Source organism: Medicago truncatula, chromosome 1 (assembly GCF_003473485.1).
Source record: "Medicago truncatula cultivar Jemalong A17 chromosome 1, MtrunA17r5.0-ANR, whole genome shotgun sequence".
Classification (NCBI taxonomy): Eukaryota; Viridiplantae; Streptophyta; class Magnoliopsida; order Fabales; family Fabaceae; genus Medicago; species Medicago truncatula.
This window is the reverse complement of record NC_053042.1, coordinates 46246604-46297466: the sequence shown is the minus strand read 5'-3', so window position 1 is coordinate 46297466 and position 50863 is coordinate 46246604. Positions and strand designations below refer to the sequence as shown.

Sequence of the window (50863 nt, the reverse complement as noted above, 5' to 3'; positions counted from 1 at the left end):
AAGACGCGTAATGGAAGTAAGAACTAGTAAGCGCTAAACATAAAAGATAAACAAGCTGCAAACGACAAACCTATCAAATAAGGGTTTCCAGAATCCACCAAAATTGAAAAAAGTCTCGGTAATTTTTATTGAATGAAAAAATGTCTCTTAAACTGCATAAGTTTTGTTTAAACACTAGAGGAAATAACATACATGTATGGCCGAAAAATAACAAATTGGAATAAAATAGAAAAATCTAGAATATGCTGAAATATTGAAATGTAGTTTCGGACTTTCAGACGACCTCGAATGACTAAATTCACCCCTACAACATGACAAAGAAAGGAGTTTTGCTCGTGAGATCTGGTGCTTTCCGAAAAGGTATAATTCGAGTCATTCCGACACCGAATACAAAATCTGCACCATTCCAAATAAACATTTCTTATTTGCCACTTCATCTTCGATACGTGCATAAAAAAAATAGATGTGAAGCATAGATATTCAACGGGAATAGGGAATGAATGACCCTGTTTTTCATTGTGACCCTGTTTTTTTTATTTGGGTATTGTACATAATACTGAGTATATACTTTAGGCACATATTTTAATGTGTGTGGCTTCTTTACGAAAATAGTACTAGTACTATTGGTACCATTACTCTCAAACGGTGGGGTTTAGTATGGGAAAGGGAAGTAGTTTTCCATAATGGGAAAGTTGATCTTAGCCATTTGATTAAATAAAGAGTACACTCTTATCATGTTCTCTCAACACTGAATTTTTCACACTATCTTCCCCAACAATTCTCTCTCCTCCAACCACAACCTGCAACTCTTCTCCATACAAAAACATTTCAAGTTTCACATAAACAACTCTCCTCCAAGCAAATCCAGCAACTTTAATTTTAATTTGTTATTATGCCTGCCCCATCCATTAATATTTAACAGCTTTTCTTTAATGCTTGTATTGTGAGAGAACACACACGTAACTAGAAATTCTTTAATCTTTAACAGCTTTTCTTTAATGATTCACAAGAGAATTGGTAAAGAGAAACACAAACTGGAAACAGAAAACAACAATGCGTGTGTTGAACAAATGGTTAAAAGATTGGGGTTTCAAGGAATGATTAATTCAGTTTGGGTTAATAAGTTGTTGTTGTTGGTGTTTTATGAGTCTGTGATGTTCATGGTGATGATGGCTGCGTGTGAACAGAGAGGATGGAAGCAAATGCTTTTGTATGGTGGTGATGGGTGAGTGGAGGAGACATGGAAAGAGAGCGGACGGAAGATTATTTTGCTTCCAGATCTAGAAGATGAATAGAGTACAGGTAAACTATGATAAGATCAATACACCTCTTTAATCTAATGGTGAAAATCCAACTTTCCCACGATGAGAAAAAACCTCACTTACCCAGGCTAAATGCCACCCTCTCAAACAAATAAGCTTAAGCCAACTCAATATAAGCTCTCAAATCTAATGCAATGTCGTAATAATACTTTTTAGGCTTGGCAGAATCAAACCTGATCGATGAAAAATGCTCTTCAATTATTGCAATCTATGGTCTAAAGTCAATTATCCTTTTAAGCTCTTCTCCCTTTTGTGGAAGGGTAAATGAGTAATATACGTCCTTATTTTTTTTTAATATGTCTCTCTCTCTCTCGTCCTTTACACTAATTAGTGCTTAAATGGAATATTGATCAAGTTGTTTAGTGGAACAGTGGATGTAGTGGCAACATGCCATAATGACTCTTTTTGTATAAACCATAATCTCTTTTTACAAGCCCTAATGACTCGGTTCCATGAACTGGCATGGCCCTCTAATGCATTATTTATTGTATGGCATGAGTCAAAATGGTTGGATTTTTCTTAATGATTAAATCAAGAAAATGAAGCATTCACATGAGATGAGATGATGATAAGTATGCCACACACGTGCACATCATCACAAGTGGTACCTTACCCACCCACACCCATGTCAACCCTGTTGACATTAGTGCCTGCCAGTAGATCTCATCACATGCATCATTGGGTTTTTACTTTTACTTTCCGTTAATCAAATTACTACTACTTTCTTGCTTTTATTTTAGAAAACTCACTTGATTCATTCAATGGTAAAGTATGATTTTTAGTGTTTGTTTGGATTCATATTTTCACTAAATTTAGATTTACATTTAAAAGCGACTTTCAAAATTGTTTTTTAGAATTTCGATTAAAATAAGGTTATCTCTCGGAACAATTTAACTTAAAATAAGAATTTATAATTTTAACCTCTAAATATGATTTTAAACTCAAAAACTATAAATAAAATTAAAAAATAACTTTTATATTAAAAAGATAAAACTTTTAACTTTTAATATGTTTAATGAACATTTTTCAAGAAAATGTTCTATGTTTAACTTCTAAACTTGTGCCCAAAGACACAAGTTTGCATTTCTCATTCTTTATTTATTAATTCTTTAGAAGACCTAAGCGATGAAATCACACATATGGATGTTGAGAAGTAAAACATTGAAATTTCGAGTACATTTAAATTTTTAAAATGTTTATGCAACATTTTTTATTATACGAGTTGTACTTACAAAATACTTTAAATTTGGATTAATTGTTCACTTCACTTTGATGTACCTATATTTAAACATAAATTATTTTATCTTAATTTTTACATAAAATAAATAAATTCAATAAGAAGTGCTAATTTTACAATAATTGATTAAATAAATACATATATAAACATTTTATCTTTATTGTTTTTAAGATGCTTTTGATTGTTAGGTAAGAAAACAATTAGGATGCGTTTTCAATGCATTTTATACATAAATTTTTATAAAAAATTATTATTTAAAATTCTTAAAATAAAGTATTTAGACAAGAGAAAATATTTAATTAGAATAGATAAAAACAAATGCATAAAAAATACCAAAGTCCAATTAGTTGTAGATTTCCAACAGTAACCAAATCAAGTTCTGTATAAGAAAGAAAAATGATACCTATTCAAAATAGTTAGGTCAAAAACAAATTAGGAGAAAGTCCAGTTCTTTTTTTCGTTGAATAGTTTTGTCAGACTATTTCGAATACTACTATTATTATCATTCAATTATTTAAATAATTTGAGCCTAAAATTATTTAAATCCGCTTATAATAATGAAGTCTCCTGCAAAGTTTTTTCCTTGAACAATGTAAATTATTTGTCCTGCTTCATAGTATTTTCAAAAATTATGAAAACCAATATATTCTTGGTCAATGTACCACGCTGGCATCTCAAAAATGGCATTGAATGGTCAAAATCTATAGCCTGGAAAATTGAAATTTTCAGCATAAAAAAACAGCGATTTATTAGAAGAGCTACAAATCTTACAAGTTGGAATAACAAATACTCTCTCCGTCGCGAATTGTATGACGTTTTGGGCATTTAACACATATTAAGAAATATAATTAATATTGTGTGGGAAAGAGATATTATGAGTTGTTTTACAAAATTATCCTCAATAAATGATATAGGAAAGATAAATGAAGAAATTGAAAGAAGAGAGAGTAATAAATAGTTAAGGATATAATAGGAAAAATAACATTAATTTTTCATTGGTATTGTAAAGCGACATATAATTTAGGACAAATATTTTTTCTAAAGTGACATACAATTTGGGACGGAGGGAGCAGTACTCCTAGTTCCTACTATGTGTGATTTTCTAGAAGAAGAAGAAAAAACTCACGTAGAAAAAACCATGATAAATTTTTAGTATACTTCTACTACAGTAGTTTTTATATATTTGTCGCCGATTTTCCAGAATCCAGACTATCAAAACTTTTTTTTTTTAGGAATGATCATCAATACTTGACTCCGTCATTTGGGATTAACCATTTGATAGCTTCAATATAATGAATATTCGTAAAAAAAAAAGAAGCTTTAATATAATGAATAGATTGAATTCATGTGCATTGTTTTTTTTAGAAATGTTCATTGTTAATACAAATTTGTTTACAATGTCTTTGTCAATTAATTAAGTGCATCTTTAATTTAACGGTGATAATGTTAAAATGAGGGTGATCTACTATGATTGTTATAAGTGTTTGCAAGTCGATTTGATTCAGTTTTGAGTGAACCTTTTGTTCAAACGGGTCAAAAGTATACCAATTGGTTTGATTTAGAATTACATGTTTTTGAGATAAAGTTAAAACCGAGCTAAACCAATAAAAAATATGTTGGTTTGGGTCGGATTGATCGACTAAAAAATAAAATAAACATTTAAAAATATTTGAGAACTTTGTCAAATATAGAACAAAAATTAAATTAAAACCATTTTAATAATCAAAGTCTAATGTCAAATTAAAAAAATGAGTATTTCTACCAAAAACTATATTAAAAAAAGAGTGTTCAACCAAGTCTCACATACCAATTGTATTATAATACAAAGTCGAAATATTTAAACTTTCGAAATAAAAACTCTTAAAAGTATGTGGCCACTTCTCTATTGTGACTTTGCGAACGAAAAAATTAAACATGTGTGATCGGGTTTGAATGGTTTAGTTCAGTTTTATTCCCGATCAAAAAAGTTGTCTACCCAGATTGGAGTTTGGTTTGATTTTATCCAAACTGATGAACACTTTTGGCAAAAACTAAAATTTGTAGTTTCAACAATATCACCATGACAATGTGATTCATCAAATTAATATAATAAATAGATTTAATTTTATATGTTTTCTTAAATATAAATTTGTTTGCACAACAAATGGTGTTAACATCTTTATCAATTAAGTGTATGTTTGGATTGACGTGAGATTGTCAGAATTACTGCGACCTACCATAATTTTGGCAAAAATTAGAATTTGTAGCTTCAATAGTTTCATGGGGGCAATGTGATTTCTCAAAGCTGATTGCTCATCCAACCAAACTCTGAATTTATGCCGAAGTGCCTAACCATTATTCTCATGATATATTAATATTTCGTAAATGCTTGATAAGTGTATATTTGATATCACGGTGAACTTGTCAGAATCACGATGAGTTACCGTGATTCTGACATATCCATAGTGATATCAAAATAGGCTATCACTCCCAGCCAAATGCACAAGATTTGAGTAAGAAAATAGGTGAGGTAGAAGTGTTTGATTAGAATTACTAGCATATACTGGTATATGATTTTTGGTGGCAAACAAGAAGATCTTGATTTAAGTCAAGGAAAAATGTTCCAAACATGGAACACTTGTGACGCAATGAGTTCGCATTGGTAACAAAACATTATTTCAGATGAGTGGAAATTTGCAGAGAATATATATGCTTTAGTGGATTATTATTTTTACTACTACAATGAATTTGTGGCCACCATTTGCAAATGAGGATCCTTTGAAATTTTGTGCATTATGCCTGCACAGCATATTTATGGAATAGTTCACAACATCAATGTCTAGTGGCTTTGTTTGAAATTCTAATAAAATTGCTTTTGAAAATGTATGGATCAATTCTGGTTCCCATTTGACATATCTATGGTTGGTCTTGGGGGAATAATATTGTCAAAAGGATTTTGATGCTTGCACTATGTATTAGTCTTCCATCAAATAAAGAATCTTTATAAGGTCATGATAATTTTTAGTGCACTAAGCCAAAATTAACGATATACTCAGTTAGCTTTTGAGTGGTGTTATTCCTCCCACTTACTTTACTCCCTCCTCAAAAGACCAATTAACTTTTTAAGAGAAAAGAAAAAACGCCCAATCTTTCTAGTATGCAAAAAAGTTATTCCTCTCCCCCACAAGAAAACATCAATAAGGAACAAAGAAAGTGACTACTTTTCAATGAACACTCCCTCCTTTTGAGGGCACACACATGACTCACTCACTCACTCACTCACTCACCTTGATCAAGAGTGTATGTATATATTGTATTTTGTGTGTGCAAGAGAACTCATGAGTAGAACTTCTTGCTAGCAATGAGTGGTGAACCATTAAGAGAGAATCCTCATGAAACCCTTTGTGGGGAGAGGGCATAGGAATAGGATTCCCTTTAGCTACCTCCAAAATTGCCAGACTTTATGGTTAAGTCAACGAGAAAGCTGAACCTTTTTTAGTGTGCTAGGGAACTACTCTCATGGTGCCTCCCACTTTTGTAATTATTCAAGACAGTATAAGATACTATACTTATATCTTTTTAATCGATTACTTCCACAAAATTATCATTGATTTGACAATATTCATCATCAAAATTTCTAACCAATATCGGTCAAAATAGTTTATCATTTCTTCAAATTGATAAAAACATCCCTCAAAATTGTAAAGATCATTCAAAATAGTTTCTTCATTGACTTATGTCGTTAGAAACTATAACATGACACATTAATCAAATGTGTCACATTACATGTTGATTACACATAGTAAGTTCGCTAGCTAGGGACTAATTTAGTTTGACATAATTGCAATTGTGCATGAACTGGAGATTGAAAAATTAGTCTTTTTAAAAATAATTTTATCTTTTCTTCAAATTGATCAAGACACTCTCAAAACTGTAAAGATCATTCAAAATAGTTTCTTCACTAACTTATGTCGTTAGAAGCAATGACGTGACACACTAATATATACGTATTTTAAAGTTCTATCATTCTAGTATTTTTGTCCATAAAGGCAAGATTTTTTACAACTGATTTAGTGATTTATTGATATTATTATCATTATTTATACACACTATGACCACTGGGTTAACGCATAATTTTATTAAGAGTTAATTAAGTAAATGATTCCTATAAATATTCATAATTTTGTTTTTAGTTCCTACAAAATAAAATTACTAAAATAATCATTATTTATCGACATGGATGTTAAAGGAGTTGCAAGTAATTACTCCCAAAGAGAACAGCCAACCAACGGTGGTTTTTGTTAATTATGATGTCACATGTACTGATGATCAAACAAGTCAAACCTAATCCATACATTCTGTGGGGTCCATATCTTCAAAATCATTATCCTAGATTGAGCAAATGCAAGTCCTTTTCTTCCCTTCAAAACCTAATTTTTTTTTCCTTCATACTTTAGTTTGTGCTAGCTAGCTTTCTTGATTAGATTTACATCTCTACATATAACTGCAACCAAACACATCAAAAGCCTGTCAAGACTCAAACATGAGAAGGTTCATGCAAATGTTTTGCAGAGAAGTTCCATTGGGAGCCTCTAGATTTTCATGTTAGAGTGAATTTATTTTCATGTCGTACGTACTCATGCATTTCTATTGTTCCCTACCATGACATATTATTTAAATCTTGAGGAGACTTTTTTATTGATTGACATCATTGAAGACACCCTAGCATCCAACACTCTCTCTGAAAAATGGGGGAAGAAAATTAAAGAAAAGGACCCTTTTCAATAATAGCCTTTGACAAAAGAAAAGGTGGAAATAGGATAAAGCTTTTAGACAAACTTTTAAACAACAAATGCACCTTAAAATTATTCAAATGTAAAACAAATGCATCTTAAAAAAATTGAAATTTCTCACAAAAGAACTAGTATTTTTTTCCTTTCAATAAACTAGGTCTATTTTTTTTATTTTTTTTTTGAAGTGTATCTTGCCATCTCAATTCTCTCAATAATATAAAGAAAAGCTCGTCAATAAAACAATATTATTGCTCACCACCACCACCTCCATCCTATATGCTCAAATACGTAGAAACGAACTTTCAATAGTGTATTTTCACATAAAATATACTACTGAAAGCTAACTTCGAGTTGAATGTGACATTTTCAGGGATTAGAGGTGCGATCACAAAATAAAAAGAAAAAATAAGTCTAGTCTCCGGAGAATGGTGATAGAAGGCCACTATCTAGCACAAGCATGGTGAGAGATATTTCATGAACATTGTTTTTCCTACATAAGAAGTTGCTTAAAAATACATGGAAATGGCCAAAAAACTTCAATGGTAGTTAACTACAGCTAGCTTTTCTCTTTTGAAGCGAGCTATAGCTAACTAATTTCCATGTGTTTTTAAGTAACTTCTCATGTGGGAAAAACAATATTCATATTTCATTTCAGTCCAGCCCAAATAATAACCTTAAGCGTGGGCCCCAGAAATGCATTTAGCTCCAATGGACTTTATAAATTAAGCCCACATTATTTTGCTGGCTAAATTGATTGGAAAGTTGCTTGATAGACACCTCAATTTCGTTTCCGCTCAAGTCGCAATTCGATCTGACTGTTTTTATGTGTAAAATCCGATCAAGTGGTAACTTTCAACCGATTTTTTTTCAACCGAATCAGCAATTTTGAGGTGTCTATTGAACAACCGTTAATTGTTTGGTCTGACATTTTTTTTTGTGCCCAAGTCTTACTCCAAACCCAGATTTTTTTTTAACAAGTAAATGTAACAAATTTAAATGTAGATTTCTTGCTTCAACTAGTGAGTTTTGGTCATTTGCCTCGAGTATGGCTCCTCTTATATCAAAAGGTGATTAAATTAGGGTTTGAAACTGTTAAAATGCAGAAATGAGGTGCCTATAACTTTAGACCACTTTCTCTTCCCCCAAACACCCAGCTCGCGTGCAAAGTATTGAATCTGAAATCATCTCCAATGGATTACTCATTTTGGGTGGCTTAAATCTTATTTAGTGAACTCTCTTGCAGTGTGTATCACAAATTAAGTGTTACCTCGTAAACTTGCTCGGATTTACGTTTCTAGGTATAAAAAACGTGTTAACTCGGTTTTTGTGAAATCAGAATGTTTGATGAGTTTGACCGACTTAACATGTGTTTAATTTGGTAAACTCGGGTAAACTCGACCAAGTTTACGTTTAAAAATTACTTTTTTTTTGGCCATTTTCTTTCAAAGCCCAAATCTTTTTGGTTCCAATATCGAAAACCCTTTATCATATGGAGAAGAATTTGATGAAGTTGGAGAAGAAGACACCGATGATGATAATGATGTTATGGAACTTCAAAAGGATTGGACTTTTGAAGAAATTAGCTAGTTTCTTTTTTTTGGATATGTTATTAACAACTTTAGAAACTTGTGCAACTTGCTTTTTTGGATGGTTTAGAGTCTTATGAAACTTATGATTTTGCAAGTTAATTTTGTATTTTGATGCTAAGTTGAACGTAACTCTTTATTACCGTAGTTATGCATATTTTATCTTTATAATCAAGTTATATTTTATACTATTGACCTATTTGTAATATTATATTAGCTTATATATGTCATGTATATAATAAATTTTATATAATTTTAATTTTAGGTAAACTCATACGAGTTTACAATTCGAGTTTACATAGGTATAACGAGTTGAGATAAACTCTTGAGTTGTAAAACTTTTCTCCATTGTGTTGCATGTTTTAACAATTGGGTCATGAGGGGGTCCAAAAATTACGGCGAACAACAATTAAGTGCATTAGATTGAATCACAGTTAAGTGCAGTAGACAACAAACGACGGTTAACTGCCATTTAGAGTAAAAAAGATTGATTTCAGGGTGCCTCAGAGCAAACCAGACTGCCTAAAGTGCAATTTTCAGAGATCATAACATTGGACTTTGAACAATCACATAAGTGAATTGGACGCTACATCTTTACCCAAGATTTTAAGATATTAAGTATATGGATCATTTCACTTGTATAGTGTTTAACATTCACTTTTTCATCCAATACAAGACTCTTACTCACACTTGAAATACCGACAATTTCCACCTCAAGTGTGAGTCCATCCATTTTTATGGGTATGCTTCCCCCTCAAACGAAAGTTTTTCTTTTATCCACATATATACTTCCAGTCTTCCACCACAGTTGTTTGTTGTTTGTCACGTTGTCTGAACATGTTGTCAAGAAGATTTTCGACGCACAAAGATGGTTCAACAATCTTTTTTTGGTTATAATTTACTAGCATATTCCTTCTACAATTAAGTGGCTACATATTAGAAAATGACTATAAGAATGCCTAATGTACACTAACTTTTTTCTCATAAGGAGTATGTTAGCAAGTTGCACTCACACCTTTGACAATATTTAATCATTTTTTAGTTATAACTTCCTAACACACTTTTATTAAATATATGTGAATTTAAGTTAGCAAATTTGGTAGGTTTCGAGAAACAAAATCATTGACGACAAAGTTTATGTGACAATACTTTCTGTGATGTTTATAAATACTTATCTAAATGATGTGCATTGTTTTGTTTCTTCTATTTGGATACAATGTAAAAACCAAAAACATTGTTGGCTAGGTACAACAAATAAAGCAAAAGGCAAACAAAGAATAATGAGTTTATAGACTTTTTTGAGTTTTGCCCCCATACACTGGTTTAGTTTGTTAAACCACCTTCCATTTTATCTCAACATGAATTACTCCATTCCTTGAATTTATTAGATGGTACTTGTCGTTAATGCGACCATTATGCACCACATCACTCAGATTAATCTCCACATGCCCCAGGGATTCCTGCATTTTGTTAGTTGAGATAAACTACATGAGGGATAAAACTAACAATAACAATCTCTGTTCAGCTTCTAACAATTTTTGGAATCATAATTGGTTATGAATTTTATTAATTGCGATAAGAGAGAATATGAACTAGATATAATGCATTTTCAGAAACACTGAAAAACAATGTTTTGAAACTTTTCATAATTTTTAAAAATATTCAATCTATTTTGAAATGCATTTTCAACAGCATTCATAATGCCTTCTTTGATGTTTATTTATCAGTGAGAACGAAAACGGACCCTTAAACTTTCAAGAAATCTTTAAGGACTTAGGAGGAAATAACTTATAAGTTGTAATGAAGAGAAAAATGAAATGGCACCTTTGACAGAAAACTGAAGTTCTTCCTCTTGCTCATGACCTCAATGTGTATCTTCTCATGTAGAGGAGGTTCCTCTAGCATAAACTGGAATTCTTCATTCCAACGTGGTTGACGGGTTTTCTTCATCATCTGCAAAAAAAAAAATTCCAGAATAAATTATTTCAACCAAATTAAATAATACTAACTTGGCTGAGTCAGTCATGCATACAAATGATATTATGATTGCTCGCATTATTTTTTTAACAAAATTAATTTTATGCAGTGACAAAAATTGATTTTGAATGAACAGATTCTGTATTGTTGCGAGCCACATCTATACCGAAGGAGAAATTTTACCTTTGTCCTTTTCTTTTCGCCTCTAAAGGTGATCACTGCAAAGGGATTATTGTGATGACCCTCAACTTCGTCAGCCTCCTGTACCACAACTGAAAGCAAACCGGCTCCTTCTTGGACCTCATCATCAGATACACTATCAATTCCACTATCCTTTCTGACATATCCTTCTGAAGATCCACCGAATTTCATACTATCTTCTCTGAATGGAACAAAAGTCATGTCCACCACAATTTTCCCTCTAAACTTCTTATTTGGAGTCTCATTGACATTTGTGTCCTTAAGCAAATCAAGTGTAAATTCTTTATTCTCGTACGGCTTAAGCAGCTTTAGAGGGACTAACTGCATTCCCAGCTTGTCATGTGCACCAACCTGCACTTAATTGCATATCATCAATGAATCAAATGGACAGAGATGAAAAATAAGATTGGAGAAAGATAGCTTGTGTCTGTATCATACTAATAACTAATCTAAAATTTACAAATAAACTGTCTCGTAAATGCCAACATAACTTTGAAGAAGAAAAATTAAACATGCAGCTGCCGACATACAGAAAACAAAGAAATTCCTTAAAAGTAAAAAAACCAACTATGGGCCTCTACTCTAGTAAAAAAGGTAAATTCACTCTTTGAAATTGGTTCCAAAGTTTCCGTTTGAAAATATTGTATGGTTACCGTCCATCTCCGATGTGAATGTTATTAATCAGTTTTATTTGTCTTACACAAATAAATTAACAATAAAGATTACAAATTTATAAACAAAGTTTGAAAATAAGTTGTCAATTAAGCTTCATTTGACCATTTTCAGAGGCAAAATGAAGACCATCCATAATCCGTTCAAATATGACAATCTTAAGGGCTGACACTAGATGCTTTCAAGGCAGAGTGTTTGGTCAATAGGTGACTACTACTACTATTCATGACAAGTGCTTAATACCAAAATTTGAAAAAGTAACCAGAAGAAGATAAGTAAAAACCTTGTCCCAATCATAGACTTGTAATTGGAGAACTTGAGATTGAGGGTCCTTCACAACAATCTTGAATTTCTCATTCCATTGAGGATTCAAATTCCTCCTCTTGATAGTGGTTTTCTTCGCCGGAAGTTTGTCACCAGTCAGGCTTAGTTTGACATATGGATCAGAAGTTCCTAACAAATCCATTTTCAAAAGCTTGACTGCCCTAACCACATTCACATGTAATATTCCCACTGGCTTCTTTATTGCCACCCTATAAATATGTGAAGAAAAATAAGGACCCAATTGCTAATGCTCATGTTTAATACAGAGCAAATATAAAGTTATTGTGAAACTTAAACTTTGACGATACTAATTTGCAGTATAATTCAAGTAGGACATCTGATAAAAGCTTTGTGCAATTCCAGCAATTGTTAGCCACTGAAAAATATTACTATATGCAAAATAATTACTAGGGCCTCACACTTAACTATGTTGGCTTATTTAAATATGCTAACTTATTTAAATAAGGAGCAGTGGAGCACGTATTTGCTTATACTATATATTATTTGTAAAAAAAAAAGCAAGATAAAAATTTACAAAACTTATAAACCATAAAAAGTAACTTCAGTGGCATATAGAACTCTATCATTTTAATATTTTATAAGACTTACGTTGATTCATCAAGTATAGGAATTTCCAAGATCTGAGGCCAAAGATAAAGGCTTGCAACTTGTTTTTTTATTGTTTCCTGCGAGAAACTGCAGTGGTTAGTTCCTAAAGTGAAGGGGGGAAATATGACGGCGAGAAAGTAACAACAACGATAACACTTTTTAGAATAGTGTAAAGGAATATAAACAATCAACAAATCCATCAAAGAACTGAAGATTAAATGTGGATAGGAATGATAAATTTTTCACAAACTAAAACCATCAAATTCCTAAAATTCCCGTGTTCTTAGTGATCAATTGAATTCAATGATGTTAAATGAAATTTACAACTAGGAAACTTCCATTCGCAGGAAAGATGACGTCAACAGAAATCTCTGTACCTGAACAAATCTATAAAGACCAGGTATTGACATGATGTCCCCTCCAGATATTGCCAACCCAAAATCCACGTGAGGCTGTACATTGAACATAATTATTTATCAGATGAGAAGGGATTTTTCTGACTTCTAATAATATAAAAGCCGAGAAGTGAAATTAGAAGAAATAGAATATTTTTCCCTTACCTTCTCCATCAAAGACACCACAATCTTTGCAAAACATGGAAGTGTAGACACCAAAGGTCTTAAACTTATCCGCGGCGTCCCAAAAACTTGTAAGTCTACCAACTGAGAAAAATCAAAATCAATATTAGAGGAACTTAAAAAACAATTATTATTTTCTAATTTTCTGTGAGGGCAGGCTTAACAGACCTGAACTTTGATCTTCATAGACAACACATGCAAGGTCAGTACTATGTTTGGGTTGCCAGCCCATTTGATGACTTGTTCCATGACCAATTCCTTTTCATTTGTTTGCAAAACTTTCATACCTGTAGAATTACAACAAACAGTGAAAAACAAATTAAATATAAGACAAGACATTAATACCTTTAACTTACATGAACGTATAGGTTGCAGAAAGTGTTAAGTGAACTATATAAAGTATATCGATATTTGATAAGGATAGATAAGAAAAACTTATGTGACGTGCTTGTTTCTTCATGAGAAATCATCCACGCGTTCATTATGTTCTAAAGGACGTGTCTACTTTAAACTTCCAAGGATTCATATTTGAACATGTATGATCTATCCTTTTACATTTATTTTATGTCTAGATTGGGTGATTTGGACGTGCTACCGAGAAGATACTTACGGACATGTCAATGGGATTACATTGTAGAACTCTATGTTCTTCATTATTTGAGCCACAAATATAATGTCAATTTGCATTACAGTTAGTATTTTCATCCAGTAATTTCATTCAATTCATATGTGTTCATTTTAGGACCGAGAATGCCAAACTATAATCAGCGATTATAACTCTTATGACGCAACCTTCCCATTGATCTCCTCAACTCAATTCAATTGCACCTCTACTATTCTACCTTTATGACACACAATGACATCTAACCATGTACTAACATGAAATCTCTTCTAAAACAGTTGAATTTCGGATTAAACAACAAAACACGACACAAAAAGACCGACTTACCACAAATAGTGGGAGGAAGAGTACCAAGGCTCAATTGATCAAACTCAATTGCCTTGATCTGATACTTTCCAATGTATTCATCAAATATCGGTTGTGCTGTAGTCCTAATTATCCCACAAATTGCCTGTACACAAAAACAAAAACACCATCAAACAATCACCATCATCTAATAAAAACACAAATTTTCCGATATGATCACTGAATCAAGTACCTTCTCCAAGAAAGGCCACATATCAAATAAAAACTTGTTCAACCAATCAACCTGATGAAACATGCAAATATCAATAACACAGTAAAATCATCAAAATTTGAAGTTCAGAACTTATAAACAAAATATTGAAAAAAAAAACTAACTCTTTCATAATCAGGTGTCTTCACCCAGAGAGGAATCTCAGGCATAAGTTCTTGCAAAGCAAGCGGGCCTAATTCACTAATTGGTCTAACAACAGGATCCTGCAACAAACAAAAAATAAAATTTTGAAGCATACCCAGAATTCACAACGAAAAAGGGTATCTAAAACTCAATTCAGTTCAGAAAAAACTGATAAAAACAAATGTGGGTTAAATTGAAATGAAAAAAATGATCATGCAAAAAGAACACTAACCTTGACTTGCTTTGATTCAGAATAAACAAAGAGAAAGAAGCCAAGAAGAAGACCAAGAGGGATTCCAATAGCAAAACCAAAAACACCCAAGAAACTTTCAAAGAACCCCATTTTTGGTGAACAGAGCAATGAAGAAATTATGGTTTAACGTTTGAAGGAAAAGGTTTAACAGTTTCCGACGCAGTTTAAGGTGGCGAGGAAAACTATAAAAAAAAAAATAATAATAAAAGAAAAATGAATTTAATGTTTAATTTTTTTGACCAAAGTGAATTAATGTTATATGGTGAATATGGCAAGAAATGGAACTAAGAAAATTGTGAGTGGTTATGAAAGCGCCAAAACCAGAACATGACAGACACCCTCCTATGTTAGTGGTTTTTAACTTCAAAAGTGGCTCTAACTTCGGTTTTTTGGTCATATATGTAAAGTGGGGTCCATATCATATTCAAAATGGTTTGTGTATCACTTCACACGTCTCTTTGGCAAATTAACAAACTAAGCATAGGTTAATATGATAGACTATCTATATGATATATCTAATATTTGATGTATCTTGAATGAGATTATTTTTTATGGACAAAATCTGTATAAAAAGTTATGAATTATTGTCTTATATCATATTATGTGACTTTTTTAAGATAATGTGTTTTTTTTTTTGTCATTTAGAAAGTTAGAAGAGTTATTCAATTAAATAAGATATTGACAGAAAGAAAAAAAAATTGCTTCGTTATTTTAATGTGGCAATTAATTTGAGATTAAAAAAATATTACATATGAGACATTTTTTTATCCAGAAGTCCTAGCTCAACTGGCAAAATGCCGAAATTGTTAGGCCGGATGCCATGATCGGGGTTCGAACCCCGATACCTCCACTTGTGTGTGTGAGTTTATAATGACTTTGTCATTTCGTCTATCTATCAAAAAAAATATATATATAAAAATTATGGAATATCCCTTTAAAAAAAATTATGGAATATATTTTGTAGTCAAATAATTATATTTTTAAGAATGTAGTCAAATAACTTAGTCTTAACCGTTAAGCTTTTTTTATACAAATGAAGAAAAGTTATAAATGGATGAATAAATATGACAACTTTACTCTTATTTATATTTATTTATTTATCTCTGTACAACTTTTTTTTAATATATAACGATAGGTGATTGGAGGATCCATATTTGATCATTGGGTATCTTCCTCTACTTCACGGTGGAGACACATTTAAGTAGTCTTTCATAGAGCAAATCCTTGAATAGGGAAACTTTAAAGACACCTCTACGTTGGCCCTTGACGCAGTTGAAAACAATAGGAAATTGTTTAAGAGGACAAACATGAAGTCAGAACTATTCTTTAACTATATTTTTTTTTATTTAGAAACTATAAAACTTAATTACCATAAAAGTTATAATATGGCTCAATCCTTATCAATTGGCAACACACCAATTTTCTACCGTCGTAAATTCGGATGAAACTCATAAATACTATAATATGTGGAGAAAAATTAATGACAATCAATAACCAAAGGAAGCAAACAAACCAAATATAATAAAAATAAGATAAAAGAGAATAAGAACTAACACCACGATATTCTCAATGCAGCCTAAATCCACGATTAATGAGTTTCTGACAAAAAGATACAGGGTTACAAAAATTAGTCTTCAACAAGTTCTCCAAAAATAAACCCTAAATTCCACTATTTTCTTAATCTTCTCCCTTGAACAAGAGATTCAATGATTTCAATCACAAATGTATTTAGATTGTTTCTCAACCATGGAGTATAACTCATTGATAAAAAAAATAAAAATCCCTAGAGTATAACCCAAAATCACTCAATTCTTTGCATTTAATTTAATAACTATTGTCCCTTTTGATAAATCTTAATTTGCCTCACTCCTCTTTCCTTAAACAAGAGAGTTACAAAGTGACCAAGAAATTTAATTTTTAACGTTCTCGATGAACATCCCATAAATTTATCTCCTTTACATTCTTACAATAACTCAATGAATTTCATAGTAAATTCCTCCCAAAAAAACAACTATTTTTTTCTTCTAATAATTCACTTTTTTGGCTCCACAAGATCCGTATTTTTTGGTCATTTAAAACAGAAAACAATATTGGTTTTATACATAGCCGGTGCAACGCACCTCACATATGGCAGCGCACACGCCTCTTGTATACTCCCTCCGTTGTAATTATAAATAAATTTTGATTTTCTTGGTTCATTCAATTAATGACGTATGTGGTCTATAATATAGATTATATACATTAATAATTCAATGAATCTAGAAAATCAAAATTTGCTTATAATTGACAACGGAGTGAGTATGAGGTTTCTATGATGAAGGTTCATGAAGTTTATGGTGAAGATGAAGAAAATGAAGAAATAATAAGAAAATGTAAAATAAATTTGTTGTTGGATGGTTCACTATTCGATACAATAGACCTCAAAGATTAATGATTTATTTTTGGGAAATATTAACCAATGTCCCTGGAGCACTAGTTAAGTATTATAAAAGGAATATTTTTTTGAAAATTGTGTAGGTTACTTTTTAAAACTTGAAAAATGTTACTTTTAATGTTAATTTTTCTCTTTTCTTGCCATTTTTAGTTGCTTAATCGGTACCTCCTGGTTAACAAGACCCTTTCTTTTTTGAACAAATATTTAGATATTGAGATTAAATACAATGTTAAAAGTAACGGATGTTGGTCCATATTAAATATTTAGAGTTAAAAGTTAACGGATGAGATCAACTTAACTAATGGAAATATAATTCAGGGACCGAAAAGAAATAATAATTTAACCTTTTTTTAAGAGGTCTTGTTAATCGATGTTTTGGTTAAAGAAATCAAAATGAAAAGTTTTAAAGTGAAAATAACACTTTTTAACAAAACAGATATAAGCGAAGCTTTTTCCTTCTGTCATCCATTTCAGGACATCACTTTCTACTCACATTACACAGTACGTGTGAGGAATGCAATCGTAAACATGCATTTGTTCTTTCCTTTTTGGTGTATTACGGAAATCATTAGAATAAATGCATTTGACAATTAGTTGTAAAGAATCCGTCAAGTAAGAATGATACGTAATGATTTTAAAATAAGCTCTATGATAATTTTATAATCAAAGAATTTTATTAACAACAATTTTCAAAACACAAGGCATGCATTGAAAACGAATTGCAACTAGTCTAAAAAACGAACCTAAATACCCGAAAACTAGATTAACAACCATGGCTAAGATTAACAATCCATAAGCACTCAAAGTGGATGATCCAACCACTAATTCAAATCATAATGAAAATACTTATAATAGTTTTTCAACTACACTAGATTATTGAAAAATACTTAAGATCAATTTGATTTTTGTTAAATAATTGATCATGCAATAATTTTGAAAAGATTAAAATATCAAACAATATGAGGATACGTACAAGTTTTGTCATGTGATGCTTATTTTTAGTAAGATGCAAAAACAAATGAATTTTCTTCTCTCAATATCTTCAAAGCGTCGATGCACCTTATTTTTTGACTAATAAGGTTTGAATGGTAGTTGATAATTCAGCAAACCATGGTGAATCAACTAAGGCTCTGTTTGGTAATACAAAAAAGCTAGTTTATAGCTTGTTGGACTAGCTTATAAGCTTGCTTTGATAAAATGAGATGTGTTTGGTAAAAAGCTTTTCTCACTAGCTTATAGCGTTTTTTAAGAAGCTAATCCAAATAGCTTTTTAGCTTATAGCTTGTAGCTTTTATACTTTCTTCCCATTTTAACCTTTTCTTAATTATATTTTATTTTATTATAATAAAAAAAAACTATCCACTATCTTCTTAAACTAGCCATGTTTACCATGTATGGCATTTTAAATTTTCTTGTCCACTTTTTTGTTTTTTTTTTTTTACTTTGCTCATAATTCATATAATATATAATTTTATATAAAATTTATAATAAATAGTGAAGCAATTAAATAAAAATCATAAAAATTGTTAAATAAAAAAATTCGATTGAATTCATAAATACATCTATTATTTTGGAGATGAAAATAATTTGAAATATATTTAAATATTTAAAAATAAATGCGTTAAGTAATAAAAATTATACATATGATATTAAACAAGCATGTCCTTTTATGTTATTTTATATTTATAGTCACTTCAACAGCTAATTTTACCAAACACTTTTAATTTTAATCAGCTAACTTTTCAACTATAAGCTATCAGCCATCAGCTATAAGCTAGCTTTTCAGCTATCAGCTAGCTTATAGCTTTTTTTTACCAAACACACCCTAATTTGGCAACGAAATTCAAGGATCACTATGAAACTCTTTGTGCCCATTTTCGCCTTTTTGGCAAAGAAATTAAACCAGAAAACATGTAACGCCCTAATTGTCATATTTAATTATTTGATTTATGTGGAGTCTATATATATATATATATATATATATATATATATATATATATATATATATATATATATATATATGATTTTTGGTGATTTATGTGGTGTCTATATTTTATTATATGGTTTATTTTAATAATAATTAGAATAAGTGTGAAATAATAATTATTTTGGTGTTTGGGGAGTTAATAGAATTTATTAAAATTAATGGGGAGTTAAATGAAAATAAAGGGAGTTAAGTAAGAGGGAAGTTAGGAAAATAGATGTCAGAAGCAGTTTTTACGTGAAAACCAACTTTTGGGAGAAAGGGAGAGAAGGGCAAGTTAGAGCCAAGAATCTTTATTGCTGTGCATTTCTTCTGCAAATTCTAAGGTAAGGGTGAGGTTTACTTCAATAGTGTAGTTATTGATTTTTGATTTTGAGTTTAACAGGTTTTGGTGAAAATTGGGGATTTTGGGTTCTATGTTGGAATGATGATTTTGGGAGTTGGGAGTGTGAATTTGATGCTAGAAATAGGTTCTAAGTGCATACAGAAAGTTAATTTATATCTGTAAACTGATTTGGGGAGTGATTGGAAGAAAAATGGGATTTTTGGAAAAAACCAGTTTTCTGCCCGTACAGAAGTTCATCGCTCGCCTCGTGAACATTCATGTTTCGCCTCGCGAGTGAGCAACTTCATCGCTCTCCTCGCGAGCAGACCAACTCGCCATGGCGAGCAAGCCTGGACAAAACTTGATTTTTGAAAAGTTGTTATAAAATGTTTTGGGGATGGTTTAAGGTACCTAGATGATATTAATGATGACTGGAACAAGTTTTAGGTTAAAAAGAAGAATAGGGAGCTTAGTATTAAGGTTTGAGTGAGAAAATGTCATTTTTTCCCGAGAGCACCTATTTTTCACTCGCCTCGAGTTCGCCTTGAACTCGCCATGGCGAGCAAGTGGTTTTGTGAACTCGCCATAGCGAGCAGATGTGCTCGCGAGGCGAGTTGTGCAGTTTTGAGTGCTGTTTTGCTTGCATGAATGGTTGTGATGGAATATTGTTGTTTAAGCATAGTTATATTTAATTGTGCATAGTTCTGGATGATTGGACCTCTACTGGATGTTGTTACTGATGACTGTGATGTATGCCAAAATTTATTGAATCATAGATGTTGTTTAAGTGGAGTCACATGGAGTTTGTATGCATGGTCAGTTGTATGTAGATATACACAAGTAGGTCCATTGCATATGCATAAACAGCGGAGAGGACCCATGTCCTGGAGCACTAGTTGCTCAACAGTGGTGAGGGCTTCGGTCCTGATGAATGCTTTAACCATTCAAAAGTGGTGAGGGCTTCGGTCCTGTTTGGTACCACATGCATAATTGCATCTATTGAGGAGTCTAAGGTGTTGTCTTAGCAGTGTTGTCATGTCATTTGCATGAGTCTTAGTTGTTGCTTTGATGATGATGATGTTGTTGCTGAATATGCACATTTAAATACATACTTGATGGGTGGATTCCGATGATGTTGTTGTTTCTTGTGAATTAATTATTTATATTTACAAGATGATGTATTTGATGTTATAGGGTGTTAGATTCAATTGAAGATTTTTAATATCTATATTTATTGTTGTGAATCTCACCCCTTCTGCTTGAAAATGTTGCCCTTCCTATGGGTAACTTGCAGGTGATCCTGAGTAGTCGGTGGTGGCTCAAGAGTCGTGTCTAGGGCTCTGATACGTGGGATGAGAATTATTATATTATATTATTGTTGTTTTCCTTCCTATGTATCAATTTTTGGAACTTGTTGATGTGGCCCTTTGTTAGTTGACTTATTGTTGATTAGACTTAATGCTAAGATGTTGTTGGAGAATTTAACCGTTGTTGTTGTTGTTATTGAAATGCAAATTTTCCGCAATTTAACCGTTGTTGTTGTTGTTATTGAAATGCAAACTTTCCGCTGCATGATTTTGAAGTTATTAAACATGTTGAATTAAATAGTTTTATTTTCTATTTAAGAAATTTTGAATTTGCAATGTGGCATGCCCGTTTGGTGCTTAACTCTGATTAATATTTGTTATTTAATTGCTTTTGGGTAACGGGGTGTTATAAAACACGTAAGAATTCAAGGAGTCTTGTCCGATTCAATTTAGTCGTATTACTTGCTGATGTAGTTTTACTTTTCCCGACATTTTTTTTACCACCGTTCATTCCTTCATACACCTTCCAAATTTCACATTTTACCTTGTTTGAATTATAGAATCTGAATGAGTTTGGCTTTTATGATTATTAATTACCTCAAGAGCAACACCATCCTAATTCAATCAAACCACTTTCAACAACTTAAATTCAACAAAGTAATAAAACAACAATAGTAATTGCAACAACATAATTAAACACAAACAAGACCGTGGATGAGTCAAACTAATTTCTTCATCAAATTCATACATGTAAGCCCTGATTTCTTTGCGTGTCATGGACCTAATTAAACTTTTCTGAATAACATGAACATATCTCAGCAAGGTAGCGTCTAACTCAATCAATCTCTTCGAACTATACTTACAAAATATAGATAGCATGATTTTCACATTGTCGTCGTTCTGGAGTTTCATCAGGGTGAAATGAACACGATTATCTGAATGGATCGACATACTACAATACTCTACACTGTCTACCCTTCTTGTATCGCATTGGTTGAGACGATTATTAATTTGATTCAGTTGATTCATGAACATTTTTTGTTAAACAGATTTATTTATAGACAAAACAGAAACTTCAGAGTCAGAGGCCATTTATTTGGCTTAAATTTTGCAGGCTAAAATCAAAGACTTTATGTTTGGGCCTACCCCGAATCTAGCACGCCAGAAAAAATCTCACTAGGAATTGTAAATGGTCTAGAATTCTATCTAATACTGGTATGTAGATATGCAGGTATCAGTAATAAATAACAAAGTATCTTCAATGAAGGCTTTGGTATTTTCATATCTTGCCTAAAAGAATTGATAAGAACCTTTTGAGTTAAACCATGAGTTATAAAAGTTCACTTTTTGTATTCATTTTCAAAACCGTTTGAGTTATAATAGTTTAAGGGATCCAAAATGTAATTTAATTTACTCTTTATATTATGCAGTATTATAAGTTTCACTTCCTTTTGAAATAGACTTCTCCTAAACCATTGATTAATTAATTTAATACAATGAAAAACTTCCACTAATTAATATATCATATGTTTCTACTAGTAAAATTCAATTCTAATTAGTAACTTGTCCCTTCAACAGTTTTACTAAATACCCATTATAAAACCAATCAATTTAAAGGGGTATCAAACATGTTAACATAAAGTAGTTGATTGTAATGGTACTAAAATTGATATAAGGAAATCTCAATTAATTGATAATGTTTCACTGTGAACACACAACGAGAGAGTACAATTGCAGCAAAACAAGAGGAGAGGTTAGGAGAAGAATGTTGACATCACAATTTTCATGCCTTTTTTCCTTGGCTTTCTCTTATTTATAAGAGTCCACATTCACATTTCCTATAATGCTCCTTTCAACTCTTTGACTCATTACATTGATTATTATGGATATCACAATCACATCAAGAGAAACAATCAAACCATCATTTCCAACACCAAATGAACACAAATTCTTCAAACTCTGTCTATTTGATCAGCTTCAATTAGCAACCTATTTACCAATGGTTATGTTTTATCCCAAAAAACAAGGCCTAACAGAAATCTCCCATTTCATTGCTCAATTAAAAAATTCACTTTCAGAAACATTAACCATTTTCTACCCTGTTGCAGGCAGAAGAAATGATCACACCTTTATCACTTGCAATGATGAAGGTGCTATTTACTTGGAAGCCAAGGTAAATCAAACCATGGTTGAATTTCTCACACCACCTAAGCTAGAGTTTCTTAATAAATTGCTTCCATGTGAGCCTAATAAGATGCACTCAAATGAAGAAAAAGATTTACCACAAGTACTTGTACAAGTTAATATATTCAATTGTGGTGGAATAGCTATAGGTACTTGCAATCTCCATACCCTCCTCGACGGTTGTTCCGGCAGTCTCTTCCAAACTATTTGGGCTGCCATTTGTCGCGGCACCTCTAAAGATGAATTACCATGCCCCGACTTCTTTTCTGCTTCTTCTTTCTTTCCACCAATAAATCATGTTGGTAAGAATACTAATGAGGACATAGACGTACAAAAAAAATGTAGCACAAGAAGATTCGTGTTCGGCTCTGAATCCATCGAAACTTTAAGAGCTAAAGCAAAAGACGACGATGATAATGATAATGTTTATGAAAATTATAAGTTTCCTACAAGATATGAAGCATTGGCTGCTTTCATTTGGAAACACATGACACTTGCATGCAAAATGGAGGGAGGTGTAGATAGCAATAAGCCAACATTGGTTATGCATATTTTGGACATGAGGAGAAGGATGGGTGAGCCTTTTTCAAAATACACAATAGGCAACATTTTATGGCCAGTGATGGTGTTTTGTGAAAGTGTTACTTTACAAACTGATATTAAATATTTGGTTAGAATTTGTAAGGAGAAATTTGGGAAGATTTCAAAGGAATTGTTTTTAAGAGTGAAGAGTGATCCAAGCATGTTAGGAAGCAATGAATGTGTGGATTTGCCACAAGGTATTGAAACAATAAGTCTAATTCCAATTGTTTTGACTAGTTGGTGTGGTTTGAATTTTAGTGAACTTGATTTTGGTTGGGGCAAGCCTTTTTGGGTTGGTGTTAGAGGAGGAGATCAAGAAACTCTTCCAAATGTAGCTGTTATTATGGAAACAGATGAAGGTATGGAAGCTTGGGTGACAATGGAAATGCATAATATAGCTTACTTGGAAAATGATAGGGAGTTTCTCAAATTTGCTTTGCCTAATCCTTGTGTTACAAACATTTAGTTTATAATATATGCGAATGAATGAATTAGTGGATGTTTTGTTTTGAGAAATGATTGAAATTACATAGCTCGATAGGAACTAATATTCCTCAACTACTAGCATTGAATATCAACACATTGCATAACCTTCGGAAAGTAAGTGTTTGAAAGTTGAGGTTTAATTTCTTTTTGGTTGTTAATGTTTTGAGTTAGTTGTATGAAAATTTACCGATTTTTGAAAAGAGTAGTAATACTTGAACAATCAAAATGCAACAACTTTTGGAATATCATATAAAAATAAGCGTAAAGCAAGTGTTAATTTGATTAAGACAGAGAGATAGAAAATATCGTTGATGATTTTCATTCCAAAATCGATGGTGTTCAGAAGGAGCTTGTTGGTGTTCTCACAAAGAAATTTGAAATAACTCAGGTCATTGCCAATTGCAAAGGTTTTTCAAACAATGTGATTTATCAACTCTTTTCGTGAAGAAATTTAACTGTGACTAAGCCATCGAGCGTTGATTAGTTCAAAATGCGTTGAGAATGTTTTCAATATGTCACAGCAACTTGAAACAGGTCCATATAGATCATTGAGTTAGCAGAGTTCAGTTTCTTTAGTGGACAACAGTTATAAATGGCAAAAATTGTTGCCAAGTTTTGGTATCATGCTAATGATGAGTACAAGACACAGACACTTCAAATTACCCCAACCTACTTCCAACGTTTCGCCCAACATAGCCTACTGATTGACTTTTTATCGAGTATATCAATGGCAATACCTCACTTTATCACGTGGACCATTCCCAATTTTGATATTCATCAAACCCCTTTGGTTTTTTGTGTGAATTTATTCTATGCTTCATATTAATTATACGAGTCGAATGCCATATTCCTTTAGGGATATACCTTGATTATTTTGAATGGAATAAACCAATATAGTCGTTACTGCAATGAAGTTAAGATGATTGCATATTACCTAGTTCCATAGTGAATTTGTATGTATTGCGATTTGCTCATGTTTGTTACTAAACTGCAAGTTAGCATGCTAATTAGTTAGTTACAATGGTCCTGTGTGATTACTTGCACAATAAGCTAGCATAGAGCTTCATTTGTATATAAATAGTACTTTACAATCCTTATAAATCAATGAATTCACTATCTTCATTCACTTCATAATAACAGTTGAATCCACATTTTTTATCATGTCAATTTTCAGTTTATTGTACATGAAATAAAGTACTATTAACATCTGAAGCTGATATTTATTTCTGTGCAAGCAAGTCGTTTGCCTTGAGGATTTTTGCCATTATGCGAAAAACCTACATTGGTACATTGGTTTATAGAGTACTTAGTAAGGCTAAGTTGCAAGTACAATGTCAATTCTGTTCGACTTTCCTTTTGTTGAGTGAGTATGATGTCTAGCTTGTGTTCGTTGAGCTTGGAAAAGATGTCTTCATAGCAGGCCACGACAGTTAAACTGAGTGCCTTGCCACAGCAGAAGAATTTGAGTTTGTTCCTTGCCTTCATCGATCGCTATGTTTCAGCTGCATACGAAGATCATATTTGGCACCCTCTTTGGGCACCTCCCAGTGGCTTAACAAGCTTATGTGCACTCACAACAGGGTAAAAGACGAAAGTAGAGTCCTGCAACTTCAATATACTAACCCTAAATATACATTTAATTTGCGGCTAATTCTATGATGCACAAGTGATATAAGTCTTGCATCCTTCAAAAGTTTTATCAAGAGTTAGATTTGGAAGTTTCATTGATTTCACGGTGGACCACCTACATATGTTCGTCCCATCTCTCTCTCTCTCTCACACCTACATCACTATCAGGGAGTACGTATGAAGAGACTTATTAATCCAATTGCAAAAAAAAAAACTTGTGGACGTAACATACCTATATTACTTGTGCAGCTTTGAGACTACGTTGTCATTCTCATAAGTAGTAGGTATACCTACACATTGGACACTTTTTTCAACATTCTTAATGAGTGAAATCTCTAAATGGCTCCTCCAATAGAAAGTGATTTTGCTCGATCAATTACATTACAGTCTTAAAATCTCTTATATATAATTGTTTCCTTATCCTTAATAGTATATGTTGTGAGAGGAAGACAAATTCATTTATGAGACCAACCTTTGTTAAAACACTTCGTGCAATCGTTGGCTTTCACCAAATATTTTAGTAGATGGAGTGGCCAGCACGTCAGCATGACAGTATAAAGTTAGCATATTATATGTATGTCAATTTCTGCAAATTACATATACAACCTCTCTAAATATATCTGAGTGATAGATAGCCTTTAGCTTTAGACTTGATCCAATATCAAACCTTACATTTTAGCATATCCAAATGTGTACGAGTTAAGTAACGATCATTATCAAACACCACATAATTATGATGCTTTCAAATGAATCAAATTTTATGAAAACCTTCCTTCACTTTCTTTTCATGAGAATTCAGATTGATCTGCATGATCAAAACAATTATTTATCATTATAAAACTAATTTCTAATTAAAATAGAAACAACTAAATAATTCTCTCACCTAAAATATAAACTTGTAAAACAAGACCAATGACCAACATATTTTATATTACAACTAACTTTTTTAATGATCGTGATTTACTCAAAAGAATCTTATATTATGAGATACATATAGTAGATTCTTTGTTTCTTTTTTTTTGGGTACAAAGTGTAAGAGTATATATATTTCACGGATTAGGTCAGGTCTAAAGCATGAAATCAAGCTATATATAATTTTTTTGACAAAGTGAAATCAAGCTATATATAATTAAAACTAGTGTATTAACCCGTGCAATGCACCATAGACTACTATTTTATGTTTATTTTATTTTTTGAGCACATTAGACCTAACTCATTGTGTTCGGGTTGAGTCGAGTTACAAGACCAGGTCGGATTCCATACACCTCTAACAAGAGCCGGCAGATTCTAACATTTAAAAAATGCAACATGTAGGTAAAAGCATTTTTCTCATTAATGAACACTAATTTTTCTCATGCTGCATTTTTCCCAACCAAATTAATTAATCGGTGTAAAGAGAACAATTAATTAATCGGTGTATTTGGAGGTCAAGCGTAAGTCCTTTTCAAGGAGAATTTTAGCAGAGGAAACAAAAATCAAACTAAACCAATTTGGAGGTTGGTGACCTTACTGTTTACATCTACTATCTAATCAAATCAGGTACAACAATACTAATATTGTTTGTATATAAATTTTATGTTTTTCTTCAATAATTTTAAAAATAAAATCTCCAAAAATTGGATTTTATTATTATCTTTAATTGTTGTCTAAAACTTACGTGGATATTTGGCTTATAAATACGACTACTTATTTAATTTCTTTAACAAAAAAGTAATATATTTTATTCTGGTTTGTAAAAGTTTAATGACCAAATTCACACACACTAAGTTAGTGTGTTTGTTAGTAAGAAATTGTAAGTTCAAACTCATGTTTCAACTAGAGCCGCCGTCAATAGCTTTTGAAAGTAAGTGATGTCTAAAACAAATTTCAATATGGGATACATTTTTTGTGGACACCTGAAATCTTTTTGTATATAAAATCTAATGTGAAAGCTTCAACGTATCAAATATCCCGAGAAAAATATCATTGCTCTAATAGAATTAGAATTTTACTGTCGATGAATAAGCCAATTATATTTATCCGGTGGAGTACACAAATATACTCTATATTTTACAAACTCGCAAGATTGGAGTACACACAGCCCATGCATGCATGACATAAACTCTATCTTTTACACAATCTTAAATTTTGATTGGTTTGAATTTTTAACTCAAACTTGACTAATAAAAAAACTTAAAAAACTGTCAGCCAAATCCAAACATGATATTTAATTCTTTAATAGTTTTGAAGTAGTTGTATCATGTGTACCAAACAAAGACTTGAAAACAATTAGATTTGGTCTTGTATGTGTAAAGACACCTTCAGCTGCAGACTATATTCAAATTATTGTCAAAAAATAAGGACTTTGTATCCGAATTAACTTTGGTTTCAAGAGCTTTTCACCAAACCACTAGCTACACCCTTCAATGATTGTGCGTGATAATGGAATTACCTTGTTTTTTTTTTCTTTCTCTTCCTCTCCAACCTTTATGGATGAAAAAATATTTTCATATATATATATGATGCAGAAGGATTTTGTGTAAAGTCCTAGATAAAAAAAGATGTTAGGATAGTCTTTTTTTTTATTCGAAGAAGACATATATATTCGACTGGTGTAATTTCAGCAAAAAAAACGAAGCATTTCAACTTAGAGGTGAAAGTTTGGAGATCATATACTACAAGATTTTTTTATTTTTTTATTTTTAAATAATTTGGATCCATAGTCCAAAATAGAAGGATATGATAGAACATTATGACGTTGCTTAGTCAATAAATAGCTAAACAAGACTTTTTTTTTGACAAAATGTAGTTGAATAAGACTTAGTTGTTCTTGTTTTTGTAGTTTTAATTTTTTTTAAAATTTAATTTCTTCTCCTTCGTTCACCAAAGACTCTTAAAAATATATAAGATGTTTAGAATAAATAATTGTTTTTCTATTTGAAGTCACCTAGAGGCTTACTCCACAACTTTCTACCAAACTACAAAATGAGTTTTATTTAAAAATAGGCGTTGGTGGGGGGTTGCTACCACTTAAGAAGAAAAAGGTTGTCTGTCTTTGAGGTTTAGTCGCTTTGATGATTTAATTTGAATAATATATAGAAGAGAAAATACCTAGTGACTAAAATTTGATTATCTGAATGAAAGAACAATGGATTAAAAGAGACATGGAGAAAAAAAGATAGAGTAATAGAAACAAAAAATAAAATATAAAGAAAAAGTGACTAAAGAACTATTGGCATGCACGACAACACGAAGAATTGATACGTCAACTTCCTTTTAACGGATACATCATGAAAAGAAAGAGACCGTTCCACGTCCTTTTTATTTTTAATAAGAACTAATATAAAAAAAATTACATAAGAAGGAGAAAAATGAAAAGAAAAAAGAAAACTAAGGAACAAATTGATACTAAGAAAATAAAAAACTAATGAGACATAACTAAAATACTAGTAATAAAAATACTACGGACCCCTTCTGCCACACGCTATTGATTTATTAAGGCTCGGTGAGAGCCGTCCGTTAATCAATATTTAGATTTTTGATTAAATTATATCTATAGATGTTTGTGACTTATTGTAATAAATAATATTTATTTTTTTAGTTACACAACAATATTGCAAATATAATATAAACTTTTATCATTTTTAACGACATAAACAATATAACATTATTATATTAATATTTGTTCGAGGATATGATTGGATTAATGAAAAATTCATTTAAAAAAAACATGCATGTATTTTCAATCTTATTCAATTAAATATTTTTGGCTTAAATGATCTTTTGGTTCCTTAAGTATTTAATTGGTATCGCTTTAGTCCCTTAACTAAAAAAAAGATTATTTGAGTATTTAAGTCTTTTTAGTCTCGTTTTGGTTCTTCTGTTATGTTTCCGTTAGGTTTAATAATAAAAAACGTTAAGTGTGGACACATGTCACCTTGTCATTGGCTATGAGAATTTTTTTTACAAAAAAAAAATATTAATATATGAAAAACGTTAATAATATTTTTTTAACAAAAAAAATATTTTTTAATATATTTATATTTTTTAAGGTGACACGTGTCACTTTGTCATTGCCTTTGGGATTTTTAATATATATTTAAAAAATATATTTTTTTTTTTTTGTAAAAAAATATCTCAGAGCCAATGACAAGGTGACACGTGTTCATGAGTTAACTTTTTTTTTTAAACCCTAACGAAAACCTAACAGAAAGGGCCAAAACAAGACTAAAAAAATTTAAAGTATTCAAACAATTTTTTTTAGTTAAGGGACCAAAACGATACCAATTAAATACTTAAAGGACCAAAAGAGCATTTAAGCCAATAAATTTTTAAGGAAGTAAAATATTTAGTTAAAAACAAAAAAAAATATCCTGAGGTGGGTCGATTCATCGAGCATAATGATTTTAAGACAAGTTTGGTCTTTTTTTATTGTTACATATACGAGAGAAAAGAAAAAAGTAGTAAAATAAGTAAGTGTAAGAATTTGTAGAGTCTACTAAAAAAAAACATTAACCGTCAATTACACTCAATCCATCGTTCCTCATCGTCGTTGGGATCGTCCATCTCTTTTTAGTTCTTCCATGTTATTTATATAAATTTGTTCGAAAAACAGAGAACATGGAATCAAAGTTCCATGAAATGTTTGAATATGTTACAAGCATGAAATACAAATTTATGAAAATATAGATTTTTTTAATTGAATTTTCAAACAAATTGGTCAATCGGGACAATCCAAACCGACTTGTTTGATTTAATTTTTTTAAAAAGCAATGAAAACTGAACCAAACTAAATCGATTAAGATTTCATTGATTCTTTAAAAATAAAAAACAATTTAAACCGAACGATTACACAGCTACATATACAGTAAATTGATTGGGGACTAATTTCTTTTATTAAATTTGTAGGTTAAATTCGGGGCAAGGTGGGCCAAACCTAGATAAAGCAATCAAAATCAAAATGAGATGAAGTAATAAGAGTAATGATATTTGTACAACTCTTTTGTTTAATATTTATGACAACTTTGTTTTTCTATTTTTTGATTGGTCAAAAATAATAGAGAGAGAAAAAGAAATAGAGAGAATAAAAACATATAAGTATGAAAGAAAAAGTTGTCAAAAAATTATTAAAAAATGATTGTACAAATATCATTTCTCAAGTAATAATTTGGAGGAAGTCCCAACTCACCTCCCCCCTACATGGTGCTAACAAAGCACTCATCATAAAACTCACCTACCCACGTGTCACATCTTAATCTTCCATTCCTACAATGATCCAACGGCCACGTCTCATTCTCAACTAACCCATCGGCTTACCCAACTACACTCAATGTCACCAACCCATCTATATATACTTCCCATTTTTCCCTCTTTTTTTTCAGGAAATTTTTTCTTTCCTACAAACCAAAAAAAAATAAAAAATACTTTGCCATTTCCTATGATCAAAAAAATATTTATTTATGCAAAAACTATATTCCACATTAATCCTTTCCATTTTTATCACAATTCCTAACTGCCATTCACCTATATCCCACAAGTCCCTCCCATATACAATATATAACATATATATCCACGTAACGCAACTCAAGAGATCTATCTAACAATCTATCTATCTCTTGAAACACAACAATATATATAATTAACCTTAATCAACCTCAATTTCTTCATCATGGAGTTTTCAAATGGAGATAATAGCAATGGTAGTAACGGTTCTTCCATGAATCTTCGCAATGGTGGAACAAAAACTAGTAACAACAATGACCCTTTGAATTGGGGTATAGCTGCAGATTCTATGAAGGGTAGTCACCTAGATGAGGTGAAGCGTATGGTAGAGGAATACCGGAAACCGGTTGTGCCCTTAGGTGGAAAAGGTTTAACAATAGCACAAGTGGCTGCGGTTGCAACTTATAGTACCGGTGTGGCGGTTGAACTAGCGGAAGAGGCACGCTCCGGCGTTAAAGCTAGTAGTGATTGGGTGGTTGATAGTATGAATAAAGGGACTGATAGCTATGGTGTGACCACTGGGTTTGGTGCAACCTCACACAGAAGAACAAATAAAGGTAGTGCCCTTCAAAGTGAACTCATCAGGTAATTTATTCATTTTTGTCAAGATTTCAATTTATCATACTATATATATGCATTTTCTTTGTAAATTTTCTTAATATATGTCATTAAATAGATATTTTATAAACCAACGTAATAAAGTCATCTTATAGAATAATTTGATTAAATAAATATGTAAAAAAACATTTACCTTATGGTTACATGACAATTAATTTCAACTTGTCATCAACTATTGAAAACGACAGCATTTTTTTTTTTTTTTAAGAAAAATGAAAACTACAACATCTTAGTGCATGTTTGATAATCCAATAACTTTATCAAGATGATAATGAATCATCGTAATTTTATAAAAGCTTTTAAACCTAGTTTTTTAAAATCATGTTAACTCATTGTAATTTTGATAAATCTAATGTCATACACTATACATGCATTAGATAAAATTTAATAAATATATAAAGTGCAAAAAATATTTAGACATACGTTTAATTATAATATTAAGTTGTGATATTTTTTTTTTGTTTTCGCTAATGTAAGTTCTGATGTTACTGTTTCTTTTTTTTTTTTTGGTCAATGATGTTACTGTTTCTTAAGATACACAAGTGTTTCTTAAGATACATACACAAATGTCTATATTAAACTTATGTGTAAAATATAGGTCTGGTAACACCTAAAAAAGAGCTTATAGCTCTTAGTTTATAGTTTATAAGCTTTTAAGCTCGTTTGACAAAAAACTGTTTGGTAACATTTTTTCACCATGAGCTTCTAGCTTATTTCACAAGCTTATAAGCTATTTTTCAGAAGCTATTCCAAGTAGCGTTTGAGGTTATAGCTTATAGCATCTCACTTTTAATTTCAGTTTTACCTTTATTATTCTAACTAAATTTCATTTTTTAGCCTTAATCATTTATTATATTATAAATTAAAATACATATGTTTTAAATATGAATGCTATTTTTTTTATGAATGAAAGATTCTTTTTTTCTCAATAGAAAAAGATATTTTTTTTACCGTTACATTTAAGTTTTTTTTTGTACAATTGTTACGTTTTTTTTGTGGGACTATTTCAATATTTAATGTCACATTTTTTTTTTTGAGAAATGACACTTTATTTTTGTGTGATATATCAGAATTGTAGAGAATAAGAACAAGGACATAAATTTTCTCCAACAAAAAAAATGAGAACGTTACGTTTACCTTCAATATATATATATAAAAACTATATTTATTGTTACGTTTAAATTTTTTTACACTTACTTGACCAAAAAAAAAAAAAAAATTTACACTTTACATCTAATTTTTTTTAGGCAAATGAAAATAAATATTAAATTAACAATTTTTAATTTTTAAATACTTTAAACATTAATTGATATAAACTTTATTATGGATTTAAAATGTCCTTTTATGTAATTTTACATCTATCAGCTAATTGAAGCTACTAGTCATCAGCTATAAGCCATCAGCCATCAGCTATAAGCTATCAGCTAGCTTATCAGTCATCCGCTATTTTTACCGAACATAGCCTTTGAGGATGAGCACATATTAACTATATTGTATTTGGGTATTGACTAACTACTTTCGTGTTCTTCTGAACTGTAGTAGTTATCTAAGCACACCTTGTGTTTGGCAACTGCTTTTGGTTTTGGTTATATAATTCCATTTTAGTTTATTAAAAAAAAAAAAAAAACTATATCGTATCTTAACATATGTTTGTGCGATATTTTAATAACTTGTGTCTCGGTTTTTGGTTGGTTTATTAATGGATTGGATACTGAATATTTATATTTTCCCTTACTTTGGGGTAGGTGACTAGGTGTGTTACCAGTGATCTGCTTGATGTAGTTAGGTAGAAGGTCATGTCATGATATGATTTTCTCTTACTGTAGATTGAACAGAAGTGTGTATCCTTTTTTTGTGCTTTTGTTTGTTTAATATGTTGTTCATAAAACTTAAAAAATGGCTGTGTGAAACTTGTGATCGCGGGAATAACCACTTGTTTTGTAAATAAGTTATCATATACCCAAAAAAATAAAAATTAAGTTATCATAATTCCATTTGTAACCCAAAAAGTTATAAATGACGGGTTAGTTTTAGCACAAATCATCATTAGGAAAAGAAATATAGGAAAAAAGTAGTGTGATGTTAATTTTAATTTTTTTGCAAAATATTAAAATTACCCTAAAATAATCAACTTTTATATAATTAATTTATGTTAAGGGAAAAATGTGATCGGGCATGAAAGCTCATAGCTCATAGTTTATGTAAAAAAATAATTTAATATATTATTAGTGAGTATTCTAAAATGAGAATAAGGGGCATGTATCGCATAGATCAATTTTTCATTGATATCAAGTGGCAACTCATTAATTTTAAGATTCAATTACAAGAGTGAACTACATGTCATAAACAGAAATATAAATAAAAACTATTAATGTAAGAATACTTATACTTGTATTGTTTAAAATCGCCTAGTGGTATCTATCAAACAATAGAACAATGTCAACAAAATGTTATCCTTATAATGTTAGGTAAATGTATTTATTTAATTGACAGAAACAGTACTAGCATAGTATTCCATATTGCTGAAAGAGGGGATGTTTCTTCAATTAATTTTGTAGTACCATTTATTTGCGAGTGAAACCGTGGCATTGTGTAGATCACCTTGCAGCTTTGGAATTGCATGTCATATACTCCATTATTCAATACCTAAGTTTATGGAATAAATAAAATGAGAAAAGATGGGTTTACACCCCATTCACCTCTTACACACCATAGTAAAGTGCTGAATATATGCAGAAGAATTAAGAGTATATAAATATCATTACCCAAATAAATTTTTTTTTATTTCAGTTTATTTTGAACTGTCAGAATGTTTCTTTCACATATTTATCAACAAAATGACACTTGTCTTTTTTGATTTGTTTTTGCTTATGTGTTTGGTTTTAAGTTGGTGTCATTCCAATTATTACTGTGACGAAAATGCTATATGAATGACTTATAAAGGTTAAAAAACCATTCATTCAACAGTAGAAGTGTCAGTGTCGGATTTCATGTGAAATAAAATACTATAAACTTTTTAGTTACAAATTCATGATAGGTGGGCCAGAAATTGCACAATATAATGGCTCAACTGACATACCATTAATTAGTCTATCTACATGTTATTATTCCTTCAGGTCCATCTACATGGTAGCATAGCACCATATCTACACTCATTGCATAACTTTACATGGCCCATATTTAATATTGTTATAATTACATTTTCTTTTTAATACATATTAATTTCTTGGTTTAATTGCACTTTTCTCCCCTATAGTTTGTCAATTGTGCGATTTTGCACCTCATAGTTTTAAACAAGCGATTTTGCCCCCTATAGTTTTTCCCCTTTCTGATTTTATGGTCCCCATAACATTTAGTGCTGATGTGTCTGTTTTTTTATCAATTAATGTGTGCCACGTGTGCAATTCCATTTTTAAAAAAATAAAAAAATGGTATTTTTCAGATTTTTTGGTAGCTTCGAGTTTCGTGTGCCACGTGCCTCCTTCTCTCAGAATCTGAAAAATACCATTTTTTTATTTTTATTTTTAAAATGGAATTACACACGTGGCACATATTAATTGATAAAAAAAACAGACACATCAACACTAAATGTCATGGGAACCATAAAATCAGAAAGGGGGAAAACTATAGGAGGCAAAATCGCTCGTTTAAAACTATGAGGTGCAAAATCGCACAATTGGCAAACTATAAGGGGGAAAAGTGCAATTAAACCTTATTTCTTATATAAAAATAGAAAGCAGTTTCTGTTATTTTTTATGTATTTTCTTAAGGCAGAACATCAAGGGATGTTCATAAGGAGTTGTTAAATTAAATGGCTATGATTGAATTGTACCCTCATTTTGCAGGCTTGATGTTTTGGCTATACTTAATTGTGCCATTAATTTAATGTACTTGGACAGTTGTACCTTTATGGAACAAAATTGTTGCTTTGGCTTGGCATGAATTAATCATTTGGAAAATCATGCTAATTATTTATGTGACTCATTCAACATGTTTCTCAGTTGTTTAGAATTTCATACATCATACATGACTCTATTCATTGTATGTATGACTCATTCAACGTGTCGGACACCAAACACGCCTTCATTCTGAATTGTTGATTCTACATGTATTGATACTAACACAATTTAACAATTATTTTATTGCAACAGATTTCTGAATGCTGGAATTTTCGGCAATGGAACAGAAGCATCTCAGACATTACCTCCCACAGCCACAAGAGCAGGCATGTTGGTTAGAATCAACACATTGCTTCAAGGATATTCAGGAATCAGATTTGAAATCATGGAAGCTATAGCAAAATTTCTGAACCATAACATAACACCATGTCTTCCATTAAGAGGTACAATCACTGCATCAGGTGATTTAATTCCTTTATCATATGTTGCTGGCCTTTTAATTGGAAGGCCAAATTCAAAATCTATTGGACCTAATGGACAAGTTCTGAATGCTCAAGAGGCTTTTCAACTAGCTGGAATTGAAACTGGTTTCTTTGAGTTGCAACCTAAAGAAGGTTTAGCACTAGTGAATGGTACTGCAGTTGGATCAGGTTTGGCTTCATTGGTTCTTTTTGATACAAATTTACTAGTTGTTCTCTCGGAAATTTTGTCTGCGATTTTCGCGGAAGTTATGCTAGGAAAACCTCAATTCACTGACCATTTAATTCATAAAGTGAAACTTCATCCTGGTCAAATTGAGGCTGCTGCTATTATGGAACATATTTTAGATGGAAGTTATTATGGTAAGGCTGCACAAAAAGTACATGAGATTAATCCACTTCAGAAGCCCAAACAAGATAGATACGCGATTCGAACATCACCGCAGTGGCTTGGACCGCAGATTGAAGTGATTCGATACGCAACAAAGATGATTGAGAGGGAGATAAATTCCGTGAATGACAATCCACTTATTGATGTTTCAAGGGATAAGGCACTTCATGGAGGAAATTTCCAAGGTACACCGATTGGTGTATCGATGGATAACACTCGTTTAGCCATTGCTGCCATTGGTAAACTTATGTTTGCTCAATTCACTGAGCTTGTGAATGACATCTATAACAACGGATTGCCTTCAAGTCTCACTGCTAGCCGCAATCCAAGTTTGGATTACGGCTTCAAAGGAGCAGAAGTTGCAATGGCATCCTATTGTTCAGAACTTCAATACCTTGCTAGTCCTGTCACCACTCATGTCCAAAGTGCTGAACAACATAACCAAGATGTTAACTCTTTAGGCTTGATCTCAGCAAGAAAAACAGCTGAAGCAGTTGAAATATGGAAGCTGATGTCATCCACTTTCTTAGTTGCATTGTGCCAAGCCATTGATCTAAGGCACATTGAGGAAAACTTCAAAAGTGTTGTCAAGAACACTGTAAGTCAAGTAGCCAAGAGAATTCTAACAGTTGGTGTCAATGGTGAGTTGCATCCATCAAGGTTTTGTGAGAAGGATTTACTCAATGTTGTTGAAGGTGAGTATGTTTTCACTTACATTGATGACCCTTGCAGTCCTATATATCCTCTAATGCAGAAGCTGAGATATGTACTAGTTGATCATGCATTGCAAAATGGTGATAAGGAGGCAAATTCAAGCACCTCGATTTTCCAAAAGATTGGAGCTTTTGAGGAAGAGCTTAAGGCCCTTTTGCCTAAAGAGGTGGAAAATGCTAGGGTTGAAATTGAAAATGGAAACCCTGCAGTTCCTAATATGATCAAGGAATGTAGATCATATCCATTGTACAAGTTCATGAGAGAAACTTTAGGGACAAGTTTGCTGACAGGTGAGAAAATTAGGTCACCTGGTGAGGACTGTGATAAGGTTTTCACAGCAATGTGTGATGGAAGGTTTATTGATCCCATGTTGGATTGTCTAAAGGAGTGGAATGGTGTTCCTCTACCTATCTGCTAGGATTGTGCTACTCTAATGTAATTTTTTTCTTTCTTTCTTTCTATTTCAAAGACTTTGTTTTTCCTTTTTCATGTAATGTTTATTTTATGATGTTGGGCATGTATTTTAAACTACGATAACAATCTGTATGATTTGATGTTATATTATATGAATACGTTCTTTGTGTGCAACCTCCGAGTTCTTCACAACCATAATGTATTAGACCACCCACCCTAAAAAAGAAGGTAAACAAAAGGAAGGGGTGTTTGGAAAAAATGTGGTTAGAAATTCATCTCTTAATGAGGTGTATAAGTTTAAACCTTTGGCATCTGTATATATAATGTAATGTTATTACTAATTGAGTTAAGTTCACGTGAACGATAACTCTTTTTTCTAGTAATATATACTAGTATGAGTAGTTTAATTTTGACTAGGAAATTAGGAATGACACTCTCTGAATCATGGCAATGAATAACATTTGATCTTATTTGAGATGGTGTTTTTATTAGTTTGTTTTCTGCTCACATTTTGTGAAGGTAAGGGATGGAGATTGATCAAGATATTTTGATTTGTTCTATGCTATGTAAAAAGTATGGTTTGCTAGATAACTGGTTGAGATTTTATTGTATAATAACTATCTTTGGAATGTGTTACGTGTATTTCATTGCCCACAAGAATATCCGCAAGCTCTCGACATGATCGTGAAATAATTTTACCTACACGTTTCTCCCATTAACTATATAGATAATTTTTTGTAACATCAATCTGAACAATTTCAAATTAGATAAAATGTATAGAAGTAGTTCTTGGAAAGAATTTCCACACGTCCCCTTCATCCGCACATTCAAGGATCTTTGATGGAATACAAGACACGTGAACACAAACATAGAAAACCATGGAGAACACGTAATGTTAGTATGGTCCACTTCAATCCAAGTCAGCACTTACTCATGAGAACAATGACTTCTATCATCATCATGAATATAGTAATAACTCAATGGACATTAATTGTACTATTTTTTGTTGTTCAGAGGATTAATTATACTGCTCTTTTAATGCTTATGGGTTTTGCAAATATCGAGGGGGAGTAGAGATAAGAAGTGAAAGTTGACCTATACACTTTCTTACTGCTAAATTGTATTTTTGATCCCTTAATTATTTAGATAGTATCGTTTTGGTCTCTTAATTAAAATTTGATTTATTTCGGTCCTTTAATTACTCTCTGTTACAAATTTTGGTCCTTTCCGTTAGTTTTAATTCAAAAAGGTTAGATTTTCTTCATTTTCTTCTGAAATTTTTCTGAGATTCTTTTTGTTAAAGGTTGATGAAGATGATATAAAGATGAAGAAAACCTAACGTTTTTGAATTAAAACTAACGGAAATGACCAAAATGTGTAACAGAGAGAAGTTAAGGGACCAAAATAAATCGAATTTAAATTAAGGGACCAAAACGATATTATCTAAATAGTTAAGGGACCAAAAATGCAATTTAACCCTTTCTTATCATCAAGCCTAACGATCACCTTGCCGTGAAATGGAGGAGATACATTCATCAATAACTTAGAAATGTTATTCTTAAAAAGTAGCATGTTTGCATTGGTTTCAACAACATTTTGACTTTTAAAAAGTTAAATTTATCATTTTTCACCATTTTTCAATGCTATATTTTTATTTTTATCCCCTTATCCAATACCCTAAGGGCAATGGTTAACATTCTCCAAATTTAAATTGATTTAGTTAGAGCCATATTCCAATGTGTTGACGCTCTCCTTAATAAAAAAGAATGAGTTTAATTCTTAATGTCGTTTATTTGAGAGACCGTCAATAATAAGGTTAATAGTGTTTTATCCATGTAATATATGTCACTCTTAGTTTTGCCCCCTGTAAAAAAAAATTGGATTTCGTCCCCCCAAACCATATGACTAAACGGAATTTCTTATGTGGCGCAGACGTGGCGCTGAAGTGGATATTGATTTTAATTTTCCATTTTTTTTACGTTTGGCCACGAGTGTAATTATGTGACATGTCATTAATTAATTAAAAATAAGAAAATACACAAAAAACCATCCCTTTCTTCACTATGCATCTTTTTGTTCCACATCTTCTTCTCCAATCTCCATTTCTCTTCTCTTCTCCCCCATCAATTTTCATCCCTAACCTACACCTTCATCCAGATCATCAACACCAAACATTAAAATTGAATAGACCTTACATTATTATCTACTCTCTAATTTATATAAATATGATAAGTAGTTGTTATTTGCTAAATCATATCAAATCCGTTAATATAATTGTTCACGCGTGTAAACACAAGTTAATTACAACATGTAAGCTACTCAATGAAATGTTCTAGGTGGAATTCAAGAGCACTGTGAATAGGACTTAAATGAAAATACATCGTTCAAGATAATGAATTTGATCCCTCTATTACTCTTAATATGTCGCCTTTTATAGGCCTCACTTTCTTGACCTAATGGGTACACAGCTCACGTCACTTGTCCGTGCAGAACGTATGGAGCGTTATGAGATACCCTCAAGAGGAGGACCACAATGTTGTTTGGACAACGACTTAAGAGAGAGCTAATGGCGTTCATGGTGGAACTCACATGACCTGAACGATCAAACTGAACTAAGAAGATGAAGTTCACGTGACCTGAACGATCAAGTTGAGTTGTACATATTGAATAGTCAATGTATAGGAGAGTCCACGTGGTATGGTCCTCTATACCAATGTCCAATAATCATAAAATATATGAAAACTTGTCAGTTTAATCTTTAACATCTTAATACGATGGATTCAATTGTCGTTTTTTTGTATACTTTAGAAATTACTTAATGTATTTATAAAATTGGGATTAAATTGAATAGATTGTGATAGTTAAAAGTTTAGAAATTACTCAAGTGTGTCAAATGTTTTAGCGAATAATGGTCTCAGTATCTCCATACATTTTCATCTTACTTATTAAAGCTTGTCAGGTCAAGCTAACCCTAACCCTAAAATTAACCTAGCATTTTCCCGCTCATTCTAAAGCATTTATGTTCAGGTTTGACCTCCTCACCCTTAATACACGACATAAAGTCATTTCATTACAGGTTGTAGTAACTGTCATTTATAACACTATTGCATATTATTTTATTTAGTAATAGAATAACACACGATTGCATATTAATTGTCATCCCAAATTTAAAATGTGAATTAGGTACATTGGAAATAGAGTAACACACGATCCCATTAAAGAAAAACATGGCTGGAAAATTAGACCCGTAAATTACGTACAAAATTGTATAATGAAAATGAAATAACACAAAGTCAATTGTATATCGATTAGCATTAAAAACACACTGTTGAAAACTTCTAAAAAAAAAAAAAGAAGAAGGAGGCCACACGGTTGCATATTAAAAAAAACATAACCTTTTGCAAATTAAAAGAAAACCACACGGTTTGCATAATTGAAATAAAATAACACTCAATTAATTGTACATTAAATAGCATTAAAACCACACGGTTGAAAATTTCTTTAAAAAAAAAGGTCACACGCCTATTTTGAAAATTTCTTTGAAAATTTCTTCCACTTACCGTTTCTTTTGCAATGACTATAAACAAAAGCCAAGATCAATCTTTGAAACATGTTGGTGTATATTTGTCATCGCATATCTTCTCTCATGGTCAATTGTACGTGGCTTTGTCAAGGTTACTTCAAGAGAAGATTTGAAGATATTAATATCTGATGATGATGGTGAAGACACTGATGTAATGTCTAATGTAGTTTATCATGATGTTTTTCGCAATGTATCTTAAATTGTGTACTTTGAATGATTGACCGGAATTAAACTTCTCCTTTGTTAATTATTTATGACCAACAATTTTTCCTAGGTTGTGTACTTTCTATTATTTAACAAAATTAAAGTTCTACTATTCCTATGATTTATAGCTTGGAATATATCATAAATTTTGTACTCTATATGTTTTATGGCTTAATTGCATGTTTGATCCCTTATGTTTATTTTAGTTTTCAAGTTGGACCCTTAGGTTTTAAAAGTTTCAAGTTGGTCCCTTACGTTTTTAAAGTTTCATGTTGGTCAAAAACGTTACTCACATTTGAATAAGTTTGTCCTTTCCGCGACATGATATCGAGTTTAATAAAATAAAAAAACTAAAAAGATGTTTTAAAACTGATTTTCTAAATAAAATAAGTTTCATCACCCATATTGTCAACCCTAATCTTTAAACGTTAAATGATTGAAGGAACTAACTTATTCCAACGTGAGTAACGTTTTAGACCAACTTGAAACTTTTAAAACTAAAGGGACCAACTTGAAACTTTTAAAATATAAAGTACCAACTTGAAAACTAAAATAAACATAAGGGATCAAACATGCAATTAAGCCTTAAATTTATTATGACTTATTCTACATGAAAATAAGACCCGTGCATCAGCACGAGTCATGGTTCTAGTTGCTTTGATGCCATTCCTGCTTTTCTGTTTATTTCATTAATGGCTTGATGGTTGAAGTGCGGTGATTGACTTCTTTAAGAGCTTTTAGTTGTTTTGTGTTTCCTTTGGACGTCTTTCTCTTTTATTCATTAGAAGAAGAGCAATGATAGATAGACATCTTTAATGTGTACCACTTTGAAAATTTTTGGTTAATCAAATATATGGTTTGTGTGACCACATTGTTTTAGTTGTGTGATCACTATTTTTTCAGAATTTATTTCGTTAACTAAGTGGAAAAATAGTGGTCACGCGCATTTTAGTTGTATGACCATACTTTTAAGCTTCTAAATAGTGGTGATGCAACTGAAAAAATGTGGTCACACATACCAATGATACCATACATTTGGTTAATTGAAATTTTTTAAAATGGTACAAATGGGTGTACACATTAAGGTTGTCTACCTATCTTAGAAAAATAATGATAATTTAAAAAGTAAATTGATATAAAAATAAAAATGTAAAAAAGAAATATAAAAATAAACAAGTGCATGTTTAGATTTTGAACCACGCACGATTCCGGACTATAACAGCATCCCCTTGAATTGACCTATAAAAACCATTTTTAAAAAAGTGCGGGAGAAAAGAATGAATCCATCGCACAAAATTGGAAAAAACGAACCCTAGAAAGTGTTGTTGCAATCCATAACAGCAGCTTTCGAATCCACCTACCCTGCAATCCAATTTTCAGATAATCCCCAGGTATTTCATTCTCTATCTTCCTAAATCACGAGGTTTCCCCATTGCAATCGAACACTACTTTGCTTCGACGTTATATTCTTGTTCCGTTATATTGCATGTTATAATTCCATATTGTTTATTAGATGTAATAGTTAGTTACAATAAGTGTGGAGATTTATTCATATCAGATTCAGATACCTATGCTCCCCGATACTCGTATCCATATATATAATTCAATTTAAGATGTGAATCAATATAATTGTCTCTCGGTGACTTAAAGTTATGTTCTTTTGTGGATGAAAGTAATGAGGACGAGATGAGACTCAATCACTCAACATTAGACATAATTTGTTGAGTTATTTTAATGATGATTTTGTTGTTATCCCACTGAAAATAGAATATGATTTATACAAAAACTATACATTTTCTATTCTCACCACAAGCATTCTAGTTAAAAAAAATTTAGGAGTAGTATTACATTTTGTAAATTGTGATTTTTATAGTTATATATCTTAATGAAGAATTATCAATGCATTTTTTTTCAAGTAGTTTATGCATATAAGTTTTATTATAAACAATTTATTAATGTATCTTAATCGTAGCGTATCCTAAATTTTAAAAATTGTGTGTATCCGTATCATATCGTACCCGTACTACGTATCCGGGCTTCATATATATAAACCTTGTTATATCCCGTAATCAATTCTCTTGTTAACCACTATGCTTTTTTATGCTTGCTTAGGTACTTATACACTTACCTGAATAATGTCTAATTTAGCGGACGAGGTAATGATTTCACCCAAGAAGAGAGCAAGGCATGATAACGAAGAGAAGAATCAAGACAGGCTGAGTGACTTACCTGACTGTCTTATCCTTCACATTTTGTCATTTCTTAACTCCAAACACACCGTTCAAACTTGCATCTTGTCCAAAAGATGGAAGCTTATGTGGAAACGTATTCCTACTCTTATATTGGATTCCTCAAACTTTCCCACTGTGAAGCATTTTTCCATATTTGTGTCTAAGATTTTGACTCTTCGTGATACCTCAACTGCACTGCATGCTCTTGATCTTCACCGTCATGGTAGTATTGAGCCGCAACTCCTTAAAAAGGTTCTAGACTGTGTTTATTCCCATAATACCCACCTCCAACAATTAGGAATCTCTCTACATGGTGAAACATGTCTCATTTTGCGCGGCATTTCTTCATGTTGTGCTCTTACTTCTCTCAAGCTTTCACTTTACTCTAGAGGTAGTTATAATTTTGATACAACATTGTTTCCAAAATCTTTGAATTTGCCGGCATTGACCAGCTTGGATCTCACAAATTTTGCCTTTTGCGGTGATGAAAATGGTCGTGCTGAACCCTTTTTGACCTTTACCAGGTTGAATAGTTTGGTCATTAGCAGTTGTACGGTAAAAGATGCACAAATCCTCAGGATATCAAGTGAGACACTTGTCAATTTAGCTATGCATAATATTTCATCTTCCTTTACCAAAATCGAGTTATCTGCTCCAAGCCTTTGTGCATTTACTATCAACGGCAGTCTTGATCAGAAAATATGTGGGAGCGGTCTCTTCTGTTAAACATGTAAATATTGATGCTCAACAATATTTTGCTTTGAAGGAGCATCCTTTGATTCTTCTTAGCTGGTTGCTAGACCTTGCCAATGTAGAATCATTGAAAGTCACTTCACCTATTATTCAGGTACTTTGCCATGTTTTCGGACTTTATTTTACTTTCTTCTTAAGATTCTTTTTTTATTTCTTAAATTTTGTTAAAATTCAGTTGACTTGCATAAAACTGATCCTAATTCACCCTCATTTCTTAGATTCTCTCCTTAGTTCCTGATTTATTGGAGGTTAAGCTCACTTCGTTGTGTAACTTGAAGTTATTGGAAGTAAAACTGATACCACTTCGTTATAGTTCATTATTCGTATTAATGGAAGAGGCCATGTTAAAGAAAGCTGCTGCCAAGTCACGTAAAGAAGCTGCTAAGTTAAGAAAGGAATTTAAAGCGGGTTTAAAACCACCTCCCATACCCGATGGAATAGTTGATTTCTTGCGACAAAACTTGCCGTCGGTGGAAGTTAAAATCTTAACAGATTACCCGAGTTCTTTTGATCTTAAGCAGGTAGTTATTTAAAAACCATAAGAACTTTTTGAATATCTGAGCTTAGATAATTTCAAATGAAACAACCATAAGAAGAGTTTGTGATTGGTTGTTACTAAACAGATTGAAGAACCTGTAAAGGCCACGAAGAACACCAGCTGTTGTTCGCAATTTGACGCGCCTTATTCCTCCTTTGCTGCACCTCTCAATCTTCATCTCTGTTGCGCTGAAAAGGTAACATTCCTCACATGCATTTTGATGGATCCCCTTTGAGTTCCTGTTACTGAATTTTTTGGTGCCATTTGCTGTTTTCATGTGAAGATTTCCATTTTTGTGTTATTTGAGAATGATGACAAAGGCATCTATAATAAAATCTTTATGTGTGCTTCAATTACATGCTGCCCCCTTTTTTCCACTTTCTTTCTATTTGCAATGTATTAGCTGGATGTTAAGAATTAAAGGACAGGAAGTTAAGATACATGACATTGAAACGACAGTTGCTTAAACAACTATCTAGAAACATTGTGTTTGTTCTTAAATATCACATATTGCTATACATTGTTCTGATATTGATCACTTGTCTATTATTAATTGTTGTTGTTATAATAAACATTTGTTATTCATCTTCTTGATTAATAGCACTTTTTATGAAGTGCACTAAATTGACATGGGGAATGCCAGGGACACACCCTCAAACACGCTCTCTTAAACACACTCTAATCTATTGGGCCATGTCATCTAATTCTTCTAAACCCTTAATTTTTAACCGGATAAAACTTGAAGTGGTCCAATGGGTGAGAGTGTGTCAAAGGGTGCGCCCTTAGCATTACATTGTTGATGCCTTAAAGATAAAAAGAACTAAATTGATATGGGATACGATTTGCTCTGTCACCATAGCTGCCTTGAGTCCCATTACATTTGTTGCAATGCTCTAATTGTAATGCTTATGTTTATGATAGATGGCATCTAATGTTGACAACAGTGACTCAATGCTTTGGCCTGACTTGGTAACTAAAGCTTTCATTGACATTATGGTTGATGAAGTTACAAAAGGAAATATGCCAAATGGTGTGTTTCATACTAGCACATGGACCTCGATGACTACTAGGTTGAACTCCATAACTAATCGCTCCCATAAAAAGGAACAACTAAAGGCAAAAATGGATAGGCTACGAGCGATGTTTCATGAGTTCTATTCACTTTTGCAAAACACTGGATTTACTTGGAATGCAGAAACCAATATTGTTACTGCAAGTGAAGAGGTCCGGCAAAATTATCTTAAGGTATGGTTAAATTCTTATAGGTTTTGGTAGTAGATTTACTTTAATTTTATTTGTCAATATTGTTAATGTATTGACGATATGCTTATATTATTTTAGACACATTATAAAGCATCTCAATTTCAAAAGAAAGGTTGTGACCATATAAGTTGTTGGAAATCATATTCAACAAAAATAATGAAAGAGAAGTACTTCATCAGTCATATACCCAAGACCCACCAAATACCGATAAAGAAAATGAGCTGGATAATCAATGTTGTAACATTGGGAGTGTTAATTTTGTATCTGTTGATAATGATAGTTCAAACAATGATATACAAGAATTGGAGAGCATCACATCCAGTGGGAAGCAAAAACATCAAGTAAAAGATCATACATCCATGAAAGAGTCTACATCGGGTCGGATGGGCGATGCACATGCTGCATCGGGTAAGATTGTGGAGGCTACTTCTTCACATGGAACAATAGATTGTTCTCTTACAAAGTGTGTGATTGCTCTTGAAGAGATAGAAGACATTTCAGATGACATCTTCGGAAAAGCCTTGGAAAAGTTTAAGGATCCTGATTGGAGGGAAATGTTTATGGCCATGTCTAATGATAGGAGACGTGGATGGCTGTTTAGACTTTAAGGATAAAACTTTACTTGCATATGTGGCATTGGTGCCTAGACACACTTAATATTGAATGTGTGGTTATATTCGACTTTAAGATATTTAGTGAACATTTGTATGTGTTCTATGAATTGTTTTGAATTTTATAGTGATGTTTTTAAACCTTCTATTTCACTTTCAGATCAAGAAGTACACGAATATTGTTGAAAATTCTCCAACAAAGGGCAATACTAACTGGTCTTGAATTTATTGCTTAAGTGTTAAATGGATCTAGCCTTTAGCAGAGTGTCCCTTTCCACACCAATTATCACAGTATCAAACTCTTTACGGTCCAATAGCTTGATAGAACCTCTTAAACTCATTCTTTTTGTCATGAATCTTCATTCTCAGACCCATACTACACTGAGACTCAATAGGATTTTGATCATAATCAAAGATTTGTAATAACACTATTGAGAACATCGATTCATCATTCAATGGTTTTGATAGTTTTTTCATATCAACCAACCAATTGGCAGCATTCTTTTGATTTTTATCAGTTAAACCATTGATATATTGTTTGTTCAGGACGTTGTTAATGGTTTGTTGTTGCGGCCTTGTTGAGTCAATTTTATTTTTATTTAAATAATTTGTTTCGGTAAAACTTGCATAATTTTTGCTAACAGATTTCATCATTTATGCATGTTTGATTTGTTTTTCAAATTATCTATCGGTATTCGGGAAACAAATCGGTTTGATCAATCACAAAAAAATTCAAAAAAAATTGAATTTTTTTTTTTCTGAGAGGTTCATGATCCGTTTTCAAAATTATAGATGGGACACTAGTAAATTTTTTTGACAACTTTCTCTCTCATATTCATATTATTTTTCACTTTCTCTCTATTGTTTTGGTTTTGGTGCAAATTATTAATTAAATGGTTGTTCAAATAACACACCTCAAATAAAATGACTATCTTTTTATAAAAAAGAAATACTATAAAGAATCTCTTATTTGAAAAATAATCTAAGTTTGAGATGCTCATTTGAGAGAAAACATAATCTGTTATGGAAAAAAAAAAAAAAAAAAAAAAAGTTGTCTCCTACGGACTCAGCCTATAGTTTAAGAGACAAAGCGGATTCACGGGATTAGCCGGAGGTTTTTCACTTCCTGACCGGAGGTTTTTCACATCTTGGTTTAACCCGATCAAACTTCATCTAAAGACTCTTGGATAGTTTTTCAAAAAAAGATTATAGTCATATGTATGTGTGGGCGTGCGTTCACACTTATATAAAAATTGGACACATGTTCATATTCGCATATGATACTCAAAATATGTGAGACGGTCTTGTATGCATCAAAAATAGTTATCTCTTGGCTCGTAAGTGGTTTTTTTTATGAGAGGATTTTAAATTTCATTTTAATTTACTAAATAATATATTAAATCATTTAAAATTATATAATTTTTCTAATTCAACCTCTACTATTTTTTTTAACAACTTCATAGGTACAAAATATTCACAACAAATTAATGGTAAGTAAGAGTCAAGATACGTACACCCTCGCCACTTATTTGTGATGCTTAGAGTTAGAGTTAACCTTGATTAAATCAGTTAGTTGTAAGCAAACCATATGGTCTTTCATTGTTTAATAATAATTGATCTAGTTTTTATGCACATCCATTTATAATTATTTCTCACTTCAGAGTATATAATTTTTTATTTGTTTCAAAATATACAAACTTCTGTAAATTTATAAAAAGAAAAAAAGGACAGACATCTTACGATGACTATCAAAATTTGACCATAAAATCCAAAATGAAAATTTGCCATAGCATGCCCTAACGTTGGACAAGATTACCATTCACCGGCATTATGAAGAATGTTAAGGAAAACATTCTCATTGCAAGGAATTAGGAGTTTAGAACCATTAGTAAATCCAAACGCATCTTCTGCATGATCCAACAAAGCCTTGAAAGGTGGATGATTGAGTGTGCCAACCTTGATGACAAATCTCTTGCAATCCTCACCAACATAGACAACTAAGTGTCCTTTTGGCACATCTTTGGGTATGTGTAAGTTTGACTTTTGTTGTGATGAGGAACAAAATGAAGCCCTAATTGCACATTTGAGAAAACTAACTCTTATTACCTTTCTGAATTTAGAAAATTCTCTTAGACAACAACTTTTGAAAAACTTGACCTTCATTTCATCACATTTATAGATGGAAGTGGAGAGGTATAATTGAAGGGTAGGAGCAAAGGTTGATGTTCTATATATATAAAGGTTAAAATAGTGAAGGGTAGCTAATGTACAATGTCAATAACATTTAAAAATTTAGGCAAAAGGAATCATAATAGGTATGGTTTGTTTTGTAGCTTGAGTATATTTAATTTAGTACAAATAATAGAGTTTTGCACGCATTACATTTACTTTGTACGAAATAGGACCTTGTCTTGTTATGTATAAAGGGAAGTACCCCCGCACGTTGGGACTGATAGGAAAAAGGCACACAGGAGGGATAAAAGGGTTCTGGTTGGATCAATAATTAACATTGAAAGTACAAATTGTGTTTCATAGTAGAGTATAGAGATATGGTGAAAGGAATAAAATGTACTAGTTTATAATCTCTTCAATAATAAATTAAGAATTTAACTTGTTTTAAGTGCGAGAATATTTTCATTTTACATATATATATATCTAATCCTTGTTTTTTTTTTTTTTGACAATATTTTAAATAATGTTGTTGTTGCCTAAAAAAAAAGAGTTGTTGTTACATTCAATGATTATAGAAATTATATGTTTTTTTATAAATAAGCTATATTTCATTCCATTAATGGTAAGAATTTAATTAAAAAAATTAATATTAAACATTTTAAGCAATAAATTAACACAATATTCAATATATGATTTCTATTAGTGGAATTCTTAACATGTACCATGAGGGCACAAGTTAACATTTTTCTATTGAATAATATTTAACTACAAAAATTATTTAGATGGGTAAAGAGATGACTTATTTCTATCGTTTGGAGCATCAGTGAAATGCAAAGAAAGATTATAATTTGTAGGCGCCACCCACTTTTTGAGTCTTCTCTGATGTGCGAAGAAAGGGAGAGAGACCATGTTATTTCCATAGTTACCCCTCTTTCTCTCACAGTGTCTTTCATATTATCTATACTTACTTTATAGCATTTTTTTTCTTCCAGGGAATAGTTTATAGCATTGTTACGTTCTAAAAACACATAAAAGTGTGTGAATTAATTAGTTAATTAAATCAAAATAAATAATTAATTTTACTTTAAATAATCATTTCATTTGTAAAAAAAAATAAAGCACTGATTATTTTAATTAATATTAACTATTAAATGAGCAAAATTTATCTTGGATAGATGTTGTTCAAATTTAGGGATATTTTGGTACTTTTATATATAATTAACACTTCTTTCTCTTCTATTTCTCCCATCTTTCTTTTATAACAAACAACACCTCAAATCTACTCTATTTCTTACATCTTTTTCTCTTCTCATACTCTATTACCTATTTCTTTCTTTACAATTTTTCTTTACAACCAAAGAAAGTGTAAATGAGAACCGCTAATATTTACCCACAACGTAATTTTTGTGAAGTGTACATGGCTAGTTTTTTATTGGTGTTAGATAAATTATCAACAATATTTTAAAGAGACAACTTAGAAAATAAAAACATTAGTTAGCGGTTCTATTATGGTTTTTATCATTCAAATTGTGGATCACTATTTTAAAATTTCTTCAATATCCCTTACCTCATCAATCAAGCTATGTTAGAAACAATATATCAAAAGAAAGGTTAAATATATTTTTAATCGCTACAAAATTAAAGCTTTTTTAAATTTAATCCTTTCTAAGAAGGGTTAGAAGATTCTCATTTTGTAGAAACCAAAAACATATTTAATCTTTAAAAGAA

General features: G+C 31.5%; 5 protein-coding genes across 5 annotated transcripts; 4 read left to right on the top strand and 1 right to left on the bottom strand.

Moving 5' to 3' along the window:
• Window positions 1-10051: 10051 nt before the first annotated feature.
• LOC11422973 (synaptotagmin-3) lies at window positions 10052-15258 on the bottom strand. The gene is made up of 12 exons (XM_024785309.2): window positions 14833-15258; window positions 14582-14680; window positions 14439-14489; window positions 14228-14351; window positions 13447-13565; window positions 13261-13362; window positions 13078-13152; window positions 12701-12777; window positions 12051-12300; window positions 11078-11446; window positions 10742-10870; window positions 10052-10377 (listed from the first exon to the last, which is right to left on the bottom strand). Exons 1-12 carry the CDS (start codon window positions 14941-14943, stop codon window positions 10249-10251), a joined length of 1635 nt encoding a protein of 544 aa, XP_024641077.2. The 5' UTR covers window positions 14944-15258; the 3' UTR covers window positions 10052-10248.
• A 7527-nt stretch (window positions 15259-22785) lies between these two features.
• Window positions 22786-24135, top strand: LOC11415221 (stemmadenine O-acetyltransferase). The gene has a single exon (XM_003591830.2). It carries the CDS (start codon window positions 22786-22788, stop codon window positions 24133-24135), a length of 1350 nt encoding a protein of 449 aa, XP_003591878.2.
• Window positions 24136-31148: 7013 nt separating this feature from the next.
• Window positions 31149-37954, top strand: LOC11414166 (phenylalanine ammonia-lyase 2). The gene is made up of 2 exons (XM_003591829.4): window positions 31149-31850; window positions 36035-37954. Exons 1-2 carry the CDS (start codon window positions 31432-31434, stop codon window positions 37782-37784), a joined length of 2169 nt encoding a protein of 722 aa, XP_003591877.1. The 5' UTR covers window positions 31149-31431; the 3' UTR covers window positions 37785-37954.
• A 5730-nt stretch (window positions 37955-43684) lies between these two features.
• LOC120577618 (putative FBD-associated F-box protein At5g22720) lies at window positions 43685-44560 on the top strand. The gene has a single exon (XM_039829303.1). It carries the CDS (start codon window positions 43703-43705, stop codon window positions 44522-44524), a length of 822 nt encoding a protein of 273 aa, XP_039685237.1. The 5' UTR covers window positions 43685-43702; the 3' UTR covers window positions 44525-44560.
• Window positions 44561-44570: 10 nt separating this feature from the next.
• LOC11420313 (uncharacterized) lies at window positions 44571-47004 on the top strand. The gene is made up of 5 exons (XM_024775092.2): window positions 44571-44645; window positions 44770-45072; window positions 45175-45285; window positions 46011-46334; window positions 46431-47004. The coding sequence occupies exons 2-5, from the start codon at window positions 44881-44883 to the stop codon at window positions 46695-46697; spliced, it is 894 nt and encodes a 297-aa protein (XP_024630860.2). The 5' UTR covers window positions 44571-44645; window positions 44770-44880; the 3' UTR covers window positions 46698-47004.
• Window positions 47005-50863: the final 3859 nt, after the last annotated feature.

Bases quoted from the DNA above. Each gene is read 5' to 3' on its own strand.
- LOC11420313 (XM_024775092.2), top strand. From the start codon at position 44,881: ATGGAAGAGGCCATGTTAAAGAAAGCTGCTGCCAAGTCACGTAAAGAA. The intron at 45,073-45,174 runs GTAGTTATTTAA...GTTACTAAACAG, and splicing joins GTTCTTTTGATCTTAAGCAG to ATTGAAGAACCTGTAAAGGC. The intron at 45,286-46,010 runs GTAACATTCCTC...TGTTTATGATAG, and splicing joins ATCTCTGTTGCGCTGAAAAG to ATGGCATCTAATGTTGACAA.
- LOC11415221 (XM_003591830.2), top strand. From the start codon at position 22,786: ATGGATATCACAATCACATCAAGAGAAACAATCAAACCATCATTTCCA.
- LOC11422973 (XM_024785309.2), bottom strand. From the start codon at position 14,943: ATGGGGTTCTTTGAAAGTTTCTTGGGTGTTTTTGGTTTTGCTATTGGA. The intron at 14,681-14,832 runs GTTAGTGTTCTT...TGTTTGTTGCAG, and splicing joins CTGAATCAAAGCAAGTCAAG to GATCCTGTTGTTAGACCAAT. The intron at 14,352-14,438 runs GTACTTGATTCA...TTTTGTGTACAG, and splicing joins TGTGGCCTTTCTTGGAGAAG to GCAATTTGTGGGATAATTAG.
- LOC11414166 (XM_003591829.4), top strand. From the start codon at position 31,432: ATGGAGTTTTCAAATGGAGATAATAGCAATGGTAGTAACGGTTCTTCC. The intron at 31,851-36,034 runs GTAATTTATTCA...TTATTGCAACAG, and splicing joins CTTCAAAGTGAACTCATCAG to ATTTCTGAATGCTGGAATTT.
- LOC120577618 (XM_039829303.1), top strand. From the start codon at position 43,703: ATGTCTAATTTAGCGGACGAGGTAATGATTTCACCCAAGAAGAGAGCA.